The sequence below is a fragment of the Mugil cephalus genome, chromosome 1 (assembly GCF_022458985.1).
Source record: "Mugil cephalus isolate CIBA_MC_2020 chromosome 1, CIBA_Mcephalus_1.1, whole genome shotgun sequence".
NCBI lineage: Eukaryota > Metazoa > Chordata > Actinopteri > Mugiliformes > Mugilidae > Mugil > Mugil cephalus.
The window spans coordinates 37498626-37569752 of NC_061770.1; the positions used below are offsets into that span (position 1 = coordinate 37498626).

Consider the following 71127-nt stretch of genomic DNA (forward strand, 5'->3'; position numbering starts at 1 on the left):
CCTAACCAATTACTCTTTTAGTCAACCAAAAATGTTTTAACTGTTAAATCGAGGTAATAATATTTTAAGCCAAAACAATATTGTTCTCTGGTTCCGGCAGCTTCTATGCCGTAGTTTTGCTTTCTACATTGTCTGTGTGTGAAACAATAAAATCAGGGAAAGCTTAAGGAGATTTGTAGGAAAAAAAAAAAAAGTAACCCTTATTAAAGGAAGTTGACCCTAACCCTAAGTAAAGCGAGTTAACCCTATCCCTAAGCAATGGAAGTTAAGCATCTGTGTGTAAAAGTTGGAATTTGAATTTAGTTTTAGGACCTTGTGATGGCACTTAAATTCTCGGCCTCAGAAATGATGCAGTGGCTTTTGTATATGCAAGGCTGGATAGATACGTAAAATACATGAATGTGTTCCAAATCGTCGTTACTGCACTGCAGGTTTGAATACATAAATTTAAGTAGTTTGTTTATTTTCTTACGTTTACAGCAAACCCTGACACAGGACTGCGTTCCATCGTCATTGCACTGATGCTGTCAAACGTCATTCTTGGGATTGCGACATTCATTCTTGCATGGATACTTTGCAGGACTCAAAGGAAAGACTATTTGGGTAAGTAAAACAGTATGTAATGTAAAATACATGATATGTTACTGCATTCTTGGACACTAGTTATCTTTTCACATCTATTTAGAAGCAGCTGAAGCAGCCGATGGATCCGCTGAAGGCAGCCAGGTTTGTCTCAGTGCATTGTAGTGCTTTATACAAAGTTGCTATTTGCTTTGCATACCATGACATTTATTTTCATTTCCGTTTGTCACAGATGAGTGGTGAACTCACTTATGCGGCTGTGAATTTGTCCTCCAGAAACGTCGCTCAGAGACAGTCTGCAGTGAAACACAGAGGAGACTCTGTAATTTATTCTAACATCAGATACTGTCAACAAGACGGAGGTGCTCCATTTTGAGAATATGGACAAACCAGGGAGAACGAGGAAGACTGAGTGAGCAGGAATGTCTTTCAGCTATGAAATGTATTTGCCTTTCAGGTGGCTCATAGTCATATATAAAATAGAAACAAAAAATCTCAGATTTCAGACGTTGGTGCTTTGCATTTTCATATAATAAACGCTCTATTGAGATCCACTAAAGATGAACAGAATTTTGTAAACTGTTAACTAAGGATTTTATGTATAAAATATTCAACTGTGTTATGACTCTAATCTGTGATGTACCCAAGAAACCTGCAAACACTTTAGCATCAACAGAACAAATCCACTGGTGTCTTGTGTCAGACGTCAAAACTAGATGTGGTAGTTTAATAGAGGGAAAGAGTGAGCAAGTTTTCTTTCCTCAGTTTGGACCCCTTAACACCAGTCAATCCTGATCTGACTGCCACAACTAGAATTTCTGCGGACCTGTGTGCACATCTTTATGACCCCAGACACTTCTACTATAAAAAGGCAGCATGTCATACAGCGAAATCTGAGTCAAGATCGTTTCATGAAGATGAACATTAGTCAAATGGACTTCAGTCACCTCCTAGTCTAAATTCACCTTTTGGATGTGATAGACTGGAACTGTCAAAGCATTACTGTGCAGCAGAGACATCTGCAGAAATTTTCTGCTTCAAGTTCACAGCTGGAAACCTTGCCACAAGAACTGGGTCTGTTTTGAAAGATCAAATGGAGGCCTTGTTCAAATTAATTCCTTTCTCCTAAGCACCTTTTCTTCCTTTCTTTTTTTCTTACCATTATTTGGGTACACTGCATGATTCATCACGTGTACTACACAGTGCCACAAAAAATTTAGGTCTCCATGAGAGGCATGGAACAAAACTGCTGTTTTCACTCTGCCAACCTCATTGTGGTTCACACTGGTGTTAACCTTTATTATCAAAGTGCTGATGACATGTTGACTCAAAACCATGAAAGGGTCACAATGAATGGGTTTTTGCTTCTGCTTGAAAAGCAAATCATGTTTCTCAAAATGAGGATGATGAACCAATCAGACGATTGTAGCGGAATGTAGGACAAGTTGGTGTTATTGAATCTGTTCAATCTACTGCTGCCACAGTAGTTTAGAACAACAGCTCAGAAGAAGCAGGAGCCGAGAAGCAGACAAGATGATGGTGTTTATTGCAAACATCTTCCTCCTCTGTGTGTTGTGTAAGTAGCGTATATACACTTATAGCATCCTTTCATCAGAGTCTGGAGACACAAAGGTGATTATATTCTATTGTTATTTGTTTTTTTTTCAGGTGGGGCACAAATGAATGAAATCTCTCAGCCTGAGGCGCTGCAAACACTGAACCTTGGAGACACAGCTACGATTAAATGCTACATAAACAGTGTACTGACAAATAGAGTTTGGTACAAACTGACTATAAAGAGGAGACTACAGCTTGTTGCAACTTTTAATTCTGACTATAATTATACTACCTTTACTGATGAGCGTTATTCATTAAAGACGAATGCCCTCAACATGCATCTGATCATATCTAGAACATCGTGGGACAATGTTGGAACGTACTTCTGTGGAGTAGTGCTCTTGGATGACATTAAGTTTGGATCAGGAACCTTTCTGATGCTGAAAGGTATTTAGTCTCTGTAGTTGAGTAATCAATCTTCATAGTTTCATGTTGTTTCAGTGTAATAACGCTAATGAGTGCAATCGATTTGGTTTCTTTTTCAAGGTACAAAGATGATAAGTGACTCTGTCGTCCAGCTGCCTCAGTCTCAGTCAGTCCAGTCTGGAGACTCTCTGACCCTCAGTTGTTCGGTTCACACTGAATGCACGGCAGAACACATGAGTGTCATGTGGCTGAAAAACTCTGGTCATTCCGCTCCTGAAATGATTTACTCCGCTGGAAATAACAGCAGCGCCTGCCAGCCGACTGCGAGTGGAGAAACCACTTGTGTGTACAACCTTTTCATGAGGAACATCAGCTCTGATGATGCTGGAGTTTACTACTGTGTGGTGACTTCATGTGGACAAATGCTATTGGGAAATGGGACCAAGCTCGCCTTTGAGTGTAAGCAATTATTAGTAAGCGATTTGTATGAAAGCTTCCTTACTGTACGCAACATGATTCAAGAGTGAAAATTGAAAAACTGCAAATGCAGCTGTGGTTTACAAGGCCTTGAGTTTAAGGAAATGTAAAATAACATGATGCAGCACATTTACGCATACATGCTCAAGCTTTGGTTTAGCTACAGACTTGTGGAACATAATTTATTCAACTCTATTGCCTGATCCGATTGTTAGCATCACGTGATGCTGGAATTAAACGCCATTTGAACAAACATAAAGACTTACTAAACCATTCCTCTTTTAGTCAACCAAAAATGTTTTAATCGTTAAACTGAGTTAATAATACTTGATAATTGTCCGTGTGTGAATAAATAAAATCATGGAGACTGGAAAGAAATGTGAAGATATTGTAACCCTAAGAAAAGGGAGTTAAGACTAAGCCTAACCCTAAGTAAAGGACCTTAACCCTAACCCTAACCCTAAGTAAAGGAAGTTAAGCATCTGTGTGTCAAAGTTGGCATTTGAATTCAGTGTTAATACCTTGTGACGGCCTCAGACATTATGCGGCGGCATGAGTGCGCCTTTACTACACAACTGGCCAAGATTTGGTCAAATTAGTGAAACACGTAAAATATATGGATTTTTTTCCTAATGGTCATTACTGCATTGCAGGTTTGAATACATCAAGTTCAGTGTTTATTTTCTTACGTTTACAGCAAACCCTGACACAGGACTGGGTTCCATCGTCATTGCACTGATGCTGTCAAACGTCATTCTTGGGATTGCGACATTCATTCTTGCATGGACACTTTGTAGGACTCAAATGAAAGACTATTTGGGTAAGTAAAACGGTATGTAATGTAAAATGCATAATATGTTACTGCATTATTGGACACTAGTCACATCTCTTGCATCTCTTGCATCTCCAGCAGCCGATGGATCCGCTGAAGGCAGCCAGGTTTGTCTCAGTGCATTGTAGTGCTTTATATAAAGTTGCTATTTGCTTTGCATACCATGACATTTATTTTCATTTCCGTTTGTCTCAGACTAGTGGTGAACTCACTTATGCGGCTGTGAATTCGTCCTCCAGACACGTCGCTCAGAGACAGTCTGCAGTGAAACACAGAGGAGACTCTGTAATTTATTCTAACATCAGATACTGTCACCAAGACGGAGGTGCTCCATATTGGGAATATGGACAAACCAGGGAGAATGAGGAAGACTGAGTGAGCAGGAATCTCTTCCAGCTATGAAATGTATTTGCCTTTCAGGTGGCTCATAGTCATATATAAAATAGAAACAAAAGATCTCAGATTTCAGTCATGGTGCTTTGCATTTTCATATAATAAATGCTCTATTCAGCAATTTTGTAATTAAGCAAAATGTATTATTGGATAAGTTTGTATTACAATAAAAATAATGGAACTCATTGCGCAATCGTTATTTGTGTAAAATGCTTGCCACTTGTATGGCTGGTTTATGTACTGTTTCTTGAGTACTGCATTGATTATGAATACACCATTTGCTTTATTTTGCTTTTCACAGACTTCCAACTTTTAGGATTACAGATCATTCGCTATGGAAGCAGCGGTTGATATGCAGCTACAAACACAAGCCACAAGTCACTTGAGTGACGGGCGAGACACACAACAAATCAATGATGTTTTAATCACGCATAAAAAAAAAATAATAATAATACATTTTGCTGCTGACCAAGCACTTTTATGACATTAATAATGAAAATGCAGACGGTCGCGGCCATCGTGGAATAAACACAGACTGTAAAAATGTACCAGTCTTGGTATATGTGACGCCCCCTATAGGATTTCTGAAGAGGGGTTATTGCCATCTTGCCAGCTCATAATTCCACGTTACTCCAGACAAATAAAAATGTGAAATGGTGAAATGAGAGTGGACCTGAGGGATACAGGTCACACCGTGTACTGTATATAATTTAAACTAGAGGGTTATACACAAGTTCACTGCCTGTAGTTTTTGATAACAGGCTCTAAACATTATTTTTTATCTGGGTTTTTAGACGAGGGTCTTGATTTAAGAGCCAGTTTCAGGAATGTATCTTTCAACAGATGACATCGCAATGCTAAAAAGCACTAACTAAAAAACCTGAGGGGTGTTAAAAAGCCTGTGTACCCACACTAGAGAACATCATATTTTTTTATGAGGCCCTTAAAGTGTTTCGTTTTTTGGTTTTGCCAAATGTCTGAGATACTCCAGAGCCCGTTGCTACTACCATAGTACCATAGTAGAGGTGAACGACCTATTTTGGACCATTCACTTAAAAAAAAAAAAAAAAAAAAAAAAAAAAAAACAGAAAAAAAAAGAAAAAAAAGAAAAAAGCAGTGTTTCAAGTTTCTACCCATACTACATGTTGTTACTTATTCTAATTTATCGATGTCACTGTGAGTGGTTTCCTAAGTGGCCACATCTTTAGTTCAGTTCACTTAAATGTATGTAGCTTCTTTATATAGCTTCATTGACAATACAAATTGTCTCACATCACTTGACACAATCCGGTCTGAAACCCGACGTGAAACCCCCCGACCACGCATGAGCATGTGACTGTGGCAAAAGTCCCTTTCAATAAGAAGAAACCTTGAACACAACCTGTTCATATGGAGGGACCCATGTACCCAAGGCCGACCGTGTACAGACAGAAAAAGGAGAGGGAGTAGCAGCAGGAATAAGATAAACCTGCTTTAGTAGCAGGAACTTGACAGCCACGACTGTGGTATATCAAAAGTAAGTAAAGCTCTTAGAAATACGAAGAAATTGTAATGACCTAAAAATTAACCAAAAATGCATGTTACACAACGTTGACTGGAAGGATGTGCACTGAACCCGTAATGAAGGAACTTAGTTTACTTACTATAGCCAAACAACATTTACCCATTTGCACTAGAAGGTGGAAACTTCACAACAACATGAAACCTCCAACACAAAATAAACAACATCAAACAGGTTAGCTGAGAACTTCTGTCAAATGTGAAAAAAAGCAGCGTTTCAACAAGCAAAATGAATGTAATGTACACCACCAGATAAAGACAAAGGAACAAACACCCCCTCTGATCTTTGTTAGTTTCCGGAATATCTAGCAGAGGGTGCAACATTTAAAGTAGTCACCACTCAGCATTTGACTTTTGCTTCGAGTTCTGTGGTCAATAAGGTGAGAACTACAGTTGACAGGTTTCCGCTGGTGGAAACTTTAGTCCTGTAGCTCAAACACAGGAAATCTGACCTGTGGCTTCCAGGCCACAGCATAAGGTTTGTGTTTTTAGACGGAAGCCAAAAGCCTAGAGAAGCCATTTTACAAAGGCAGATGTGTGAAATGACATGTTCCACACGTGCCGTCTCTCAAATGGAGACAACTTGTGGACACAAATGTGAAAAACAATGTGAAAAACAAGCCCCCCAAAAAGAAATGTCTCAGAATAGTACTTTGCATTCATCTCTAATCTCACTTGTGCCCCAATAAGGGATATATTTTGAAAAGTGGTTTCTTTAGATACAGCCAAATATTAGTTTATTTCTTGTACTCCAAACTAAACATGCAACAGAAAAAATGTCGTATTTTAATATGACATCAGAGGATATTACAGATAAGGGATATTTCCTATTTTTTGCAGTGAAAAGAACAGGAGGCTGCAACTGCATTAGCCTCATGACATGATACGATTGACAGACACCTTGTAGAAATGGGCTATACGTGGTTTCTAGTTACCCAGGTCAGTGTTAGTCAATCTGCCGTTTCTTTCACAGTGGTAGAGAAATAGTGAGGGAATTTCAATTAAAATAAATTTGGGCACATGAGCTAGACAGGATGCTTCCCTGTAATGTATTTTGGAACATGTAGCCGGAGCAATAACGGCTTTGCAAGGATGAAAAAGAAAAGTTAGCTTTCTTTGTCAATATAGTTTACATGGAGGACCTTCAATTGACTGGAGTGACCATCAACACTATCCACAGGGACAGTGTTACAGTTTCCATTCAATTAACCAGTAGAACCTTTCACCATGACCAACATCTTCCAGACATTGAATCCTATATTGGTGGAATAGCCGAAATTCAATGTTCGCACTCTTCTTCTAAAAGTCATGTCAGGTTCAAGAGTTATGTTGATGATGATGAAGCAGTAACAGGTACAGTAGGTGGCACTGAACACGCGGCAAGTGTTTCTATTATAGGACGTTGAATTTGATTGGCTACTTAAGCACACAGTGATCTCTGAGAAGAGAACAGAACGCACAGAGGTTCAGTTCATTCATCTCAAGATTTGCAGCACGATGACACCTCCAATCTTTGCTCTGTATTTCACATGTATGTTCATGGCAAATATGGGTAAGTTGGGTTTTGTGACTGCTTGTTCACTTTAATTGTAACATAATGTTTGCTTGCTTACTGCGCAGTACAGCTCCTTAACGCATTTAGTTGACTTTGTATTTCCTTCATTTTCTCCTCAGCCCTCAAGACACCTTATCAGCAATCATTAGATTTTAAATCAGCCACGGTTGGCAAAAGTGTGACTTTTCAATGCAGCTGTCAAGACGATGCTGTGGCAGTGATGTTCTACTGGTATAAGCAAGCTCTGGGAAAGAGACCACGGCTGATGTCTACATTCTACAAGCATAATGCTAATGGCACCTTTGAAGAAGAATTCATCCATCCGCGTTTCACACTGACTACTGACAACCAAAAACATCTCCTTTTGAATATAGCAGATTTGAGAATATCAGACTCCGCTACCTACTACTGCGTAAAGAGCAACTTGTATGATTTTGAATTTTGTGAAGGCACTACCATCAATGTAAAGGGTTCAGGCTTAAATATTCAAACTGCGGTCCATCAGTCTTCATCCGAGATCGTCCAGCCAGAAAGATCTGTGACTCTGAACTGTACAGTACACACTGGGAGCTGTGACGGAGAACACAGCGTTTACTGGTTCAAGATCGAAGACGGATCTCATCCAGGGCTCATTTATACACATGGAGACAGGAATGATCAGTGCAAGAGGAAAAACAACACACAAGCTCAGACCTGTGTCTACAACTTGCCAATAAATAGTATGGACCTTTCTGATGATGGGACCTACTACTGCGCTGTTGCCTCATGTGGATACATACTATTTGGAAATGGGACCAAGCTGGAAATAGAGAGTAAGTCACTTTGTACAAGTGGTTGTCTTTATGACCTATCCTTCAAGGATAGATTCATTTCGCATAGCCATACTTTTCATGGAGCCATTGCTCCCTATTACTCTAGAATAGATTTTAACATTTAACACACATCAACTTTCAACTGACACGTTTTATCCGTCCTTCTCAGACTGTTACAGCCCTATATTGTATTGTACATTAAGGAAATCTTAAAATGTATTTTCACGTAGAAAAATGTGAGTTGACTATCTTTATATTCCCAATACATTCACTTTAAGAATGCACCTCTTTGTGGCCAGTATGAAAAAGCAGTTTGTGTAAAGCCATAAATAGAAATACAAAGTGTCCACTGTTTTGTGATCCAGAGCAAGACCTAATGTGAAATAATGGAGCGGCAGTATTTTCATGCCTGTGCCACGTATTTGAAAGGTAGTCAAGTTGCACGGCAGCTTGTGAAATAAAATGTTATTAGCGTTTGGTACATTGCACTGACCACAAAACCTACTCTATTCTTTTGATTTAGACTTGGTTTAGTTAGGCTTAGGTTCATGGTTGGGGTTAATATTGCCTTTTAAGTACTTAGGTTCATGTAAGGGAACTAAATTTGCTATTATAATTTATCTTCTGGTGTCGGGCACTTTGCAGGTAAGGTGGGATCCCTTAACTTGGTGTATATCTTGAGTGGAGTGTTGGCATTCACGACCATCCTGGTGGTTTCACTGGCGTTCGCACTTTACAAAACTTGCAGAGCTCGCTGCAATTGTGAAGGTAATTATCACTCTTTGAAAAATGACGTCAAGAATTGAGTGTTTGTTGCATGTAAATGAGAATTCATTTTCATTTTGTCTTTTCAGTAGCCTCTACGCCAAATACAGCGGTAAGCATCATGTCGATTCTTCTCCTATTGGTTACAACAGTCCACCAAGTGCCATAGTGGATCATTTTGTTGACTCCTGACTCCGTCTTATAGAGGGTTAGGGATTAACAATTTTATCTTTTATCAACAGTTACCCCAAGAGGGAGAGAATCTACATTATGCTGCCCTAAAGGACTACAATGTCAACAGATCAAGAAGAAAGAAGGACAACACCTTGAGTGAATGTGTATACTCTGGCGTAAGGCAGTAGAGTTGCAATATTATCACGTTATCTACGTGAAAGCTTGTCTTAAAACAAAGACATCACATTTCTCTTGTCAGAGGGTTTCTTAGATGTGACAATACCTACAAAAAGTGTTTCAGTAAAATGTTTGAGTTGTCCGGCTTCCATTACTTGAGGTAAAAGTTACATTCCTGTTTCAACAAACCAAGTCATCCACACAGGCGGACGGACAGCATCAGTTTTTTTTATGAATGGATTATTTATTGTGCTCTAATTATGATTTCAAAAGTGATTATGCTATGCTATTCTACTGTCCATTTCCGTTGTCAATGAACCATTTGCTTCCAAATATTAAAAATATTTTCACTCAGACCCTTGCACTGTTAGCTAAGCAGCCCTGCATCCCCGTTATCACATGTACATTATAAACATGAGTAAAGCCAAAGTAATCCGTAAAGATTGGCTGTTTATAGTAAGTAGGTTGTTTACTGTAAGTGCTGCCACAAAAGAGGAGATGCAAGAAACTTGATATAACCCGCTCGCAGTTAACAGTGAGTAGACCCTGTGGTTTCAAGCAGGAAGTTACAACATCAATGATTCTCTGCAGGCTGAGGTCTATTTGTTGCCTGTTTTACCCCTCAGGTGAATAAAAACAAAGCTCTGGTTTATGAGAAACACTCTGTTGCTATGTTTTCCCCGACCCCGTCATGACATTAAATGGAAAAAGGTGAAGGACTCGTGTCAAAAAGTAAGCAGCGAGAACATACTCTACATAAACATAATATAGGTATTTGTAGACAGCCATGTAGGCAACTCCCAAGGAGCGGTATCTGGTAAGTTTGTCAGTCAAGTGGAAGTACAAAACTAAATACCTAAAATATTCGTCCTATTTGTACCCCACATTTTTGGTCTCGATTGTGTTAAGTAATGTTTCAGTGCAATTATTCATTTCAGAAGTGAGTGCTTCCAGAAGATAAACTGTACTTGTTATGCTGGTTTAATAGTCCAGGACCCAGGGATTATGTTCTATATTTGTCCTCCATGCCACACTGATGAACTGCCGTTCATACTAATAACCCTTTCAAATGTTTCCATTCCAGAATAAAAATAATAAGGAATGACATAAATGAGCTAGAGCGGCTCTCAGATGTCGTCATGCTTGCAATGAGTTAACGTGGCCCAAAACCTCAAGGCTTAGCACTGCGGACAGTATAAAACACCACCTGGCCCTAGAAATGGCAAAGATGGAGGTCATCCCCCAAAACACAATGAATGCATCATAACTCGGTATTGAAAGGTCAAAGCAAAAACATATTTGTGGCCTTATTTCAACATACGATCAGCCGCAACATTAAACCAATGTAAAACCAGTTAAACAACACTGGCCATCTGGTTACAGTTCAATGTTCAATGTACCTGGCATTCGTGCGGATGTCACATGTGTACCACCCACCTATACCAGAGCAGACACCTCCACCCCACAGCCAAGGATGCAGCCTGAGACACACACACACACAGGCAAAAACATTTCAGGAAACATGAACAGCACAAGGTGTTGACCTGGCCTCCAAATTCACATCCAAAACTGATCAAGTATCTGTGGGATGATCCACAGAGGCCCCTCCCCTCAACTCATAGGACCCAAAGTCCCCCACTAATAAAATTCTGTTGCCAGACACCGCAGGGCACCTTCAGAAGGCCCATGTCCATTCTCTGATAAGTCGCAGCTTTTCTGGAGGCACAAGGGAGACCTATACAACATTACAGTATTTCCCATGCTGCATGCATTTGGTTCACATGACTGTTAATCTTACCAGATATTTCTGGAATCAGTCTTGAGAGTAAAAATCAGTAGAAGCCTTTTTTTAAGGGAGTGATCTGATCAACAGTGTGCAGGGTCTAAGCTTTAGCACTGTCGACAAATAACTGACATATCATGAGATATAACAAGGTTGGAAAGTGATAGTTTAGTTTACTTTTTGTCATTTAAAAAACACGTGGTTGATGAGTACGTTTCGAGGCCCAGGTCTTCCAGGCGTGCATGTAACTACAACTCGTCCTAGCTTCAACATAGACCTTTGAAGTGGTAAAGCATGTTTGAAATATGATGGACCAGTGTGTTGTTACATAAGTGTAAATCATGCGGTTACTTCTCCTTCCTGTTACACCTTTCAAAAAAGCAACAAGAGAAACTCGTGAATGTACTTGAGGCACAGTCCAGTGTGTTAGCTATTTAATTAATTGAAATAAAGCTGGTCCAATATATACACATATATTTTTTCATCTTGATCTTAATTACCAAGACTACTCAGAAATATTTAGTAACCTTAACATTTTGATTTCCATTTCTACATTTCACAAGGCAATATCACAGGAACAAAGAAACAGTTGCAGGGCAGTAACCCCCAAAGTAACACCCCTCCGCACCTCAGAGAGAGGTGCATTTTCTGAAGTGAAGTTAAATGATCTACTTGACAATTTTTGACACTGTACTGTGGTCTTTTTTTATGTTTCTGAGTTTAACTCACGTACACGTAGCCTGGCCTCATGAGGCCAGTAAAACATATCAGACTACTTGGAAAATTGGGCTGTCAAAATACTTCGTATGACTAAACCCGTTCGCCAGCCAATCAAGAGAGCCTTGATACATTTGAAACCAATGAGGTACCTGACAGACCAGGGAAGGTTTCACGTCTGCTGGTCCTCCAATGAATATCTTAAGACTGCCCTCACTGACACATTTGCAGATCTGCTGTGTGGAAGATGGAACTACAAGCAGAGAAGATGCTGATGTACCTTCTGTACATTTCCCTGCTCTGGTCTATGTGTAAGTAACACAAAAATCCACCTGTCAGATCTATTTTAATTTTTATGTGGTTTTACGTGACTATAAATTGTTATTATGTTTTACTTCTTCTCTGTTTCTTTCAGGTGAACTGTCAGGTGACACCTCCCAGCCTGCTTCTTTCCAAGCAGTGAAACTTGGAGACACAATTACTATCAGATGCCATTTTGATCATTATGTTTCAGCAAGAGTAATAGTGTGGTACCAACTGACCACTGGCAGGAGATTACAACTAGTGGCTTCAACTGATACGTTGTACAATCTGACAACATACGGAGAGAAATCTCACCATTGTTCCGTCAACTCTGACAGGATGGGAAGTCACCTTGTCATTTCCACGACTACGTCAGAGGACACTGGAACATACTACTGTGGACGGATGGATCTAAAGGGGGTTCAGTTTCAACAAGGGACCTTTCTGATGATAAAAGGTAGTACTCACTGTACCTTTTCATTCTTTTTTTCAGTGTAAAGATAATGATCAAAGTTCAATGGTTTCTACCTCAAGGTGAGAAGATGGTCAGCGACTCTGTCGTCCAGAAGCCTCAGTCTCAGTCAGTCCAGTCTGGAGACTCTCTGACCCTCAAATGTTCAGTTCACCCTGGTCAATGCACGGCAGACCACATGAGCATCATGTGGCTGAAAAACTCTGATCATTCTCTTCCTGAACTGATGTACTCCTCTGGAAATAAGAGCAGCGCCTGTCAGAACACTAAGAGTGGAGAAACGACCTGTGTGTACGACCTTCCCATGAGGAACATCAGCTCTGATGATGCTGGAGTTTACTACTGTGTGGTGACTTCATGTGGACAAGTACTGTTTGGAAATGGGACCTGGATTCACATTCACAGTAAGACAACAGTATAAGTGCAAGACCTACATATATATATGTTGATGTTCACAGTAATGCCGACATCCACCCACCAACCAAATACATACTTGTTAGATTAACTGGTTATTCTAAATTGGCTGTAGGTGTGTGTGTGTGTGTACATGTCTGTCTCTCTGAGTCATCCCTGTGATAGACTGACGTCCTGTCCAGGGTGTACCCCACCTCTCACCCAGTGACAGCTGGGATAGGCCCCAGCACCTACCTGTGACCCTCCAGGGGAAAAGCAGTTACAGAAAATTAATCAATGTTGACAGTATTACAAACTGAACTGCTGTGGATTTCTTGTTTTTTGTTCGAAGGAGAAGATCCCAAACCGCTTGATCTGAGCCCAACCGTTGTTGCACTGATGCTTTCAAACATCATCCTTGGGGTGGTGACACTTCTACTTGCGTGGACACTTTGCAAGAACTGCAAGAAAGAACCCATGAGTATGTAAACCCCCAATTTACTCTTTCTATATATTAGCAGTATGCAGAGAGAATTTCTTCAGATATGTGATTGTTTCCTTCTTTTTTTATTCAGCATCATCCAGATCCACCGATCAATCTCCAGAGGTTGACCAAGTAATGGATTCATGCCTTCTTTTTTTTTTTTTTGACACTTATGATGTCCTCTAGTGTTTAGCACCCAATCACTCCATTCAGGAACATGTACAAACGCTGGTACTTTCATGTCTTTCAGACTAGAGATGCTGTTGTCTACGCAGCAGTCTGTTCTGCTTCCAGAATCTCCTCCGGCAGATCAGCTTCGGTGAAACAAAACAGAGACACGATCATTTATTCGGATGTCAGATTCCGCCAGCAAGACTGAGAGACCTCAAAGGAAGGACTCGAGAAAGTGGAAACAACTGGACTATTGTAGAGTAGCAGGCATATGCCTGAACATTCACGAAAACTGTCGTTTCGTTTTGTCGGTGAGCTGTGCAGCAGATAAGTGATCACTAAGGAAACTGCATTAATGGAGTTAGTCAATTTAATGAGGCTGAACTGATTTTTTTTTTTTTTTGTATTTATACTTGTTTAAGATGTTTGTTTTGTTTTTTTGAAAAAAAAAATCTTATTTCTTCATGATTTAGTTCTCTTTTTCGTTTCATATCATTTTATAAACTGCACTGTATTACTTATGAAGAACTTTCAATAAAGACCAAACAAAAACTAGTGAGACACAAAATTCTTCACATACCTGCTACATGTGACTGTGCTGAATACTTTTCTCATACTGGTCTGGATAAATCTGTCAAGAAAATCAACAAAAATATCTGTATATCTATGGGCTTTCTTCTATGACTCACAAGCAGTGACATTTCAGTTTCATCACAGAAACAGGTTACACCTTTGAGTCTTCTTGTAGCCCTCCTGTGGTCAGTGGTAAAAGAAGAGAAACTATACATTGGTGTACTTTGTGTCTATTTAAACCCTGTGCTCTATTTGTTTTTGCACATAGGTGGTTTCAAGCAGGATGTGCTCATTCAGCTGCAGAGAAACTCCAACCCCCCCCCCAAGACATTAAATAAATCACAGTCTACTATTTTTGTAATGAAGCTTTATATTTAGACATGTATTGATGTTCCACATCAGAGTGCGTGTGTGTGTGTTTCAAACCTATCGCGGCTCTTCAGCAAAAATCACTGATCTTATGAAGCGCTGTGGTTTGTAAAACCGAAATTGAGCGAGTGGCAGCGCATTCACACACTTACATTATGCAACACAAAGATTTTTCTGGTCCTGACAGAGCACCAAGTGTAAGCATGTATGAAACAAACAAACAAAGGACACACTTTAACAGCTTTATCAAGTTTGGAGTTTAATTATTGAAAGTGTAAGATACAAAACCGTTTTAAATGAATGGAAGAGATTTGTACTAAGACAACTAAAGTACGCTTCACCTGCTCTTCCTGATGAAAACGAGCAGACAAATGGTAATAAAGAAGAAAAGAAACCCAGCTCTAATGACAGAGAGCCAGGCTAAGATTCTAATCTGTGCCACTTGGTCTACAACGTCATCTCTGATGAGCAGCTTGCTTCCATTACCAAACAGTATCTCCCCACAGGAGGACACAGCGCAGTAGTAGATTCCAGCATCAGAGGCGCGTAGGTTGGTCTTCTGCAGATGGTAGACACATCTCTGTGAAGGCGACTCTGGAGCAGAGACAGGTTCACAATGACCACTGTGTGTGTGAAGGATTCCTTGGTGTGATCCATGTCTGAACCAGTAGACGCGATGTTCTCCATCACAGGTCCCAGAATGAACTGTGCAGTTGAATGTCACAGAGCTCCCAGGCTGGACGGTCTCAGTTACTGGTTCCTGAACAGCTTCCTGGTTGTTTTGTCCTATAGAGAGTTAACATTCTGAATTTTTTTTCTTGCATTTTTTTTTTTTTAAAATACAATTGTTTAAATAAAATTTAGTTAACTTTACAAGCTCAAAGAGATTCAAACGTCAAGTGAAACGTGTCAAACGTCATTCAGTCAATGTGACGTAGAAGAAAGACTTAACAGATATTTATTTAAATTAAATATATAAGCATTATGGACAACATATGTGGATGTTAACTAGAGAGTTTGTCTAACTTAAAGTACCAAGTGTTACAAGCTGTTACAAGTGTGTGTTCCCCACAATGTACACCTTTAACTTTCAGCAAATAAATGCAAAAGGAAGTAGGGATCTGAAGTTGATTGCAATGAAAAAATAGATGAACAATACCTTCAACACTCAGAAAGACCCCTTCCCCAAATTCCACCATGTTGGAGTGTGAGCTTCCACAATAATATGTAGCTGAATCTGAGAAGTGGATGTCAGAAATGTATAAATGATTGGTCCCTTCTTTCCTTTCCACAGAGAAACGAGGGTTCATCTCCAACCACTGGAAGACTTTGGACGGCTCATCATATTTGTAAATGATAGACAGGAGCTCAGGTCTGCTTCCAAATCTTTGTCGGTACCAGGAGAAGTGCATTGCCACTTGGCTTTCATAGAAGCAATGTAAGGTCACGTTTGTCCCAACAGTGGCGGTTCTCACCCCTGTGTCCTGGTGGACTGGTCCACACTGGATCGCAGCTGACAAATGAACTGGTCGAAAAAAATAGAATGTTGTAGAAAGGAAACCCGGCATTTAATTCTTGGCCTAAATTATTATCAAACGCCTGAATATAATTTATGTGAAGAAACTTACACACTCCACAGAGGATCATATATAGATGCATCGTCTCAGAGGTCTTGAGGACTAAATGTTTTGAACAAATGAGCAAGCATCACCTTGAAAATGGGGTTACATTTGATTGGCCGTTAAGAAGGTCAAAGTCTGTGACACCGAACATCCGCCTTGGCCACAGTAGGAAATAAAACAATTTGCATCACACTGCAACAGCTTAGAGGAGATTTAACAGAAGACAAACTGATAATAAGAGTTCAGAAGAATCACGTAAACCTCAAAATGTGATATATTAGAGACGCAAAACTTGTCAAAACCATTTTCAAAGCTCTGTCTCTTACATCTATTTCCTCTTCTACCATGACATGACAAGTTGAAAGCATCAGTAACTTTGATCTATACATTCAGTGCAATGGAAACACTTCCTGAAATGAGAGACTATGGTAAACAGAGGCATGGAGTACCTCCATGTACATGGTGAGTTAGGGGGGATTTTACCAACCGTTTAGGTTATATGTCAACTTCACAGTACAATGACACAGATGATTATCTACTATGATCTCTGAGAGGAGCAATGTGCAAAAGAGCAATGGCGCCGGCAGATTGTGACTGAGTTGTCCAAGTGTCTGAGAGAAAATACCTTAAACAAAGCTGTTGGAGTTGGATTTAGAACTCGTAACACCTTAACACCTGCAACCCTGATAACCACTAGCTGAAACCTAACCTGTAAACATCAGCTGTTGGCCTATGAGACTAGACTTGGGTTCCCAAAGTAGAGTCGCCCTGACTTGCCCTTGACTTAACAGTCTGTCAAAACGTACCTTACGAACGAGGTTTGGGACACCCTGAAGCAGTCATGTACAGACCACAAGGGCATTGTTCTTTCTAAGGGCAGACCCTGGATTGAGCGTCACGATACAGTACAAAATTAATTTGTCACAGTGGTCCATGTCCAAAAAAAGGAAGATTAGTATTTATTTGGCTGCAGTCTGCAACCTCACCACTAGATGACACAAAATTCTTCATCTTATTTAAGAGGGGAATCAGCCTGTTAGTATGCCCTGAGTGCCACTCTTGGAAATATTAATTTGACGCTTAGATGAGTATAGAGGACACGGTTGTAGTATAAATAAAACAAGACGATAGGTAAGCGAACATCACTACCACAGTCGTTGAGGCAGAATACTTTTCCCCAGTTGTGATATACACAGTTGTCCCTCTTGGCTGCGTACTCAACCCACACATTCACACCATTCTCTTAGTAAGACACTGTAGTGCAACAGAAAACAGTGTGGAGAGACAAAGGGAGTGGCTACTTGCAGGAAGCATGAGGTCAATAAAGGAGGTAAGATGAGAAAATGACCCACAACGGAGAACTTAGCTATATAACCATAGCTAATGAAAATATCCTCTCAAAACAAGTCTCTCTTTTATCTTTTCGTAATATCAGCACGTTGGTCCAGCAGAACATTATTTCCCATACGGTCAATAGATTTAAAAAATAATTTTGATGTCTGACTGCGATTCTTTCATTTTGTCGCATACTGCTTCTAGTACGGACAAAAAGTTGTGTAAGGCTTGAGTTTTCTAGCAAACACTTTTCAATACCCGCCCCCTTTCTAATGAAACCCCTGACAGAATATAAAGTGAACTGGCTGTAGCAGGGTTACACGCAGGATGAGGACCTTCACCTTAATAACAGTTCTGTTTCTCTGCAGCTACGGTAAGTAACATATTGAACAATTTTCAGCAACAGCTACACTATATCAACATTCCACTAACCCATAAGTATACTTCCATCATAGTTCAATTCATTTTGATGTATTTTTGTGATCTGTAATCTGTCTGTAATCTTTTGTAAGAACATTCTTTCTTTGTTGTTTGTTTCAGGCTGGACCTCCGTCTCAGCTTCTGAGTTTCAGGTTGTGGAGGTTCGAAATAGTGAAGAAGTCACTCTGATGTGCTCCAACATTTCCACAGCTCCAACTCAGACCGATTGGTTCAGAGTGGTCAACAGAACTGAGCCCAGCTGTATCGCCTCTATGTATGATGCTAATAGCACAGCTTTATTCTGTGATGGAGTTCAACATGGAAACTTCGAAATGAGTTCCAACATCACCACCGTCTTTCTTAAAATCAAGGGAGTGGATTTCTGTGACGCTGGGCTGTACTTCTGTGGATTTTACATAAAAGCACATACAGTCATTTCCAGTGCAACAGAGTTAAGAATTCAAGGTAAGAAAGTGGTTTAATCTCATCTCGTTCGGTAGATGTCTATGTGGAGATCTCAAACTGATTGCCATAGTATATCCAGAAAACAAGATGAAACAAGGGCAATGGGACTTGGGGAGTTTCTTGAAACGTTTCACCACTCATCCAAGTAGCCTCTCCAGTTCTCTACGCTCTTTGCCCTTGTTTCAGCTTTTGGGGGTATAATGTAAGTATGAGATCCTCCACAGACATCACCTTAGCATGAAGACAATTTGAAGGCCATCAGGAAATCAACATGCACGTTCGCATGTTTTTCTTTTTACAGATAATGATGAATCCAGGGTTGAAGTGGATTGTAAGGCTGAAGGTAAGATTTTCCCCTGTTAGTGATTTTTTTCACTGTGCACATTACTGTACAAATGTGAATACTAATACCGTACATACTGTAAATTGTTATGTAGAGTGTGACAACACAACGGATCTAATGAGTTTGATACTGGGTGGAGTGGCTGTTTTCCTCGCTATAGTCGTGATAGCTCTGGCTGTAAAAATCTGGAAACTTCAGACAGGTACAGTTGGCTTATAATTGGATGGGCTAACAAAGAGCAAAGTATACAGCCATTAACTAATCCGACTTTTGTATTTGCCATTTAGATGGGAATAAGGAACTGCAGGGAAACAAGGTGAACTATTTTCTTTCTCACAAACTGTACTGTTACATTGACTGTTACCATGTTAAGACTTGCATGTACCATACGATTAGCCTGTGAAAAATCAAACTGCATTCAGATTCAGACAAATAGCGAGTTATGGTCCCTCACTGTGCTCAACTTCACGCAACTGCTTTTTTTAAAACTACAATAACCTTAACCCTATCTAACATTCAGTTTTTGCTATATTGTGTCAAACTGTGCTTCAGAAACTATACACAACTCTTTGCAATACCGACAGAAAAACTCAATGAAGAGAAAATTACGTTTTTCTGGTAGTGTTTTAATCAAAGCACGGTTTGACGCTTTATCTGCTCTGAATGTACCTTGACCGGAAAGGTTTGAAGTTTTCAGTACTCTTATGAACAGTGGAGTGGACAGTCTTTATGCCGATGCACACTATTTTGCCAGAAGCATTTGCTCACCTATCATAATTATTGAATTCAGGTGTTTCAATTATTTCCATGGCCATAGGTGTGTAAATCAAACACAGAAGCATGCAGATTGCTTCTACAAACATTTGTGAAAGAAAGCTCAGTGAATTCCAATGTAGTACTGTGATAGGATCCACCTTTGCAACAAGTCCAATCCATTGAAATTTCCTTGCCACTAAATATTCCATAGTAAACTGTCTGTGGTATTATAACAGCGTGGAAGCAATTGGGGACGACAGCAACTCATGTTCATGACAGAGCAGGGCCAGTGGGTGCTGAGGTGAATACTGCGCCGAGGTCTGCAACTTTCTGCAGAGTGAATTGCTACAAACCACCAAATTTCATGAGGCCTTAAGGTTAGCTCAAGAAAAGTGTGTAGAAAGCTTCATGGAACGGGTTTCCAAGAACTTGACTGGCCTGCACAAAGTCATGACATCAACCTGATAGAGCATCTTTGGGATGAATTAGAGCGAAGACTGTGAACCAGGCCTTCTCATCCAATTTCAGTGTCTGAACTCACAAGTGCACTTCTGGGACAATGATCAAAAACTCCCATAAACACACTCCTAACCATAGGGTAAAGCCTTCCAAGGAGAGTTGAAGCTGTTATAGCTCAAAGGGTGGACTGATATCATATTAAACCCTATGGATTAAGAATGGGATGTAACTTAATTTCATATGCATGTAAAGGCACGTGAGTGAATACTTTCGGCAATATAGTGTGTGTTATGAATGTTGAAACAGTCTAAAACATTGGCTAATACTGTCCAGAATATTCTCCAGAGCTCATTTTGTTATTGTTGTTGAAAGTTTGTTCCTTGTAAGATTGTGCCATCATCTTAGTTACAATTTCACCACACTTCAGATTCTCAGTTAATATCCATTTTGGTGCACCCCACATGGATTTCAGATTTTTGGACAAACTCATCTACAATGTGTGTGATAATGTAACATTCTTCTCTTCAGAGGTCAGATGAGTTGAACTACGCAGCTCTAAGTTTCCGGGGCAAAGCAAAAAGAGGCCGTAGTCTTCCATCAGAGAGAGAGATAGAGCCACACGTTGTATATGCTGCCACCAGATAGACCCAGGAAGCACCAGGAACTGCAGCTCAGCTTTGTTATTAACTTGCACATGTCGTTTGGTATAAAATAATGTAAAATAAAGTGTAAATGTTTCTGTATTAATGTTCTGGTCTTGGTCATTCTTTCAGAACACATATGATTGTGCTTTTCTTCAAGCATTTGCTCTTATTTTGGTTGCCTTTTGTCAGAGAGCAAAACGAGAGAGAGAGAGAGAGAGAGACCATGGTTGAAGTGTGATGGAGGAGGAGTCAAAAAAGACACTTTGAGGGGAGAGACAGTGGGAGGAGTGAGATACACATTATACAGGAAGAGACAGTACAGTGTGGTCTGAGAATAACTGAGGGGAAAATCATGAGCTCTGCTGAAAGTTATAAACGTGCATAAATAAACTGTCAAATGAATGTATCAACACTGTATATACTTTACATTTTCTGAATATGTCAAAAATAAAGACTCCACCACATATCACACATATCAGAGAGCAAGAGTTTTGCTCCTCAGCAGGTCAGCCTTATCTGACATCTTTCAGTCACTCCACACCCCCCATCATTTTACTCAAAGCACTTTACCTTCACACTCAACACTGATATTAAAGATTCAACAATAAACAGAAGAGAACAGAACTCTCCTGTTTTGAATAAACAGTGACAGTTCACTGAATTAATTTATTCATTTCATTATAGCACACAGATGTGTGATGGATTTAAAACAAGCACTCAGTGCATTGCATGTTTATACATAACAAAGTATGCATGGCTTTTGGGAAGCTAAGGCCACGTTCACACACAGTTTTCCTTGACATCCTTTTGAGAACTTCTGCATTTAAAGGTCGATCCATTGCAAAACTGCATCTAGTTGTACAAAGGCTGAAGTACATATCCCTGGGCTATTCATGGCACTGTCTTTGATATACAAACATGCAATCTGTAATCCTTTCTAGCTCATTGTGGTGGTGAAGCAACAATATCGACCTAGTCACCTAACAAGCACCGTCACAAGCCTGTAGTCCGCTATTAATGATGTTGTTTGAGACGTTGGGGACTAGAGGGGCGATGACATCATCATGGTCGTCTCAGACGTCCACACAAATGACAAAAAAGGAACTGCACAGGCTCCATATTGTTCTTTTTTACCCTGGGACCAAGATTTAAGAGAGTGCAGTTCTAGTCACCAAAAATCCAGATTTGTCATGGCGGCCAGCAGAATCGTGCATGACTTATGCAGTTTCACCCAAAAATCATATTTGTGTAAACATGGCCTAAGTTAATGACTTCCTATGGAGCAGTATGGTTATTGATATGAACAGCACATTTTCTGAACAGGTGAACCTAATAAACATTCCATAAGCAGAAGGCCTGCATTAGAGAGAGGTGGAAACGCATGTTATTTATGCTGCGAGCACATAAACTTGCTCTTCCGTATGGGTGACTGAAAATTAAAATGAAAATTAAGTTACTGTTTCCATGAAGAGTTTGTGTACGTTTATCTTATTTTTTCTGCCTCGGCTCTCGACCTGAAAAGAACAAGCACATTTGAGGTTTTATGAGGAGGAGCCTCAAAGGAGACTGGTGACCGTCAAAGTTATTTATATAAATAGTCAAATTGTCTGCCTGGGAGGGAGGTGTGAGTGAGATACACATCAGTTCACAGGAAGAGACAGTTCAGTGTGGCCTGAGCACAACTGAAACAGCACGGTCTGTACAACTTTAAAACTAAGCATAAACAGATCTGCATTTGACTAAACTACATCAGCCTTCATATTTACACATACATTTGGTAAAAAATAAAGAAAACAAACATTAATGTACCAATCAAGCAACGGTTTATGACAAACATCTGTGTGAGTCATAAAATCTTCGCAACAGGAAGACTTCAGCCCTGACCACAAACATCAAATGACTCGCTCTTCTTTAGACAAAGAACAAAGCTACTTTAGAAAAACGGTTTCTCCTTTGTGATGCTTTTATACGAACAAAAACAAAACACACACGTCTCCTGATCCACAGAACAACTGAACCACTGGATTCTGTGGCAACATGGTTGTTTCTACAAGAGCCATGTAAACCAGGATTTAGCTTAGCTTTAGCCTCAAGAGTCACTTCTAATGAACACTGTACTAGTGAATGTAACAGCTACAGCATGAAGTGAATGTCAAGAAAATTTTAAATCACTGTCTGAAATTGTAGGTTGTGATCATTTTGTGTTTAGTTTGAGTTTTCAGTCTCCGTAATGTCAGTACTTGATCAAACTATGATTCAGCCTACAGTTCTATACATATTTCACTATGTACCGTGTACTTTTCTCCATTTCATTTACAATTTTCAAATTATTTTTTGTTCTGACACAGTGAGCATGCCAAGGTTCATGGTTTCATGCATATGTGGGCCAACAATAAGACTTGACCCCTCCCCCTGTCATTTTCCACTGCGGTGAGAACACCATGCATCAGTCAAAGCGAAAACCACACAAAGACTAGCCTTTGCCTCAGTGCAACAAAGCCACATGCAACAACTGTGCTCCTTTCACACAGAGTGTACTTCTCTGTTTTTAAAACTATCTTCAGAATGTTTGTAAAAAATTTTAAACAAAATATCTCACTATGCATCATGGTAATGCAATTCATCTCCATTATATTCACCTATATCTGCACCATCAATGACACCACACAGGCAGGTAAAGCACACGTCAGGCCCAAACTGTTATATTGCTGCTGATGTCATTGCTGCAACAAAAATAGGTCATCACGTAAAATGTAAGACAAAATGTAAGACAAAGACAAATACCAGAACAGAGGCTTTGTCTCTGCCCCAGAACTGTGGTAGAAGCACAAAATACATATCAAATATGAACCCACTGAGGATTTGGTGGACTCTGGGGTCAAATCACTTCAAGAGAATTTGTTCAGCATCTGGCCAGTAGGGGAGGCATTGAGCACAGTGCTGGTGAGTAGCACTCCAGTTGGTGAGAGCTCCATCTCACTAACAGAGCAACCAATCTTTGTCTGTGTCTATATTTCTGTTCATTCAACAACTGTGGATCAAATGTTCTGACCACAGGTGGATTGCTGGAAACCAAAATAGATGAAGCGTCTAATTTAGCGCTATTCAGAACCTGATTTGTTGAACAGAATCTGGTTCAATGAAACTGAAAACATACCCAAGCTTACACCTAATGTCCTAGATCAGCAATACCGACGTTTTCAGTGTCCCAACATGTTGTACTATCAATTATCTGAAGGCTAATGTATCAAATATAAATATATAAATTCATGAATTGGAAATACTCTGATACTATATACTCTGATTAATAAGTATTCGTTCATTTTACTTTTGAGCAGTACTTACACACACTTACACACAGAGATCACAGCAACATGAAGAACTTGTAACAATTCAAAACCTGGATAAATTCTTATCATGGGTTAGAAAAGCCCAGCTTTGAAGGTGGAGTCCTGCTGCATACCTACTATCCCCAAACTCATGGCCATAGTGTCTGTTCTGAACCCACAGAGTTTGGTCTTTCAGGTCGTTTCTTTTTTTTTTTGTATAATGTGCCTGAAAGAATTGCTGCATGTCACCAGAAGCTCAAAGATGTTTACTTTTCTACGTTAGTGGTTGGACATTTATTTATTTATTTTTTTTGGTGTTTGGTGGAGTGATTGTCTGTTGGCGTATTCAAGAGAGCAGCTGTTAGGGCTGTGTGTGGCCCCTGTGATGTGCTGTGCTGTGCTGGAGCGAAAGAGAAACACAGAAGAAGCAGGACAAAGCCAGCGGTGCAATCTGTGCTCATGGGGAACGAGATGTCTTTGGCAGGCAAGATGGACGAACTGCGCTTGTTGGGACCCAGGGGGAGTCGCCGTGAGCAGTGTGTGATGTTTTGCAGAGACCTCGCTGCAAGCGGAACTTCCGGACCACAGTGCATCTGTGGCCAGCTTTAAGACTCTACTTTAAGACTCTTGCATCCCACCCCTGGTGGACAGAGCAGCAACATAAGATAAGATCCACTCCACTGTCGCCATGAAACAGTCCAAACAACGGATCACCTTGGACACAATTTTGCAAATTTGTAGAAATTTTTTACCAGATAATACTTTACTAGATAAAACATTTGGCCAAACACTGAACCAAAGACATGGCTCAGGGCCTCTCGGTACAGACATTGGTGCAGTTGTCTTCTTTTGTTTAGCAGATGCTGTGCGCCATTCGTTGACTGTAAACAGTAAATAGCACGTCGAGATCAGTAAGTGGAATACTAGAGTTTATCATATATACACTGCAATATGACAGGTGCTCTATGTTCAACGCAAACCTCATGTCCTGCATATGATCAAAACCAGGATAAACCTCATTTCTGACATAGGCAGAAGGTAGAGATGTCTGGTTCGAGTGTAGTCGCACTCCCATCACCTCTATTATCTACTGCTGCCGGCTAGGTCAATAAGTAGCTGACTACTGGTCTGCTGGTTGGTTGTCCAGTTGGACCGGGCTTCTAAAGGAGTTTTGTCTTAGATCATGGCACAAGGGATTGTAATATCTCGTCCTGTGTATTAATGAACTTGAACCTGGTACACCACGGATTATTCCCGAATTGATTTCAGTGAGGGACAAGGCCAGGGTCTATCACAAGGCTAACACGAAGAGACCAACTAACCAATCACCAACTGACCTAAGAAGCATGTCTTAGGACTGTGGGAAGAAGGTGGAGTACCAACAGAAACCCCACGCAGGTACAGAGAGAACATACAAAGGAAATCATAAAGGTATTCACCTTTGGGCGAATCTGGCTCTTAGATAAATTTTAAACACAGTCTTTGGTTGCATCATTGTTCCTCACTGGCCACTTTATTAAGTACACCTGCTCAATTGTTTGATAAAACAAATAGCTAATCAGCCAATCACATGGCTGCAATTCATTGCATTTAGGCATGTAGAGGTGATCAAGACAACTTGCTGAAGTTCAAACCAAGCATCATAATGGGGAATAAAGGGTATTTAAGTGACTTTGAGCGTGATATGGTTATTGCCGGACGGGTTGGTCTGAGTATTTGAGAAACTTCTGGGGCCTCATGTACAAAGAAGTGAGTGAGTCTGAGGTCGAAGTGTTATTAAATGAAGTGGAGACACACACTGATATTCTAATTGGTAGCCTGTCGTCAGGCATAAACACAAAAGAAAGAAAAGTGTGTGGGAGTGTGTGTGTGAGGCTGTTAATGCCGTCGGGTCGGAGCAGCACAAATAAATCAATCGGTGCCAGCGTTGGTGAGAGGCCACATTCTCAGGGGGTAGCCATGGTCCCCTGGGGTCAAATGAAGGCAGAAAACATGTGAAATAGATTTATTTATACTGTGTATAATACAAAGAGATGTTTAGATGTAAAGCATCCAAAAGTAAAATCAAGAGTGAATTGATCTTTATTTATTTAAAAGGCACTGATGAGCCTGATGGTAACATGGACTGCAAATGTGAACGTAAGAATTTCCTTCATCTTTGAATTAATTTCATATTTTTCTTCATTTTATTTTAAACGCGATTTAAAATTTCTAATGTGACTTTCTTTCATGTAACTTGTCTTTTTTCTAAAGAGTCTGAAATGGTAAAGCTGGGGAGTGTGGCCCTGGGTGGACTGACTGTTGTCCTTGTAATGGTCATCATTGGTCTGGTTGTTCAAAACTTGATGCTTAAAAAAGGTACTTAGTCTTTTTATTATGCTATATATTCTAAAAATAGTTTATGATCCATAACCAGATGTTTTGTTTCTGTCACTCAGCTCAAGAAGAACAGAATCCAGAGCAAAGTCAGGTGAATGCAATGCTAACATTTAATTTTCATCATTCATTAAACACCCAATTCAGCCTCTATCTTATTATTATTATTATCATCATTATATTATATTACATACTATACTACTACCATATACTGTTTATTTACAACACTACCATCATGTCATCAGGACTACTGCCCTCATCCTACCACTGCACCTTGTCCACCTATGTATCTTGTGTTTTCTAAGTGTCCTTGTCCTATTGTGTGTTTTCACCTTTGCCTTTATTTTTATACCTCAGTATTTTATTCTATTGTATTTTATTGTACCCAAATACCGGACTGCTGTGACAACCTAATTTCCCTTCGGGATCCATCCATCCATCCATCCATCCATCCATCTATCTATCTATAGGTTTTGCTCATCTCCAACATTGGTATATATAGTACTGTATATTTAGAAATGTACTTACATTGTGTTTATATTGACAGACTACAGATGAGAAATTGCAGTTTGTCCATTAAAGAACACGTCTCTCGCAACTGTAAAATGTCTCGCTCAACATTACCTGGGACTATACTGTGACTGTAAATTTTCTTTTCACAGAAACGTGGCTCTGATGACCTGAACTATGCTTCAGTGACTTTCTGAGAGAAAAAAGAAGAAAACCAGAGACAAATGTTGTTTATGCTGCTACCAGATAGACTCAGGAGAAACTGGGAATGATACTGTATCATGATAATATGCTCTGTGGCTCTGGATGGTTTGTTGATAGGTGGAAAACAAAATCTCATTCCGCAATAAAGACCCAATATTCATTCACTGTCGTATTCTTTCTACGGTTAACTTTCAGCACTTCTCTCTATCCAAGTCTATTCAGGCAAACAAACATATGATTAGTGTTTATAAGAGAAGGAGCAACAAACTTTGACAACTGTCTGGATTGGCTCAGTCTGAACTGTTAACAGGGAGAGACAACATGTGGTCTGAAATCAGCCGAGGTAAAAATGATGACATTTGTTAAGTAGTATCTTTCTAGAAAGAAGATCTGAAAGGACACAGTGAATACTTGTAACACAGTTCTATACAAGCTTCCGAAGAAACACTGAGGACAAGTTGCAAAACCATTAAAAGCAGTGTTTTTATACTAGACTTTATGTGCATTCACAAAGCTTGTCAGTCATCTCTGTTAGGCTATATAAAAAAACAAAGACAAAACGTAAACAAGTTCAACTGGGCTTGTTGGGTTTCTTGAACATGTTACACCACTTATCCAGGTAGGTGAGGTCCACCTACAGGTGTTCCCAATAAAAACCTTATATCCCCACCAGTCATTTAGAGCTGATGAAGCTACTTGGATGAGAGGAGAAACATCTTTAAGTAATCCAGTAAGTCCAGTTAACCTTGTTCCAGCTCTGATTTATTGGATATCCTAGACCTTAGCACCTGGAATTGGCAGTCTTATTATTATTATTATTTATTTATTTTTTTTTTTTTTTTTTTTGCTGTTAACGCAGAAGATGATGGCAGATTGACTCCCAGACACAGACCATCAATCAACAGTCAGACCAGACTCGCCTGCCAAAATACTGACACTGCTGTCTCTGATATGTGACAACACAAATTGTCTCTTGAGATGTGCATTTGTGCTGCTGTGTTTCCAACACTTGTCATAATTATATTTGGTTGCAGCACTAGATATAACTGGGACATAGCATGTGTATGGGTAATAATATATCAATCAGCAACATAATAATAACAAACATCATTCAAACATACAAATAGAAGAAACATACAATCAGCAACATTAAAGCATTAACGAACAGGCAATGTACACCATTTAATAAAACAGCATGAACAAAACTTTGGAAATGAAGACAGAAGAAGTAGAGTGGTGTTGGAGTTAAGGGTGGAGGAGTGAGTAAGTGATTCTAAACAGGTGGGTTTTGAATCTGGTTTTAAAAACAGGGAAAGAGTCAATATTACGGGTGCAGATGGTAAAAAGTTCTAAAGCTTGGGAGCAGAGTTTCTCAAAGCTCTGCTCTCCAGGTTGCAGAGGTGAACAGTGAGGCAGAGGATGGAGGAGGATCTGAGGGAGTGTGCTGGAGTGGTGATGTGGAGAAGGTCAGAGAGATATGGAGGGGTGAGGTTGTGGATAGCTGTGAAAGTGTACAGAAGGATTTTGATTTGAAATCTTTGTGTGAGTTACTCTAGGATGGGGGTGATACGGTGAAATAAAGGGGTTTTGGTGATGATTCATGCAGCAGAATTTTGGACACAGTTACATTAATCCAGATGGGAGGTGAGGAGACTGTGGACAAAAAAGGAGGCAGTGTTGGGGTCAGGGAGGGGATGGTGTCAGTTGATATATTGAAGGGGGAAGCAGGCAGATCGAGTCATGTTATTGATGTGGCATTTGAATGAAAGAGTGCTGTCAAGGGTGACACTGAGCAGCTGTCCATAAGAAGGGAGTAATAATCAACTTTGGAAAGTGTAGATGGGTTGCCAATTAGAAGGGTTTCAGTTTTATTGCTGTTTAATTTCAGGAAACTGGAAATGAATTAGGATTTGGTTTCTGGTAAGCAGTCGTTATGGGAAGTGTGTGTGGAGTTGTGGGGTTTGTTAGAGAGGTAAAACTGGGTGTCAACCACGTAGGGGTGGTAGTGAATACTAAATTTACAAAAAATAGTGCCAAGGGGGAGGAGATAAATGATAAACAGAAGGGGCCCAAGAGCTAGTAATATAACTCAAATAAGTTAGGAGTAGGATGAATCAGTCATACTGTCAACTTGAGTGTGTGGGTGAGTGAAGTGTGTGAAGTTTGTATTTTTGGACATAGCTTAGGTTTTCCAACAGATTTGCAACCAGTAATCAACATTGGAACTGACCAGTAGGAAATTTTTCCATTTTTGTTTGTTTTGGTTTAGTAATAGTCTGTACAGTTTGGACAGTAGTTTTATTTTCTATTTTTTATCTCATCTTCAACTATTGCTTATCCTCACTAGTGACACAGGGGTACACCCTGGACAGGTCACCAGTCTATCGCAGAGCCAACACATAGACAAACGACCATTAACACTCACACTCTAAACTAGAATCATCAATTATCACCCAGAAAGGCCTGAACTGAACTCAAACCAAAACCCACCCTGAGCCACTGTGCTGCCCCTTTTTTGAAGTACATGAAATAGCGCCCACATTACGTGCAAGATTAAAAAGCTGTACTGTTCTCCATCTTATTGCTGTCTGCTGCATGAATGACTCCAGTTGTCTATTATATGACGCAATAGGTCAGTAGGCCGTATTAACCCACTGAAAACACACATATTGCCACCTAGTCTGGAGGAGTACATGTTTCCATCAGTTATCTGATTTTCTTCATTGCATGTAAACTGGGACTAGGATGGCATTCAGAAAGTCAAATTTGAGCATAGCCTGATTAAGCTATGCATGTAAACGCACTGAATACTATCAGCATCCAAACACACTAAAACCATGTCAAACATTTCCCTCATGTTCCTTTCTCGGCAATTCACCCTAACCCTAACCATTTCACATTATCCTTGCATGGGGATACATGTATGTTTACTTGAAATACACTTGTTACAGGTTGCTTTCTCAATCTCAATGTGTGGCATCTACAGCAATACAATAATTGTTTATGTAAACTACAACTAGCAACATGAAGACTACAGATTTTTAAAGCTGAACATATGATCCTGCTGCCATGAAAATTAAGAGAACATGTGTTGTCTTTATTTATTATGTGTTCACTGGGTTGTAATTACTGTCGTTTGAATATCAATGATTCTGTAATGATACAGTCTGAGTCGATCACAGACTTACACCTCCAGTTCCTCTTTGACTTGTGCACATTTTTGCATTTAACTACCTTTTAAAGCAGGAAGATGAGGGGGACCTCCATTCCTGCGTGATGACTCGCTTTGCCATAAGCAGACCAAACACAAGGGCCTTTTGTTAAGCTTTGGGAAGAGTATATTCAGAGCAGCCAAGTGTCCAAGCAATTGAAGTATCACAGAAAGGCCATCAAGGAACAGTTGCCTATTATATACTGTATGTTACTATAAAAGTGAAAAATATTATCCCAAGAAATCCTGATTTTGGGATATGCCCAAAAAAGTGGCCAATCGACCAACTGGGAGACTGACGTCTGTCACAGGTGAAATAATCTATTCAATTTGGTCTTGGAGAAGTGAAGACGATGAATAACTTTAAACTGGATGAGCTGAAGTCTGGCTGAAAATGGCTCACTGACAATGAACTGGCAATAAACAAGCACAGAAAAACAAACCATTCGGTTGGTCATTCGCTTCCTCACAGCATTGAAAGACTGTCGCTGGGCCAAAACCTCGGCAGTGTAGTCAGGAAATACGTAACCTCTATCACCATGGTAACTCCATGGTGGAGCCACTCTCCTGCTGAGCTGAAAGATGTTAGCGAGGTCACCATCATTATGGACCCTGGCGATGATGATCCGGTTTGTGCCTCAGATGGTGGTGAGCTAGGTCAATCTTGACGGGCTTTGAGAAATTGTCTCGACCAAGCAGCTCAGGAATCAAACATGAGTGACCCATTCACTTTGGCTTTGGAGTAGACTGTTGGCTCTCCACAGCTCCTTGTATGTAACTTCCAGCGTGGTGATGCAGGTGTCGGCGTGGGAAAGCGCCTCGTCCACATCATTTAAACGCTGATCATGTTCTTTTTGATGAGATGAGAGGCGCGAGTCGAGGTGTTCCACCACTGACTGCTTTAATTCATCCACAAGTGTAGAAACTAGCTATCTTAAGGCTCTGTTTGGTGATAAAATAGCCTTGTTGCCAGCGGCCTCAGTGCTCGCCGTGGAAGGTGTCTTTGAAGCTCCATCTCTCCGTGGCATGGTGTGAAACTGTCACCAACAACTCACAGTGCAACTTGCACATGAAAAAAACAACAACAACAATTGGCTGATTGGTTGCTGATTGAAGCAGAGCAGCCTGCCTCCGCCTGATCTATTCATACATTACTAATCTCTTTTAAAGTCTATATGTGGCAAGTTTAATTATTTTTTGCTCTGAGAAATCTCATGTGTGGCGTGAGATCGTGTGAACTTATTGAAATGCGTGTGTCTCACAGACCTGGCTATGAACAACTGGGTAAGCAACACGAACACCGCGCCTCTTTACTTTAAAAGCTCACCCTTCCTGGGTTCACTACATTTACGGACATTGCAGAGCTCCAGTCATACTCACAACCATGAACTTCCCCCTGATAACAGCTTTTAGTCTCTGCAGCGTCTGTAAGTATTGACTTTAATTGTTCCTAACTTCACTCCTCAAAGTATTGTTGTATGGTTAGTCTGTCATCATTCAATACATTCACTTGGTACTTCACTTTTTTCATTTTTTTCTTTTTCTTTTTACCTCATGTCACTTTAAAACTAGTAACTCTGTTGTTTCTCTGTTGGTTTCAGGCTGGTTCTCTGTCTCAGGTTCTGAGGTTCAGACTATGAACGTCCAGTTGGGTGAAAATGTCACACTCACATGCTCCAATGTTAACCAGTATGATACTGTGATAATGTGGTTCAGAGTGGTCGATCAAACATCAGATGGTTTTATTTGTTCTATGGACCCATCTGGCAAAGTTCAAACAACGAATGATCAATTCTCAAATGAAAAATATGAAACAAGTTCTAACAGCTCCTCTGTCTTTCTCAAAATCAAGTCTCTGGATTTATCAGACTCTGGGTTGTATGTCTGTGGAATTATCAGACCTGGAAATCTACTTTTAAGTAGGACACATTTAAAGATTCATGGTAAGTGTCTTTACTGTTATTGGTACATTTTGTCAAGTCATTTTCTGCTTACGATACAAAGAGATGATTTGATGTAAATCATCCAAAAATAAAATCAAGAATGAAATTCTTCATTTATTTAAAAGTCACTAATGAACCTGATGGTAACATGGACAACAAACGTAAACGTAAGAATTTCCCTAATAATTTGTGTCGTGAAAACAGAGTCTGATGAAATGGTAAAGCTGGTGAGTGTGGCCCTGGGTGGACTGACTGTTGTCCTTGTAATGGTCATCATTGGTCTGGTTGTTCAAATCATGAAGCTTAAAAAAGGTACAGAGGCTTTTATTTTATGTTATTTTATAAAAAGTAGTTCATGATGAGTAACCAGATGTTTTGTTTCGGTCACTCAGCTCAAGAAGAACAGAATCCAGAGCAAAGTCAGGTGAATCCAACTTTAACATGTATTTTTACTTATTGTTCAGTAAAGCTTAACCCAAATCAGCCTCTATAGGTTTTGCTCGTTTCCGATACATTAGTATGTACAGTATGTGATGTATATTCAGAAATATACTTATATGGGCTGCATACAAACTCGATAATGCAGCTTATCCATTAAAGAGCACAAACATGTCTCTAACAACTGTAAAATGTCTTCCTCAACATTACCTGGGACTATACTGTGACTGTAAATGTTCTTTTCACAGAAACGTGGCTATGACGACCTGAACTACGCTGCAGTGACTTTTCAAAAGAGAGAAAAAAGAAGAGAACCAGAGCCAAATGTTATTTATGCTGCTACCAGATAGACTCAGGAGAAACTGAAAATGATGCTGTATCATATTAACATACTCTGTGGCTTTGGATGACTTGTTGATGTGAAGAAGAATAAACAAATTCTGCAATAAAGACCCAGTATTCATTCACTGTCATATTCTTTCTACAATCAACTTTCAGCACTTCTCTCTGTCAAAGTCTATTTAGTCAAGCAAACATACTGTATGATTAGTGTTTACAGTTAACAGGAAGAGACAGCATGTTGTCTGAACACATGAGGTGAAAATGATGAGACCTGCTAACTGGTATCTAGAAATAGGATCTGAAAGGACGCAATGAACACTGTAAGACTCTTAACTGTAACACATATATGAGTCGTTTTGTACCTTGGTCAACTTATTCCATGTTCACCTTTTGGGAATGTTTTCTTATGTTTCTCTCACATTCATCCTACTCAAAGCAGTGAGACAGAAAAAAGGCAATCATATGTGGGATTCATGAAACTCAAGATGACGAGTCAAACTTGTTCTTACCCATCTGTCAAGACCAAGTAGTAGGATAGTGAGGAAAAAAAGCACCTAGGAACATTTATAAATTCATTCTAGTGTGTACAATAGAATCACAAGACCTGAAAAATGCAAGGACTGCTACGTCATCAGTGCAGTTAACATCATGTGCAAATAAAACACTTCAATCTGATAATTAACACCAATAACTGAAGTTACTAAAACTTAAGATTGAGAACTAGACCACACCCCATGTTATTGTTTCCTGCACTTACGTATAAAACTGTGTCCTTACTCTCTGTCTCTGTATCTCCATTCATCTCAGTTCTCAACCCCTACCCTCTATGTCCCTCTCTTTTCTCGTCTTCCTCTTTTACCTTTCATTACAGGAACCAGGAGACAAGGACTCAAAGTTTCCAGAGTTCTGCCTCCAGTCTGAGTCTCAGTCCCTGGGTTCCTCTATCATCACTCTATCATCACATAAATACACTTACTACAGGTTCCTTTCTACATCTCAGTGTGCAGCATCTACAGCAACACAACAGCTATTTATGTAAACTACAACTACAGCACATGAAGACAACTGAGGGTGTATTTAAAGCTGAGAATGTGATTCATCTACCATGGAAATAAAACGAACATATGTTGTCTTTATTTAGTATGTGATCACTGGTTGTAAATACTATCGTTAGAATATCATTGATTCTGTAATGATACAGTCTGAATCAACACTCACTGCCCTAAAAGCAAGTACAGTATGTAGCTAGTTACCAACAACAGGGTAAGCAACACAAACAACCCACCTCTTTACTTTAGAGATAATTTATCTGCATCATTAGTCAGGTGTCAATCAAAAGACGTCTTACCTTCAGCCCTACACACCACAAAATCCCTCAGGTTTTACTTGCATTATTACATACAAAATCACATTCAGAGTGTAATAATGAATAGTTTTAATAAGTATTAAATGTTGTAGATGTTTGCCACAGTAAGAAGCAGGATGGGAGAGTGTGAGGTTTACATTCCCTGTTTGACAGGAAGAGACAACACCGTGTGGTCTCAACACAACCGAAGCAAAGACTGTGAGGCTTGTTAGATCAAAGGTTTCTAAAACAGGCAACTGAAGCTGTTTCAACCAGAAAACAAGAGAATAACTCCCCATTGTTCATCTTAAAGATGCTCAATATCATTCATCAGTTTAATATTCTTAACCCTGTAAACCCTGCAAACATTGAGAATATATGAAATACTGTCATGGCCCAGGCCTAGGGGCACCTGGGTCACACACGATAAAGTGCCCCCACTCTTCACACTCCCAAAGAGGATGGCTAAACATGCAATCTGATGGTTATTAAGTAGCAGTTTGTTATTTTGTTTAATCTTCAGAGTGGATGGAGGAGTCTCCAGGGCCTGCTGCCAGCTCCTTAGGGTTAATGGCTGGCACCTGGCTGGGTGTGGCCACCAGGTCAGAGCCAAAAGGTTCACTTGTTGGAAGCGACTCACTCTAGCTGGGTTGGACCTCCAGCACAACCTGTGGAGGTTTTGGGGCCTTTGTTTTTTTGTTTAGTTGTTGGGGTTGGTTTGGGTTTAGGTTTTTGTACATTCACTCATACACACACCCGCATCCATGCCGCGCTACATCCTGACTACTGATCACATCTGAGCTTTTGTTTAACTTCAATGCCATGCGTGGTCTCCAGCTTTTGTTGAGGTTCCTGGAACACCGAACATGACAACAGCTAAATGAAGATCTACCTTATGGTGTAGGGCTGCTTTTCAGGGGCTGGACTTGATCCAAAGTTCCAGGGACAGGAACTCTGAATGCTTTAGCATACGAAGAGATTTTGGACAATTCCATGCTCTCATCATTGTAGGAACAGTTTAGGTATGGCCCCTTTCTGTTTCAACATGACTGTGCACCAGTTAGGCGTGGGCAGTATGGTGTAAATACCATGTATCACGACACAACAAAATACCAGCATTTTTTGCATTTTCATCCAACTTACTATACAGAAACGACTGCGATGTCATTTCATTATAGTACAGTGCTCGCACGCCACTAGATGCAGTATGCGGGTCAACAGGCTGTTGCAACAGTTGGCCCAGTCATAAGGCCCAGTGCGTGAAGATGGGGGCTGCAAGTGATGGCGGTGCGGAGTTAGTAAAAAAGGCCCATGCCTCAGCTGTTGTCTGGGAGCGTTTTGGTTTCCTGCCAAATGATGAAGGTGAGCACGCAACAAAGTCTGCAGCAGGAGCAGTAGAAGCCGATAAAACAAGAAGCTAACTTTGGCCAGTCTGCTTGCAAGAACATCTGCAGGAAAAGTGTAGGTGTTTTGCTGTTTTGGTGAAAAAAGGCTACCTGTTATTGCTTGAATTAGGCAATTTATTTTCTTTTGATTTACCAAAGATGTGATTTGAACTCTCATGCAATGTTAACCGTTTTCTGGTGGCTTTGTTGTCGTAAATAAATTTCTTAAACATTTCAACTGTTTGTGTTATGATGTCAAATACAGAATATCTAAAACACAGAGTAACAAAGAAACATAAATTACTATAGAATGTGAAGATGATATGACATATAGCCTACAATAGAATATATGAAAAAGACACACAAAGAAACGTAAGCCTAGCAACAGTACACAAAGCAAGGTCCATAAAGACATGGATGAGTGAGTTTGGTTTGGAAGAACTTAACTGGCCTGCACAAAGGGTGGGCTGATGTCATATGAACTCATCCACAAGCGTAGAAACCATCTATCTTAAGACTCTGTTTGGTGATAACCGTAGCACGGTGTGAAACTGTCACCAATGCATCACAGTGTGACTTGCACATTAAATAAACAACAAAAACAAAATGAACCAATGCATTACCATATAAATGGACACCGGGGAAACACGTCTACTCCATTACTACGCCCCCTCCTATTTTCTGACTGGCTGATTGGTCGCTGATTGAAGCAGAGCAGCCTGCCTCCGCCTGATCTATTCATAGATTACTAATCTCTTTTAAAGTCTATATGTGGCAAGTTTAATTATTTTTTGCCTTGAGAAATGTCATGTGTGGCGTGAGAGCGTGTGAACTTATTGAAATGCGTGTGTCTCACAGACCTGGCTATGAACAACAGGGTAAGCAACACAAACACCCCGCCTCTTTACTTTAAAAGCTCACCCTTCCTGGGTTCACTAAATTTACAGACATTGCAGAGCTCCAGTCATACTCACAACCATGAACTTCACCCTGATAACAGCTTTTAGTCTCTGCAGCCTCTGTAAGTACTGACTTTAATTGTTCCTAACTTCACCCCTCAAAGTATTGTTGTATGGTTAGTCTGTCATCTTTTAATACATTCACTTGCTGCTTGACTTTATTCATTTTATTTACTTCATGTCACTTTAAAACTCTGTTGTTTCTCTGTTGGTTTCAGGCTGGTTCTCTGTCTCAGGTTCTGAGTTTCAGAATATGACTGTCCAGTTGGGTCAAGACGTCACACTCACATGCTCTAATGTTGACCAGTATGATACTGTGATATACTGGTACAGGGTGGTTGACAGAACCTCAGTTGCTCTCATTGATTCCGTGTTCCCATCGACTAAAGTTGCCACAAAAAGTGATCGACTCCAAAATGGAAAATATGAAATAATCTCTGACAACTCCTCTGTCCTTCTCAAAATCAAGTCACTGGATTTATCAGACTCTGGGCTGTATGTGTGTGGAAAAATCAGAAAGCAGGATCTACTTTTAAGTGGGACATATTTAAAGACTGATGGTAAGTGGATTGTAAAGTCTTTACTTTCATTGATGCATTTTGTTTGTCAAGTCGTTTTCTTCTTATAATACAAAGAGATGCTTTGATGTAAATCACCCAAAAGTAAAATCAAGGCTGAAATGATCTTTATTTATTTAAAAGGCACTGATGAGTCTGATGGTAACATGGACAACAAATGTAAACGTAAGAATTTCCTTTATATTTTTCTCCATTTCAATTTTAGTGTAATCTCAAATCTCTAAAGTAAAACAGAGACTAACTTTCTTTCTTGCAGCTTGTCTTTGTTCTAAAGAGTCTGATGAAATGGTAAAGCTGGTGAGTGTGGCCCTGGATGGACTGACTGTTGTCCTTGTTATGGTCATCATTGGTCTGGTTGTTCAAAACACGAAGCTTAAAAAAGGTACTTTTTTTTTTAATTCTTCATGCAAAATTCCTTAAACACAGACAACAATCATTAACCAGATGTTTTGTTTCTGTGACTCAGCCCAAGAAGAACAGAATCCAGGGCAAAGTCAGGTGAATCATTTTCTTGTTTCATAAACATTGCCTAAAGTTAGTCTCAATATGATTTGCTAATGTAGTTTATGTCCATTGGAGAACACAAACATGTGTCTATTACAACTGTAAAAAGTCTTGCTCCGTCCTAACTTGGCCTTTAATAGAACTGTAAATGTTGTTTTCACAGAGTTGTGGTTTTGACGACCTGAACTGGGCTGCAGCGTCAACTAGAAAGAGAGTTAAAAGAAGAGAGCTGGAGACAAATGTTGTTTATGCTGCAAACAGATAGACTCAGGAGAAACTGGACATGATGTTGTGTTGTATTAATATGTTTTGTGGCTCTGGATGGTTTGTTGATGTGAGGAAGAAAAGTCTAATTCTGCAATAAAGATACAATTTCCATTCATTGTCATATTCTTTCTAAGATTAACAAACAAACAAACAAACATATGATTAGTATTTAGAGGAGGAGCTGGTAAAATCACTGACATGTCTGCATTGACTCATAGCTCAGTCTAACCTGTAATAGGGAGAGAAAACAGATTAATCTGTAACACATTTGTAAACAAGTTTCTGGAGAAACATTTAGGACAGTGTGGAAAATATGAAAGTAACAGGTTTGACAGGAAGAAACAACACTGTGTGGTCTCAACACAACCGAAGCAAAGACTGTGAGGCTTGTTAGATCAAAGTTTTCTAAAACAGGCAACTGAAGCCATTTCAACTAGAAAACATGAGAATAACTCCCCATTGTTCATCTCAAAGACGCTCAAGATCACTCATCAGTTTTATGTTCTTAAGCTGGTTAAACTCCAAGCATGCCTTAAATACATAAAGGCTTGGATGATCTGTAATTTTCTACTTTTAAACTCAGACAAAACAGAAGTGATTGTATTTGGCTTCAAGCATGTCAGATATTCATTATCTAATCACCTGGTTTCATTGGATGGCATTACCTTGGCCTCCAGTACTACTGTGAAAAACCTTGGTGTTATATTTGAACAGGATATATCCTTTAATTCTCATATAAAGCAGGTGACCAGTACTGCTTTCTTTTACCTTTGTAATATCATCAAAATTATGAAAATCCTTTTTCATAGTGATGCGGAAAAAACTAGTTCATGCATTTGTGTCTTCCAGGCTGGATTATTGTAACTTGTTACTATGTGGTTGTCCAAATAGGTCTTTAAAAAGTCTCCAATTGATTCAAAATGCTGTAGCAAGAGCACTGACAGAAATTAGCAAGAGAGATCACATTAATCCAGTATTAGCTTCTCTTCATTGGCTCCCTTTAAAATCTAGAACTGAATTTAAAATACTCCTCCTTACATACAAGGCCTTGAAAGGCCTAGCTCCATCATATCTGAAAGACCTCATAGTACCATACTGTCCCAACAGATCACTACCATCTCAAAGTGCAGGTCTGCTTGTGGTTCCTAGAGTTTCTAAAAGTAGAATGGGAGGTAGAGATTTCAGCTATCAGACTCCTCTCCTATGGAACCAGCTCCCAGTTTGGGTTCGGGAGGCAGACACAGTCTCTACGTTTAAGGTCAGGCTTAAGACTTTCCTTTTTCGCAAAGCTCATAGTTAGGGCTGGCTTAACCATCCCTTAGTTATGCTGCTATAGGCCTAGGCTGCAGGGGGACAATGCACTGAGGACATGTCCTCTCCTCTTTCTTCTCTGGCTCCTGTCCTCTAATATCTTATCATTTTATTTTCTATCTCTTATAATTTACTAACCACTGTGTCTTACTCTCTCTCCCCTCCGCTCCCCTCCCCCTCCATCTTCTTGTGAGGGTCTCTGGTCTGGAGTGCTGAATATCTGACCTGTGGAGTTCTAAGCTACATCTACTGCGGTGGCCTCATCAACCAGCCCAGTCTTCATGGTCTGGAGTGCTATGTATCAGACCTGTGGAGCTCCATAAACTACATCTGCCCCAGTCATCATGGCCTCCTCCAGTTGTCCATTCCTACCTGGATGAACAATTCACCAACCTGCCCATAATTTCTGTTATACTCACAAACTTTTACATAAGAGCATCAGCTATGTGCTATATTACTAGATCCTACATGTTTCCCTCAGCTTGATGTATGTATCTTGAGAGAAGTTTGTTTATCTTGTTTCTCCTGTTCTTCTTTTCTCTCTATCTTCTCTGTCTATACCCAGCTGGCCTTCGGCAGATGGGTCCCTCCATATGAGCTGGGTTCTGCTCAAGGTTTGTTTCTGTTAAAAGCGTGTTTTTCCTTGCCACCGTCGCCCTCAGGCTTGCTCTGGAGGTTGCAGGCTGGTTTTTGTGAAGCAACAATTGTATTGTTCATATATATATATATATATAAATATATAAAATTGAATTGAATTGAATGAAACAAAACACACACACACACACACACTCACACACACACACACACACACAAGGAAACATAAATACCAGCCATACCGGGGTATTTAGTCAGGAATATACCAGGGTATGGAAAAATGGATACCGCCCAAGCCTAGCACCAGTACACAAAGAAAGGTCCATAAAGACATGGATGAGTGAGCTTGGTTTGGAAGAACTTGACTGGCCTGCACAAAGTCCAGACGTCAACCTGATAGAACACATTTGGGATGAATTAGAGTGAAGACTGTGAGCCAGGCCTTCTTGTCCAACATCAGTGTCTGACCTCACAAATGTGCTTCTGGGCAATGGTCAAAAATTCTCATAAACACACTCCTAACCCTTGCAATATAGTGTGTGTTATTAATGTTGTAACAGTCTGAAACATTGGCTAATACTGTCCAGAATATTCTCCAGAACTCATTTTGTTATTGTTGTTGAAAGTTTGTTCCTTGTAAGATTGTGCCAGAATCTTAGTTACAATTTCACCACATCACAGATTCCGCTTGTTTTCCACAACGTGTTCTGCTGAGAAATAAGACAAACTACCAGGTCACAACAACAAAACACATATGTGTTAACCTATTAGTTTATTTGTTTCCTTTTTGTTGCACCCTGCTACAGATAGTTTTCAGATTTTTAACAGACTCATCTACAATGTGTGTGATAATGTAACATCCTTCGTTTCAGAGGTTAGATGAGTTGAACTACACAGCTCTAAGTTTCCGGGGCAAAGCAAAAAGAGGCCGTAGTCTTCCATCAGAGAGAGAGATGGAGCCACACGTTGTATATGCTGCCACCAGATAGACCCAGGAAGCACCAGGAACTGCAGCTCAGCTTTGTCATATTAACATGCGCATGTCGTTTGGTATAAATAATATTAAATAAAGTGTAAATGTTTCAGTATTAATGTTCTGGTCTTGTTCATTCTTTCAGAACACATATGATTGTGCTTTTCTTCAAATATTTGTTTTCATTTTGTTTGGTTTTTGTGAGATAAACAAAAGAGAGAGAGAGCATAGTTGAAGTGTGATGGAGGAGGAGTCATAAAAAGGAATAGTTACTCTCGACGCTTTGAGAGGAGAGTCAGTGGGAGGAGTGAGATACACATTATACAGGAAGAGACAGTACAATGTGGTCTGAGAATAACTGAGGGGAAAATCATGAGCTCTGCTGAAAGTTATAAACGTGCATAAATAAACTGTCAAATGAATGTATCAACACTGTATATACTGTACACTTTCTGTGTATGTCAAAAATAAAGACTCCACCACATATCACACATATCAGAGAGCAAGAGTTTTGCTCCTCAGCAGGTCAGCCTTATCTGACATCTTTCAATCACTCCATAACCCCCATCACTTTACTCAAAGCACTTTACCTTCACACTCAACATTGATATTAAAGATTCAACAATAAATAGAGGACAACAGAACTCTACTGTTTTGAACATACATGGCCGAACTGAGTAAAGTTTATTATAGCACAAAGACGTGTGATGGATTAATAACAGGCACTCTCATGATGAAGAGCAAAAACAACAGGACAAAGGACGATGCTAAACAAGACATGTTTATCTTATTGTGTCTGCCTCGGCTCTCGACCTGAAAAGAACAAGCACATTTGATGTTTTATGAGGAGGAGCCTCAAAGGAGACTGGTGACTGTCAAAGTTATTTATATAAATAGTCAAATTGTCTGCCTGGGAGGGAGGTGTGAATGAGATACACATCAGTCCACAGGAAGAGACAGTACAGTGTGGCCTGAGCACAACTGAAACAGCACTAAGCATGAACAGTTCCGCATTTGACTGAACTATACAAGCCTTCATATTTATACATACATTTGGTAAAAAATAAAAAAAAAGAAAATAAAGATTAATGAATCAATCAAGCAACGGTTAATGACAAACATCTGTGTGAGTCTTAAAATCTTCACAACAGGAAGACTTCAGCCCTGACCACAAACATCAAATGACTCGCTCTTCTTTAGACACAGAACAAAGCTACTTTAGAAAAACGGTTTCTCTTTGCTGATGCTTTTATACGAACCAAAACAAAACACACACACGTCTCCTGATCCACAGAACAACTGAACCACTGGATTCTGTGACAACATGGTTGTTTCTACAAGAGCCATGTAAACCAGGCTTTAGCTTAGCTTTAGCCTCAAGAGTCACTTCTAATGAACACTGTACTAGAGAATGTAACAGCTACAGCATGAAGTGATTTGCATGCAGGAGCACAATAAGTTTTGACTCCTCCCCCTGTTATTTTCCATTGTGGTGAGAACATGCATCAAGACTATCCTTTGCCTCAGTACAACAAAGCCACATGCAACAACTGTGCTGCTTTCACACAAATGTGTACTTCTCTTTTTTGTTTTTTTAAATTATCTTCGGTCTAATTATAAAAATGCAGTCCTCTCCTCTTAAGCCACCAGCTACTTTACCAAACTCATGTCACCCTCATGAGAGTCCATCAGCACCATGCTTACAGACATAAATCTACGGTTCATCAACACATCTTCGGGCACAATTTAAACAAAATATTTCACTGTGCATCATGGTAATGCAATTCATCTCCATTACAAGCACCTATATCTGCACCATCACTGACACCACACAGACAGGTAAAGCACATGTCAGGCCCAAACTGTCATATTGCTGCTGATGTCACTGTTGCAACAAAAATAGGTCATCATGTCTGAAACCACTGTTACTGTGTGATCAGAGAGGGACAAGGTACACCTTTCTCTTTACCAAATCCTGCTTCCTGGAGCTCAGTGATTTGCATGACGTTAAGCTTTATGATAAAAACAGCTTTACTGCACCACAGCCTCAGCGCTATTGTCATTCCATATCTCTAAAGAGGTAATCCACAGCAAACTTATGTTTAATGTTATAACCGGCCACAAAGCTGAATTCTGTTGCTGTTTAAGACACATCCTTGTACATCCTCCTTGAGCTTAATTCAGACAAAGATAACTACCAGAACAGAGTCTTTGTCTCTGTCCCTGAACTATGGCAGAAGCTCAAAATCCATATTAAACGTGAATCCACTGAGGACTTGGTGAACACTGGTGTCTAAAGTCACTTCAATCACTTCAACTGAATTTGTTCAGCATCTGTCCAGAAGTGGCAGCATTGAGCACAGTGATGGTGAGTACCACTCCAGCTCACTAACAGAGCAACCAATCTCTGTCTCTGTCTGAAAACTGAAAACATATCCAACCTTACACCTAATGTTTTTCCTTACAGTCCTGGATCAGCGATACAGGCGTTTCCAGTGTTGTTCCTCCCAACATGTCCATCTCCTATGAAGATGTTGTAATAGTGCACCAAATCAGCTGAAACTGATTAAAAAAAAAAAAAAAACAGATTTAACAGAAAAGCTGGTGAGTGTGGCCCTGCTATTTAACAGATTAGATCCATATCACCACAGTCTGTCGGACTTGATGCTATACTCTGATTGAGAAGTATTCCCTCATTGTCTTTGAGTAGTCCTTACACACTTACACACTCATAGTGTTTGATGTTTTGTGGAGACCGAAATGCGTGGACTTCCCGGACCACAATGCGTCTGTGTCTGGCTTTAAGACCCTACAGGTGGATGGAGACATGCTCCTTGGCATTGGACTTTACATCCCTCCCCCAGTAGAAAGGGCAGCAGCATGAGATAAGATCCATGGCACTGTTGCCATGCAACAGTCCAAATGACCGATCACCCTGGACACTGTTTGTGTACATTTTTTGATCATGATGATTCTGTGCTTTTTTTGCTTACACCATTTTCTATTTTATTTTGTTTTATCTTTCTTTTTAATTTTTCCCTTGTGGATCATTAAAGTTTATTTAAGTCCAAGTATATCTTATTCGAGTCTGTAGTCATCATACTTCAGTTTCCTAACATGTGCTGCGGAGAAAGTCCGTTCACGGTGGAAAACGTGTGGCCAAACATGTGGTCAAAACAAAGGCATGGCTCAGGGCCTCTCGGTACAGTGGTTGGTGCAGTTGTCTTGGTTTCCCTTGTTTAACAGATGCTGTGCGCCACTCATTCATTATCAACTTCAAATAGCACACAGCAGTGAGTAAGTGGGTAACTAGAGTTTATCATAGATACACTGCAATATGAATGACAGGTTCTCTATCTTCAATGCATGTTTTTTTTCCCCTCGTTCTTTTGTTGTTAACAATGTTGTTAACAAACAAAAGCAACTACTCTGTCTCAAGTATGGAGCTAGACTTCCCGCTGTGCAGATTCCTGAGGAGATATGGAGGAACACACACCTTGGTAAGCGAGGCGGCACAAAAGTGAGAGAGAGGACTTCATGGTGGTTGTTTAAATTCCTCCATCAGCGGCTGCAGCCACTGCAAGTGACTGAAGTCATCTACTCTGTGGTCGGAGGATTACAGACGCAACATCCCAGCGCTCTCATCCTGATCAGCGGGGACTTCAACCATGCCTCTCCCCCTGCTGTCCTCACCAACTTTACCCAGTATGTAGAGTGTGCAACGAGAGGAACAACAGGCGACCTGCACCAGGACTGTAAAGGTATGGTCTAGAATCAGAGGAGGCACAGCAGGAGTGTTTTGATGTCACAGACTGGAATCATTTTCAGGAGGACTTCGGAGATGACATTGAGGGTCCCTCTCGCTGCATAACAGACTGCATAAAATTCTGTGAGGACAACATTGTTCCAAAAAAAAAAAAGGTCCGTTGTTTTTCCAACAACAAGCCATGGATAAACAAAGACATTAGGGGCCTTCTTAACAGGAAGAAGATTGTGAGGAGCTCAGGGCTGTTCAAAAGGAGCTGAAGAGGGAACTGAGAGAGGCCGTGTAACAGCTATAAGGAGAAGACTGAGGCCAAGATGGAACAGAACAACACAAAAGAGGTTTGGAAAGAGATGAAAAAGTTAACAGGCTGTGGGAAAACCTCATCTGGAATTGATGGTGGCAGTGAATTTGCTAAACCTATTCTTCAATAAGCTTTGACACCTCCCTTGCGAGGTCTGACTGTAGATCTGTCAGTGCGTTTACATGAAGAGCTTAATCGAGCTATGCTCAAATTTCAACTTTCTGACTACAGTCCTTGTCCCAGTTTACATGCAGAGCAAGAAAATAGATTAACTGTTCTCCTCCTCCACACTAGGTGGCGATACATGTCTTTTCAGCGGGATAATACCATGTTAATACGGCCCAATTTCCGGTTGACCTATTACGTTATATAATAAACAAGAGTCCTTCATGCGGCGGACCAGCATTTCAAACAACAACCATAAGGATGATACTACATTTTTTAATCTCTATGTAATGTTCTCGCTACTTCTGGTGCAGGTAAGATCCGTGCTATCCCTCAGATGGTTCTTCTAGCAGCTCCGTTTATCTTCTTCTTCTTCTACAACTGGCTTTCTTGGATGTTTTTGTTCCGGGGTCACACGTTAGCACAGTGGTTGTGGAGCATGCGCACACGCCTCATCCAATTGGAAAATGCGATTCACTGTATACATGCCGGAGAAAATTGAATTCCTATCTGCAGCAACACGTACACTGAACGAACACTTAATTAGATACACCTAAATAGATAGATGGATTACTTTATTCATCCCTGAACAGAAATTAGGTTGTCATAGCAGTCTGATATTTTTGGTATGGTTGTTGGTGCCAGACGGGCTGGTCTGAGTATTTCACAAGCTGATGATCTACTGGGATTTTCACACACAACCATCCATTGGGTTTACAGAAAATGGTCCAAAGAAATAGAAAATATCCAGTGAACTGCAGTTGTGTGGACGAAAATGCCTTGTTGATGTGAGAGGTCAGAGGAGAATGGGCAGACTGGTGGAGATGATAGAAAGACAACAGTAACTCAAAGAACCACTGGTTACAACCAAGGAATGCAGAATACCATCTCTGAACGCACAACACGTCCAGCCTTGAAGAAGATGGGCTACAGCAGCAGAAGACCACACCAGGGGCCACTCCTGTCAGCTAAGAACAGGAAACTGAAACTACAGTTCACACAGGCTCACTAACACTGGACAATAGCAGATTGGAAAAATGTTGCCTGGTCTAACGAGTCTCAAATCCAGCTGCGACATTCAGATGTCAGGGTCAGAATTTGGTGTAAACAACATGAAAGCATGGATCCATCCTGCCTTGTATCAATGGTTCAGGCTGCTGGTGGTGGTGTAATGGTGTGGGGGGTATATTCTTGGCACACTTTGGACCCCTTAGTACAAACTGAGCAGCTACTTCCAGCAGGATAATGCACCATGTCACAAAGCTCATATCATGTCAAACTGGCAAAATGACAATGAGTTCACTCTACTCCAATGGCCTCCACAGTCACCAGATCTCAATCCAATAGACCATCACTTTTGGGATGTGGTGGAACGGGAGATTCGTTTCATAGATGTGCAGCCGACAAATCTACAGCAACTGCGTGATGCTATCGTGTCAATATGGACCAAATCTCTGAGGAATATTTCCAACATCTTGTCGAAAGTATGCCACTGAAATGAGGCAGTTCTGAAGGTAAAAGGGGATCCGACCTTTTACTAACAAGTTGCATCTAATGAAGTGGTCGGTGAGTGTATATCTGCTTCTGGTTTAATATGGTTGCACTAATCTACAGCACTTGCTGGTTCATCTCAGTCTTAATACGTGGCACCTACAACAACACAAGAACTGTTTATGGAAAGTACAAGTACATAACATGACGATTACTGAAGTTATTTTTAAAGAGGATGCAATTCTTATACCATGGAAATTAAAAACACGTGATGCTTTCATTTAGTATGTGTTGACTGCGTTGTAAATACTATGGTTGGAATGTTACTTTTTCTGTAATGATACAGTCTGAATCAACACTCACTGCCCTGAAAGCAGTAAGATATCAAGCTACAAACAACAGGGTAAGCGACACAAACACCCCGCCTCTTTACTTTAAAAGCTCACCCTTCCTGGGTTCACTACATTTACGGACATTGCAGAGCTCCAGTCATACTCACAACCATGAACTTCACCCTGATAACAGCTTTTAGTCTCTGCAGCCTCTGTAAGTACGGACTTTAATTGTTCCTAACTTCACTCCTCAAAGTATTGTTGTATGGTTATACTGTCATCATTTAATACATTCACTTGCTACTTGAGTTTATTCATTTTATTTAATTCACGTCACTTTAAAACTCTGTTGTTTCTCTGTTGGTTTCAGGCTGGTTCTCTGTCTCAGGTTCTGAGTTTCAGAATATGACTGTCCAGTTGGGTCAAGACGTCACACTCACATGCTCTAATGTTGACCAGTATGATACTGTGATATACTGGTACAGGGTGGTTGACAGAACCTCAGTTGCTCTTATTGATTCCGTGTTTCCATCGACTAAAGTTGCCACAAAAAGTGATCGACTCCAAAATGGAAAATATGAAATAATCTCTGACAACTCCTCTGTCCTTCTCAAAATCAAGTCACTGGATTTATCAGACTCTGGGCTGTATGTGTGTGGAAAAATCAGAAAGCAGGATCTACTTTTAAGTGGGACATATTTAAAGATTGATGGTAAGTGGATTGTAAAGTCTTTACTTTTATTGATGCATTTTGTTTGTCAATTCGTTTTCTTCTTATAATACAAAGAGATGCTTTGATGTAAATCACCCAAAAGTAAAATCAAGGCTGAAATGATCTTTATTTATTTAAAAGGCACTGATGAGTCTGATGGTAACATGGACAACAAATGTAAACGTAAGAATTTCCTTTATATTTTTCTCCATTTCAATTTTAGTGTAATCTCAAATCTCTAAAGTAAAACAGAGACTAACTTTCTTTCTTGCAGCTTGTCTTTGTTCTAAAGAGTCTGATGAAATGGTAAAGCTGGTGAGTGTGGCCCTGGATGGACTGACTGTTGTCCTTGTTATGGTCATCATTGGTCTGGTTGTTCAAAACTTGAAGCTTAAAAAAGGTATCCAGTCTTTTCTTTAGTGCTATATTCTGAAAAATGATGATAATAATAATAATAAAAATACAATAAAAAATAGTTAATGATCAATAACCAGGTATTTTGTTTCTGTGACTCAGCCCAAGAAGAACAGAATCCAGGGCAAAGTCAGGTGAATTCAAGTTTAACATTTATTTATTGTTCAGTAAAGCTTAACCCAAATCAGACTCTATAGGTTTTTCTCATCTCCAATATATGGTGTGTACAATATGTACTGAATATTTTACAAATGTTCTGACATTGTGCTTATATGCCAAATATAAACGTCCATCAAAGAACACGAACATGTCTCTAACAACTGTAAAATGTCTTGCTCAACATTACCTGGGACTATACTTTCTCTTCACAGGAACGTAGCACTGACCTGAACTATGCTGCAGTGACTTTTCAAAAGAGAGCAAAAAGAAGACAGCCAGAGCCAAATGTTGTTTATGCTGCTACCAGATAGACTCAGAAGAAAATGGGAATGATGCTGTATCATGTTAATATGCTTTTAATGTGTTTTTGATGCGAGTGGAAAAAAATCTGTAATATAGATAATAAAGACCCAATATTCATTTATTGTCATGTTCTTTCTATGGACAACTTTTAGCGCTTTCTTTCTCTCTGTCTGTTTAGGCAAATAAAAATGATCCGTGTTTAATTGGGAGGGAGTTGGTAAAAACTCAGTCTAGACTTTTAACAGGAAGAGACAACATGTAATCTGAACTCAGACGAGGTAAAAAATGATGAGACAAGCAGAAGTCTTCACGACTGGAAATGAGCATTATAATTGTGTCACTACATTCCATACAAATCAAACACACTATTGCTGCACTCGATATAACTGGGAGAGAGTGTATGGATAATAATATGATCAGTCAATCAGCAACATAATAATAACAATAATAATACATTTTCTTTAGGACGCACCTTTCAAGTCACCCAAGGACACTTTACAGATAAGAAAAGGCAAGTAGTACAATGGATAAAAACATCAATGGACACATAATAAAACAGCATTCAAATATCTGAATACAAGAAACATACAATAAGCAACATGAGCCCACCCAATCAACCACATTATAAAATATGTGGATAACACAACAGTGGTTGGGCTCATCTGTAATGGCAATGAGACAGCGTACAGGGCTGAGATGCAGAAACTGTCATGCTGGTGCTCAGAAAATAACCTGACCCTGAATGTCCTTAAAACGAAAGAACTTATCATGGATTTCAGGAGGATCAGACAGGACCACACCCCCCTCCTCATCAACGGAGAGCAAGGGGAGACTGTCACCACCTTCAGGTTTCTTGGCACCCACATCTCCGCAGACCACTCCTGGACTCACATTGGGGTCCTGGTAAAGAAGGCTCAGCAGTGGCTACACTTCCTGCGTGTCCTCAGGGAGAAGAATCTGAACACGAAGCTGCTGCTGGCCTTCCTCAGTGGAGAGCGTACTGACGTACTGTCTGGGCGTCTGGTACGCAGACTCCACAGCCAAGGACAGGAAGGCAGTACACAGGGTCATAAACACTGCCCAAAAGATTATCGTTGTTTACAACCATTTTTTATTTTATATTGTAACTTATTTTATATTTATTCTGTTTATTGCACTACCTCCTTAGTTAAAACATTTATGTATTTTCCACATTTTAAATTTTTTCTTTTGTTGTGCACAGCAGCTCTCCTTCCATAAGAAGGGAGAAATGGTCAACTTTGGAAAGTGTGAATGGGGTTCCAAGAAGAGTTTCAGTTGTATCGCCGTTTAATTTCAGGAAACTGGAAATGAATCGTGAATTGGTTTGGTTTGTGGACGTGGATGACATTGTGGAATGTTGGGTTTACTACAGAGGTAAAGCATTGTGTCATCCACGTAGGGGTGGTCGTAAATGTTAAACTTACAAAAACTAGTGCCAAGGAGGAGGAGATAAATGATAAACAGAAGAGGCCCAAGGACATAGCCCTGGTCCACACCTGTACTGACTGGGGAAAGGTCAGATTTGAACTGGATGCAAGGCCAGTGTGAGTGGTGTCAATAGAGGTCAACTGAGGAGGATGGAGTGGGGAATGGTATCAAAGGCTGCACTATGGTCGAGGAGGATGAGGATTTTTAATCGGATAATGCATGTGCGCATGCTCCACGAACAAAAACGTTCAAGAAAGCCAGTCGCAGAAGAAGAAGAAGAAGAGAAACAGAGCTGTCTGAGGGATAGCGCGAATCTTACCTGCACCAGAAGTAGCGTGAACATTACGTACAAGATTAAAAAATGTACTATTATCCGTCTGGTTGTTGTTTGAAATGCCGTTCCGCCGCATTAACGACTCTAGTTTATTATGTCGCGTAATAGGTCAACCCGGAAATCCGGCCGTATTAACGTGGTATTAACCCACTGAAAAGACATGTATCGCTACCTAGTGTAGAGGAGAAGAACAGTTATTAGTTTTTTTTGCGCTGCATGTAAACTGGGACAAGGACTGCAGTGAGAAAGTCGAATTTTGAGCACAGCTCGAGCTCGAGCTCTGCATGTAAACGCAGTGTATGGGCAAGTGAAGTGTGTGTCGTTTATGAGCTAAACCTCATGCAGAATGGAGTAGTGAGTTGTGTAGTGATGTGCTCAGTTCGTGTCTTTCAGTTCCTGAGTATGGTCTTTTTGGCAGTGGTTAGGGCTATTAGTATTGGTCTGATATTATTGGATTGATTACTGTGAGGTTTCCAAGTAAACTGAGGGTGGGGGATAATGGAAGGCTGCATCCCAAGAGCATTATTAATCCATTTATAAATATATTGCAAGCGGTTGGTGAGAAACATCTGCTCTTGTACTTTTTTGTAATGTTGTTTTTCTATTTTTCCAATATAACTTGTTTGTTTTAATGTCCAGTGTTTGAAACTAGTTAGTACTAGGTTGGCTTGGGATCATTGTAAAAAGATAATTGATTTTGGGTAATACTGACATGTAGCAATTCTTCCAGTGAGAGGAAGTGGCAAGTTTATCCATTGATTGAGATCATCTTTAATGATTTGTGGACTCAAGGTACAACAAAATGTTATCTGCATATAAGCTGATCTTGTGATGGTAATTGGAAACACGAATGCCTTGGATACTGTGATTCTGACGTTGCAACTGCTAAAGGTTCAATGAATACGGCGAAGAGTGATGGAGAAAGTGGGCATCCCTGCTTTGTTCCTCTTCGTAAAGTAAATGCCTTTGATATTATTCTGTTGGTAATTACGATGGGCATGGGTGAAAACTATAGTGTTTTAATCGAGTGTATATAAATTCTCCAAAACCAAATTTTTGTAGTGTTGAAAAAAGAAACCTATGATTGACTCTACTGAAGGCTTTTTAAAACACCAAGGGAGGTGATAAGGGTTTTGAGGTTGTCTGATTCACAAATGTTTAGCAAGTTTAACAGTCTTCACATATTGTTATCTGAGGAAGGTTGACCTGTAATGAAACCGGTTTGATCAGGGTGTATAATAGACTTAGACTTAGATTTAGACAGACTTTAATGATCCACAAGGGAAATTAATTGATCATAGTAGCTTAATTGACACAAAAAGATGAGCTGTTATACAGCTGAATGGAATAAGGAATATTATTTTTTATATTTTTCCAAAGGTAGTGGTCAGGGCTTTACTTATTATTTTAATATCAGGGTTGATAAGTGATAGTGGCCGGTAAGTGGAGCGTTGAGTCATGTCTTTGTCCGGCTTCAGTTGTAATGAGAGGAGAGCAGTATTTGTTTTTTGAGGAATTTTGGAGGTACATTTTCATGAATAGTGGTGAGATGATGTTCCAGAAGTGTTTGAAGAATTGAGTGGCAAAACAACTTCAAGAAATTCAACAAGTCCAGTTGCCTTTATTCAATCGCCTTTGAGAACCTTCACAGACATTTTCTTGAATTCAGCAGGGAGGAGGTCCGGATGTGGTGCTTTATTGTTTGGCATTTAGATGCGTGCCTTTAAGTATTCATCTTGTGTTAATTGTTTGTCCAGAATATTTGCTTGGTTAGTTGTTATTTTTGGAAGGTTGATATTGTCTAAAACAGAATCAATTTCTGATACATTTGGCTCATGATCACAAGTGTATAGTTTACTGTAGAATGATTGAAAAGTGTTGTTGATGTCTTGTCCTGAGACCATCGGCCTCCCAGCTGAATCTGTCTATTATGAATTTTTCTTTGTTACATTTAAGTTGATTTGCTAGCTATTCCCCCTTTTTATTGTTATATTCATATTTGTAATAATCTTTCTATTACAAATATTTTTTTTTGTTTGTTTTGTTTTTGTTAAGTATTTTGTCTAATTGGAATTTAACCTGTCTTAGTTTACTGTGTTTAGCTTCTGATGGATTATTTGCAATAAAGTTGCTCAGCTGTTTTCTCTCTAGTTCATTTTCAGACTCCGTGTCTTTTTTAGAAAAACATAACAGCTGCAGTATTTTCTCGTTACATGCTAACATCTGTCATGTTTGTTATATATCCAAAAGGCATTTGAAAGAGGCAACTGGACTTGAAGAGTTTTTGAGAAGACGTTTTGCCGCTCATCTGAGTAGCTTCTTCAGTTCTAAGAGACTGATGGGTAGTTGAGGTTTATGTATTATACAATCACTGGCCATTTTATTATTTACAGCTGTTCAATTGCTTGTTGGAACAAATGGATGGCTCCAATTCAATGCATTTAGTCATGTAGAGGTGATCAAGACAACTTGCTGAAGTTCAAACCGAGCATCAGAATGAGGAAGAAAGGTGATTTAAGTGACTTTGAATGTGGTATTGTTGTTGGTGCCAGACAGACTGGTCTGAGTATTTCACAAACTGCTCATCTACTGGGATTTTCCCACACAACCATCTCTAGGGTTTACAGAGAAGGGTCTCAAAAACAGAAAATATCCAGTGAGCGGCAATTGTGTGGATGAAAATGTCTTGTTGATGTGAGAGGTCAGAGGAGAATGGCCACACTGGTTGGAGATGACAGAAAGGCAACAGTAACTCAAAGAACCACTGGTTACAACCAAGGAATGCAGAATACCATCTCTGAACGCACAACACGTCCAACCTTGAGGAAGCTACAGCAGAAGAAGACCACACCAGGTGCCACTTCTGTCAGCTAAGAACAGGAAACTGAAACTACAGTTCACACAGGCTCACTAAAACTGGACAATAGAAGACTGGAAAAACTTTGCTTGGTCTAACGAGTCTCGATTTCAGCTGTGACATTCGGATATCCGGGTCACAATTTGATGTAAACAACATGAAAGCATGGATCCATCCTGCCTTGTATCAGTGGTTCAGGCTGGTGGTGGTGTAATGGTGTGGGGGATATATTCTTGACACATTTTGGGCCCTTAGTATAAACTGAGCACGGTTTAAATGCCACAGTCTACCTGAGTATTATTGTTGACCATGTCCAGCCCTTTATGACCACAGTGTACCCATCTTCTAACTGCTACTTCCAGCAGGATAATGCACCATGTCACAAAGCTCATATCATGTCAAACTGGTTTCTGGAACATGACAATGAGTTCACTGTAGTCCAATGGCCTCCACAGTAACCAGATCTCAATCCAATAGATCAGGGGTCGGCAAGCTTCAACACTCAAAGAGCCATTTGGACCCGTTTCCCACAGAAAAGTAAACACTGGGAGCCACAAAACCCCTTTGACATCTAAAATAAAGATAACACTGCATATATCGTTTTTACCTCTATGCTAGACCTATGTATGATAAACTATAGTGTTTTGCATTCATGAAATGAAATAACTGCAACAGAGAAAACCAAATTTTGTTTATGCACATGAATAAAATGTGAGTTCTGAAAAAGAAAGCAGGTTGAACATAACACTGCATATGTTGTTTTTTTTTTATCTCTATGCTATGTATAAAAAATATATATAAAATGTGTTGCATTTATGAAATGAAAGAACTGCTACAGAGAAAACAAAATTGTATTTATGCATACATAACTGGGATTTATCCATGGTTGGCTTACCCGCAGTGGAAAAGTTCAATAAATAGCGGGTTGGACCTGCCAGCGGGAGTTGCACATTGGCAGTCGTGACGTATATTGTGAGCGACAAAAGTTACAAGATCACCATAAATTCAAATTTAGAATTATATATATTTTTTTAAATGAACTAAAGTAAAATACATTTGAATTAAATACTCGATAGCAAGGAGTATATGTTCTGCAATGCACTGTGCGAGTTAAGTGCTTCTTGATGTTAACAGTGGTGTGGCATTCAATGTCATTCAGTTGTTGCGTAGTTTCTTGCTTACTCAATACTGAGTGTACAGTTACTGCTTTTCTGAGACAGCGTGAAAAGGTGAATGACTTTGATCAGCATCCTTGCTCCACATTGCTCGGTACGGAGAGCCGCAGCAGAGGGTTGAAAGAGCCGCATGCGGCTCCAGAGCCGTGGGTTGCCTACTCGTGCAATAGACCATCACCTTTGGGATGTAGTGGAAGGGGAGATTTGTTTAAAAGATGTGCAGCCGACAAATCTACAGCAACTGCATGATACTATCATGTCATTAGGACCAAATCTCTGAGGAACGTTTCCAACATATTGTTGGAAGTATGCCACGAAGAATTAAGGCAGTTCTGAAGGCAAAAGGGGGTCCGACCTTTTACTAACGAGGTGTACCTAATAAAGTGGCCAGTGAGTGTATATCCGCTTATGATTTAATTTTGCTGCACTAATCTACAGCAATGGCTGGTTTGTCTCAGTCTTAATGTGTGGCACCTACAACAACACAATAACTATTATTGGAAACTACAAGTACACAACATGACGACTACTCAGGTTATTTTTAAAGAGGATGCGATTCTTAGACCATAGAAATTAAAAACACGTGATGCTTTCATTTAGTATGTGTTGATTGTGTTGTAAATACTATGGTTGGAATGTTACTTATTATGTGATGATACAGTCTGAAACAACACTCACTGCCCTGAAAGCGGTAAGATATCAAGCTACAAACAACAGGGTAAGTGACACAAAACACCCCGCCTCTTTCCTTTAAAAGCTCACCCTTCATGGGTTCATTGCATTTGCGGACATTGCAGAGCTCCAGTCATACTCACAACCATGAACTTCACCCTAATAACAGCTTTTAATCTCTGCAGCCTCTGTAAGTACTGACTTTAATTGTTCCTAACTTCACTCCTCAAAGTATTGTTGTATGGTTAGTCTGTCATCATTTAATACATTCACTTGCTACTTGACTTTCTTCATTTTATTTACCTCATGTCACTTTAAAACAAGTAACTCTGTTGTTTCTCTGTTGGTTTCAGGCTGGTTCTCTGTCTCAGGTTCTGGGGTTCAGACTCTGGACGTCCAGTCGGGTCAAGACGTCACACTTACATGCTCTAATGTTGACCAGTATGATACTGTGATAATGTGGTTCAGAGTGGTCGATCAAACATCAGATGGTTTTATTTGTTCTATGGACCCATCTGGCAAAGTTCAAACAACGAATGATCAATTCTCAAATGAAAAATATGAAACAAGTTCTAACAGCTCCTCTTTCTTTCTCAAAATCAAGTCTCTGGATTTATCAGACTCTGGGTTGTATGTCTATGGAATTATCAGACCTGGAAATCTACTTTTAAGTAGGACACATTTAAAGACTCATGGTAAGTGTCTTTACTTTTATTGGTACATTTTGTTTGGTCAAGTCATTTTCTAATTATGATACAAAGAGATGATTTGATATAAATCATCCAAAAATAAAATCAAGTATGAAATAATCTTTATTAATTTAAAAGTCACTAATGAACCTGATGGTAACATGGACAACGAATATAAACATAACAGTTTCCCTAATATTTTGTGTTGTAAAAACTGAGACTTACTTTCTTTCTTGTAACTTGTCTTTGTTCTAAAGAGTCTGATGAAATGGTAAAGCTGGTGAGTGTGGCCCTGGGTGGACTGACTGTTGTCCTTGTAATGGTCATCATTGGTCTGGTTGTTCAAATCATGAAGCTCAAAAAAGGTACCTAGGCTTTTATTTTATACTATATTCTCAAAAGTAGTTAATGATCATTAACCAAATGTTTTGTTTCTGTCACTCAGCTCAAGAAGAACAGAATCCAGAACGTCAGGTAAATCATTTTCTTGTTTCATAAACATTTCCTAAAGTTACCCTCCATATGATTTGCTAATGTAGTTTATGTCCAGGGGAGAACACAAACATGTGTCTATTACAACTGTAAAAAGTCTTGCTCCATTCTAACTTGGCCTTTAATAGACCTCTAAATGTTGTTTTCACAGAGTTGTGGTTTTGACGACCTGAACTACGTTGCAGCGTCAACTAGAAAGAGAGTTAAAAGAAGAGAGTTGGAGACAAATGTTGTTTATGCTGCAAAGAGATAGAATCAGGAGAAACTGGACATGATGTTGTGTTGTATTAATATGTTTTGTGGCTCTGGATGGTTTGTTGATGTGAGGAAGAAAAGTCTAATGCTGCAATAAAGATAAAATATTCATTCATCGTCATATTCTTTCTATAATTAACTTTAAAAAGAAAAAAACAAACATATGATCAGTGTTTAATAGAGAAGGAGCTGGTAAAATCACTGACATATGTCTGGATTGGCTCAATCTGACCTGTTAACAGGAAGAGACAACATGTGGTCTGAACCCAACTCTTATCTGTAACACATTTGTAAACAAGTTTGTGGAAGAACATTTAGGACAGTGTGGAAAATATAAAAGTAACAGATAATTTCTCTGCATCATTAGTCAGGTGCCAATCAAAGGAAGTCTTAACTTCAGCTCTAAACATCACAAAATCCCTCAGGGTGTGTTGCATAATTACATACAAAATCACATTCAGAGTCTAATAATGAAAAGTTTTAATAAGTATTAATTGTTGAAGTTTTTAACCACAGTAAAAGCAGGATGCGAGAGTGTGAGGTTTACATTCCCTGTTTGACAGGAAGAGACAACAGCGTGTGGTCTCAACAAAACCGAAGCAAAGACTGTGAGGCTTGTTAGATCAAAGGTTTCTATAACAGGCAACTGAAGCCATTTCATCCAGAAAACAAGAGAATAACTCCCCATTGTTCATCTCAAAGACGCTCAATATCATTCATCAGTTTAATGTTCTTAAGATGTAGGATGAGAATATATGAAATACTGTCATGGCCCAGACCTAGGGGCACCTGGGTCACACACGATAAAGTGCCCCCACTCTTCCCACTCCCAAAGAGGACAGCTAAACATACAATCTGATGGTTATTAAGTAGCAGTTTATCATTTTACTTAATATTCAGAGCAGATGGAGGAGTCTCCAGGGTCTGCTGCCAGCTCCTTAGTGGTAATGGCTGGCACCTGGCTGGGTGTGGCCACCAGGTCAGAGCCGAAAGGTTCAGCTGTTGGAAGCGACTCGCTCTCTGCACTCTGGCCGGGTTGGACCTCCAGCACAACCTGTACAGGTTTTGGGGCCTTTGTTTCTTTGTTTAGTTGTTTGGGTTGGTTTGGGTTTGGGTTTAGGTTTTTGTACACACACTCATACACACACAAACACACTGTCACTTATAACACACACCCGCATCCATGCCGCGTTCCATCCTGACTACTGATGATACCTGAGTTTTTGTTAACTTTAATGCTATGCGTGGTCTCCACGGTTTGTTGAGGTTCCTGGAACACAGAAATGAGGATATACCTTATGGTGTAGGGCTGCTTTTCAGGGGCTGGACTTGACCCCATAGTTCCAGTGACAGGAACTCTGAATGCTTCAGCATACGAAAAGATTTTAGACAATTCCATGCTCTCATCATTGTAGGAACAGTGTGGGTATGGCCCCTTTCTCCTTCAACATAACTTAGTACCACTTGGCTTGAGCGGTATGGTGAAAATACCATGTACCGCGAGATGACAAAATACCGGCGATACACTTTTAACACCATTAAAAATAGATATACTTCTATTTTTATCCAACCTGCTATACAGAAACAATTGCGATGTCATTTTATCATAGTACAGCACGCACACGCTACTAAATGGCAGTATGCGGGTCAACAGGCTGCTGCGACAATTGAACCAGTCATAAGGCCCAGTGCGTGAGGATGGGGGCTGCAAGTGATGGCGGTGCAGAATTAGTCAAAAAGGTCCATGCCTCAGCCGCTGTCTGGGAGTGTTTTGATTTCCTACTGAATGATAAAGGTGAGCACGCAACAAAGTCTGTAGCAGGAGCAGCAGCTGGCAAACAAGAAGCCAACTTTGGCCAGTCTCATTGCAAGAACATCTGCAAGAAAAGTGTAGGGTATTTGCCTGTTTGGGTGAAAAAAAGTTACCTGTTATTGCTTGAATTAGGCAATTCATTTTCTTTTGATTTACCAAAGATGTGATATGAACTCGCATGCAGTGTTAACCGTTTTCTGCTGGCTTTGTTGGTGTTTGTACTTTTCTCATTTTTGTTAATGTGTGTTTTATTTCTAACATTAACATACGTGATTGCTTGGCACTGAGTGCAAAAACATGTCATTCTGGCAGTTTAAATACATTTCTTAAACATTTCAACTGTTTGTTTCATAATGTCAAATACAGAATATCTAAAACATAGAATAACAAAGAAACATAAATTACGATGGAATGAGAAGATGATATGTCATATAGCCTACTATAGAATATATAACTTTATCTCTAAGGTTTTAGAAAGGGTTGTTGCCAATCAGTTGGTTGATCATTTAAACAGGAATGGTTTGTTTAAAGAGTATCAGTCAAGTTTAGAGCTCATCATAGTACAGAAACAGCTCTGGTTAAAGCTACCAACGATCTCCTCAGGGCTTCAGATGATGGACTTGTCTCTTGCACTGCTAGACCTCAATGCTGCATTTGACACTACTGATCACAGTATTCTACTACAGAGACTTGAAAGTGTGATCAAGATTACAGGAACTGCACTAGAAGGGTTTGAATCATATCTGTCAGACAGATTCCAGTTTGTCCATGTAAACAACAGTTCTTCTATATATACAAAAGTAAGCTATGGATTTCCTCAGGGTTCTGTGCTAGGCCAATATTATTCACATTATACATGCTTACCTTAGGTGATATCATTAGAAAGCATGGCATAAACTTCCGTTGCTACACAGATGATACCCAGCTATATTTTTCCATGAAACCAGATGAATCTAATCAGCTGGTTAAACTCCAATCATGCCTTAAAGACATAAAGGCTTGGATGATCTGTAATTTTCTACTTTTAAACTCAGCCAAAACAGAAGTCATTGTATTTGGCTCTAAACATGTCAGAGGTTCATTATCTAATCACCTGGTTTCGTTGGATGATATTACCTTGGCCTCCAGTGCTACTGTGAAAAACCTTGGTGTTATATATCCTTTAATTCTCACATAAAGCAGGTGACCAGGACTGCTTTCTTTCACCTTCGTGATATCATCAAAATTAAGAAAATCCTTTCTCAGAGTGATATGGAAAAAAATAGTTTATGCATTTGTGTCTTCCAGGCTGGATTATTGTAACTGAGTACTGTCTGGGTGTCTTTAAAAAGCCTCCAATTGATTCAAAATGCTGCAGCAAGAGCACTGACAGAAATTAGCAAGAGAGGTCATATTACTCCAGTATTAGCTTCTCTTCATTGTCCCATTGGCTCATTGGCCTTTTCAGGCCAAGCTCCATCATATCTGAAAGATTTCGTAGAACCATACGGTCCCAACAGATCACTATGATCTCAAAGTGCAGATCTGCTTGTGGTTCCTAGAGTTTCTAAAAGTAGAATGGGAGGTAGAGCCTTCAGCTATCAGGCTCCTCTCCTATGGAACCAGCTCCCAGTTTGGGTTCGGGAGGGAGACACCGTCTCGACTGTTAAGGTCAGGCTTAAGACTTTCCTTTTTGACAAAGCTTATACTCAGGGCTGAACTTCACCATCCCTTAGTTATGCTACTATAGGCCTAGGCTGCAGGGCGACGACGCACTGAGGAAATGTCCTCTCCTCTGTCTTCTTTGGATCCTGTCCTCTAATATCTTATCATTTTATTTTCTATCGTTTATAATTTATTTTCTATTACTAACCACTGTGTCTCACTCTCTCCCCTTCCCTTCCCCTCCCTTCCCCCTCCATCTTCTTGTGAGGGTTTCTGGTCCGGAGTGCTGAATATCTGACCTGTGGAGTTCTGGGCTACATCTGCTGCCATGGCCTCATCAACCAGCCCAGTCTTCATGGTCTGGAGTGCTGTGTATCAGACCTGTGGAGCTCCATAAACTACATCTGCCCCAGTCGTCATGGCGTCCTCCAGTTGTCCATTCCTACCTAGATGAACAATTCACCAACCTGCCCATGATTCCTGTTATACTCACAAACTGTTACATAAGATCATCAGCTATGTGCTGTATTACTATATCCTACATGTTTCCCTCAGCTTGATGTATGTATCTATGACAGAAGTTTGTTTATCTTGTTTCTCCTTTTCTCTCTATATTCTCTGTTTCTACCCGGCTGGCCTTCGGCAGATGGGTGCCTGCATATGAGCTGGGTTCTGCTCAAGGTTTCTTCCTGTTAAAAGCGAGTTTTTCCTTGCCACCGTCGCCCTCAGGCTTGCTCTGGAGGTTGCAGGCAGGTTTTTGTGAAGCGACAATTGTATTGTTAATACATATATACATATACATATATATATACATATACATATATATACATATACATATACATATACATATACATACATATACATATACATACATATACATATACATATACACACATATATATATACATATACACACATATATATACATATACATATACATATACATATACACACACATATATATATATATACACACATATATACACACACATATATATACACACACACACATATATATATATGAGTTGAAGACGTAAATCCCAGCCATACCGGGGTATTTAGTCAGGAATATACCAGGGTATGGAAAAATGGATACCGCCCAAGCCTAGCACCAGTACACAAAGAAAGGTCCATAAAGACATGGATTAGTGAGTTTGGTTTGGAAGAACTTGAGTGGCCTGCACAGAGTACTGACATCAACCTGCGAGAACACATTTGGGATGAATTATAGTGAAGACTGTGAGCCAGGCCTTCTTGTCTATCATCAGTGTCTGACCTCATACATGCGCTTCTGGGAGAATGGTCAAAAACTCCCATAAACACACTCCTAACCCATACAATATAGTGTGTGGTATTAATATTGCAAAAGTCCAAAAACATTGGCTAATACAGTCCAGAATATTCTCCAGAACTCATTTTGTCATTGTTGTTGAAAGTTTGTTCCTTGTAAGATTGTGCCAGCACGTGTTCTGCTGAGAAATCAGACAAACTACCAGGTCACAGTAACAGAACACATGTGTGTTAACCCATTAGTTTATACGATTCCTTTTTGCTGCACCCTGCTGCAGATGGTTTTCAGATTTTGAAAAAACTCATCTACAATGTGTGTGATGATGTAACATTCTTCTTTTCAGAGGTTAGATGAGCTGAACTACGCAGCTCTAAGTTTCCGGGGCAAAGCAAAAAGAGGCCGTAGTCGTCCATCAGAGGGAGAGATGGAGCCACACGTTGTATATGCTGCCACCAGATAGACCCAGGAAAAACCAGGAACTGCAGCTCAGCTTTGTCATGTTAACATGCACATGTTGTTTGGTATAAATAATATCAAATAAAGTGTAAATGTTTCAGCATTAATGTTCTGGTCTTGGTCATTCTTTCAGAACACATATGATTGTGCTTTTCTTCAAATATTTGTTTTCATTTTGTTTGGTTTTTGTCTGTGAGAAAAACAAAAAAGAGAGAGAGCATAGTTGAAGTGTGATGGAGGAGGAGTCATAAAAAGGAATAGTTACTCTCGACGCTTTGAGGGGAGAGTCAGTGAGAGGAGTGAGATACACATTATACAGGAAGAGACAGTACAGTGTGGACTGAGAATAACTGAGGGGAAAATCATGAGCTCTGCTGAAAGTTATAAACGTGCATAAATAAACTGTCAAATGAATGTATCAACACTGTATATACTGTACATTTTCTGTGTATGTCAAAAATAAAGACTCCACCACATATCACACATATCAGAGAGCAAGAGTTTTGCTCCTCAGCAGGTCAGCCTTATCTGACATCTTTCAGTCACTCCACACCCCCCATCACTTTACTCAAAGCACTTTACCTTCACACTGAACATTGATATTAAAGACTCAACAATAAACAGAAGAGAAAAGAACTCTACAGTTGTGAACATACATGGCCAAATTCCTGGTGGTGACAGGAGTTCACTGAGTAAATTTTATTATAGCAATAAAGACGTGTGATGGATTAATAACAGGCACTCTCATGATGAAGAGCAAAAACAACAGGACAAAGAACGATGCTAAACAAGACATGTTTATCTTATTGTGTCTGCCTCGGCTCTCAACCTGAAAAGAACAAGCATATTTGATGTTTTATGAGGAGGAGCCTCAAAGGAGACTGGTGACTGTCAAAGTTAATCATAGTAATAGTCAAATGGTCTGCCTGGGAGGGAGGTGTGAATGAGATACACATCAGTACACAGGAAGAGACAGTACAGTGTGGCCTGAGCACAACTGAAACAGCACTAAGCATGAACAGTTCCGCATTTGACTGAACTATACAAGACTTCATATTTATGCATACATTTGGTAAAAAATAAAGAAAATAAACATTAATGAATCAATCAAGCAACGGTTAATGACAAACATTATCTGTGTGAGTTATAAAATCTTCACAACAGGAAGACTACAGCCCTGACCACAAACATCAAACGTCTCGTTCTTCTTTAGACACAGAACAAAGCTACTTTAGAAAAATGGTTTCTCTTTTCTGATAATTTTATACGAACAAAAATAAAACACACACGTCTCCTGATCCCCAGAACAACTGAACCACTGGATTCTGTTGTTCGGTTGTTTCTTCTTTAGCTTAGCTTTAGCCTCAAGAGTCACTTCCAATGAACACTGCACTAGTGAATGTAACAGCTACAGCATGAAGTGATTTGCATGCACGTGCACAATAAGTCTTGACCCCTCCCCCTGCTATTTTCCACTGCAGTGAGAACACCATGCATCAAGACTAGCCTTTGCCTCAGTGCAACAAAGCCACATGCAACAACTGTGCTCCCTTCACACAAATGTGTACTACTCTCTTTTTTTTTAATTATCTTCGATCTAATTATAAAAAAAAGCAGTCATCTCCTCTTAAGCCACCAGCTACTTTACTTGTCATTTCATATCTCGAAAGAGGTAATCCACAGCAAACTTATGTTCAATGTTATAACCGGCCACAAAGCTGAATTCTGTTGCTGTTTAAGACACATCCTTGTACATCCTCCTTGAGCTTAATTCAGAAAAAGATAACTACCAGAACAGAGTCTTTGTCTCTGTCCCTGAACTGTGGCAGAAGCTCAAAATCCATATTAAATGTGAATCCACTGAGGATTTGTTGGACACTGGTGTCAAAAGTTACTTCAATCACTTCAACTGAATTTGTTCAGCATCTGTCCAGAAGTGGCAGCATTGAGCACAGTGATGGTGAGTAGCACTCCAGCTGGTGAGAGAGGAAGAAATCCAGAGCTCCATCTCACTAACAGAACAACCAATCTCTGTGTTTGAAAACCAAAAACATATCCAACCTTACACCTAATGTTTTTCCTTACAGTACTGGATCAGCGATAAGGGCGTTTCCAGTGTTGTTCCTCCCAACATGTCCATCTCGTATGAAGATGTTGTCATAGTGCACCAAATCAGCTGAAACTTATTAAAAAAAAAAAAAAAAAAAAACAGATTTAACAGAAAAGCTGGTGAGTGTGGCCCTGCTATTTAACAGATTAGATCAATATCACCACAGTTTGTCAGACTTGATGCTATACTCTGATTGAGAAGTATTCCTTCATTGTCTTTGAGTAGTCCTTACACACTTACACACTCATAGTGTTTGGTGTTTTGTGGAGACCGAGCTGCATGTGGACTTCCCGGACCACAATGCGTCTGTGCCCGGCTTTAAGACCCTACAGGTGGATGGAGACATGCTCCTTGGCATTGGAGTTTGCATCCCTCCCCCAATAGAAAGGGCAGCAGCATGTCATAAGTTCCATGGCATTGTTGTCAACAGTTACACAACAGTTTGTGTAATTGTTTTTCCTCAATGATGATTCTGTGCTTATTTTGCTTACACCATTTTCTATTTTATTTTGTTTCCTCTTTCTTTTTACTTTTTCCCTTGTGGATCATTAAAGTTTATTTAAGTCCAAGTATATCTTATTCGAGTCTGTAGTCATCATACTTCAGTTTCCTAACATGTGCTGTGGAGAAAGTCAGCTCACGGTGGGAAACATGTGGCCAAACATGTGGTTAAAACAAAGACATGGCTCAGGGCCTCTTGGTACAGTGGTTGGTGCAGTTGTCATGGTTTCCCTTGTTTAACAGATGCTGTGCGCCATTCAGTCATTGTAAACTTCAAATAGCACACAGAAGTCAGTAAGTTGGTAACTAGAGTTTATCATATATACACAGCAATATGAATGACAGGTTCTCTATGTTCAATGCCCCCCCCCCTTTCTTTTGTTGTTAACAATGTTGTTAATACGCTGTGCAGATTCCTTAGGAGATATGGAGGAACACACATGGTGGAAAGCGAGGCAGCACAAAAGTGAGAGAGAGGACTTCATAGTGGTTGTTTACATTCCTCCATCAGCGGCTGCAGCCACTGCAAGTGACTGAAGTCATCTACTCTGTGGTCGGAGAATTACAGACGCAACATCCCAGCGCTCTCATCCTAAACAGGAGGGACTTCAACCATGTCTCTCCCTCTCCTGTCCTCACCAACTTTACCCAGTATGTAGACCTGCACCAGGACTCTAAAGGTATGGTCTAGAATCAGAGGAGGCACAGCAGGAGTGTTTTGATGTCACAGACTGAAGTCATTCTGAGGAGGACTTCGGAGATGACATTGAGGGTCCCTCTCGCTGCATAACAGACTACATAAAATTCTGCGAGGACAACACTGTTCCAACAAAAAAAAGGTCTGTTTTTCCAACAACAAGCCATGGATAAACAAAGACATTAAGGGCCTTCGTGAGGAGCTCAGGGCTGTTCAAAAGGAGCTGAAGAGGGAACTGAGAGAGGCCAACACAAAAGAGATGTGGAAAGAGATGAAAAAGATAACAGGCTGTGTGAAAACCTCGTCTGGAATTGATGGTGGCAGTGAATTTGCTAAACCTATTCTTCAATAGGTTTGACACCTCCCTTGCGAGCTGACTGTGGACCTGTCAGTGCGTTTACATGAGGAGCTTAATCGAATTATGCTCAAAATTTGACTTTCTGACTACAGTCCTTGTCCCAGTTTACATGCAGCACAAGAAAATCGATTAACTGTTCTCCTCCTTCACACTAGGAGGCGATATGTGTCTTTTCAGCGGGTTAATACCACGTTAATATGGCCCGATTTCCACTTGACCTATCACGTGATATAATAAACAAGAGTCCTTCATGCGGCCGACCAGCATTTCAAACAACAACCATAGGGATGATACTACATTTTTTAATCTCTATGTAATGTTCGCGCTACTTCTGGTTCAGGTAAGATCCGTGCTATCACTCAGACAGTTCTTCTAGCGGCTCCATTTATCTTCTCCTTCTTCTACGAACGGCTTTCTTGGGTGTTTTTGTTCCGGGGTCACAAGCCAGCACAGCAGTTGTGGAGCATGCGCACACGCCTCATCCAATTGAAAAATGCGATTCACTGTATACATGCCGGAGAAAATCTCATCATCTGGGTGTTTCAATCGGATAATAAGAACTCCGATTTTAGTAACATGTTTACATGCACTTAAGTTCTCCCGTTATGGTCCGATTAAGGCAACAATTCGTTTTTTTCACGTGCATGTAAATGCACTGTGTGTCTCCACCCCCCACCACGGTGCCCATTCACACCTCTGCTGCAGCTGGCTGGAATCTTTCAGCACCTCTTTAACCTCTCCCTGAGGTTGATGAAGGTACCTGACATCTGGAAGACCTCCTACATTGTTCCAGTACCGAAGAGGAGACGTTTGATTGCTCCCAATGACTACAGGCCAGTAGCATTAACATCCCATGTCATGAAGTCCTTTGAGAGGCTGGTTCTCCTGCCCCTGAGGGATATGCTGTCTGCTTTTCTGGACCCCCTGCAGTTTGCTAACCAGCACATGGGTGTGGAGGACGCCATCATCTTCCTCACACACAAGGCCCTGTCTCATCTGGAGAGTGCAGGAAGCACTGTGAGAGTTAATTTCTTTGACTTTTCCAGCCAGTGCATTCAACAGCATCCAACATATCCTCCTGAGAGACAAGCTTCTGGACATGTAACTTCACCCTGACTTTGCTGCCTGGATTTTGGACTACCTCACAAGATGTCGATGACTCTTCCATAGTAGGATGTACCACCAATGATGATGAGGAGTGCAGAGGACTGATTGAGAGCTTTGTTGAGTGGAGTAAGCGGAACCTCTTGCTTTTGTATAGTGCTTTTCTACCCACTCAAAGGTACTCAAAGCGCTTTTACAGTCAGAGACACATCCACCCATTCGCTCACACAATTCACACATCAGTGCCAGTTGCACTGGAAGCAACTGGGGATCGGACACTCAAGGACACTTCAGCATATGGCACACTCGGGGATCGAACTGCTAACCCTTCGGTTCATGTATGTCCCACATATAATCAAAAATAAGATTAAAGAAAAAAAGAAAAAAGTAAAAAATAATAAGATAAAATCTGCAGCCTCCTGCCAGAGGTAAACGGCTCAGAACGTTTGCATGCAGGGCGATCAGTGGTGGCTGCAATCTCTCCAGCCCATCTCAGTGTCCGGGAGGAGTAGAGGTCCTGAAAAGAAGGGCAAGCTGCAGTCAATCCCCCTCCCAGGAGAACGAATAATACGCTAATAAGCTACACACTGCCTTTTCCCTTGACAATGGCAGCAGCATTGATGGAGGAGGTGGGGATGGACTCTGTGATGTAGGTGCAAAGTGCACCATCATTGCCTTTGGCAGGTTGAACTTCTTCAGCTGCAGCAGGACATACACTAAATTAACGTTTAATTAGATACACCTAGATAGATAGATGGATTACTTTATTCATCCCCGAAGGGAAATTAGGTTGTGATAGCAGTCCGATATTTCAATACAATAAAAATACAAAAGAATAAAATAAAATACTGACACTGTTCAATTGCAAATTAACACAAGCTAATCAGCCAATCATATGGGTGCAATACAGTGCATTTAGAGAGGTGTAGACATGATCAAGACAACTTGCTGAAGTTCAAATCGAACATCAGAGCGGGGAAGAAAGAGAATTTAAGTTACTTTGAACATGGTGTGGTTGTTGGTGCCAGACGGGCTGGTCTTTCAGAAACTGCTGATCTACTGGGATTTTCACACAGAACCATCTCTAGGGTTTACAGAGAATTTTCCAAAAAACAGAAAATATCCAGTGAGCAGGAGTTGTGTGGATTAAAATGCCTTGTTGATGTGAGAGGTCAGAGGAGAATGGGCAGACTGGTTGGAGATGATAGAAAGGCAACAGTAACTCAAATAACCAATCTCTGAATGCACGACAAGTCCAACCTTGAGGGAGATGGACTACAGCAACAGAACACCACACCGGGTGCCACTCCTCTGAGCTAAGAACAGAAAACTGAGACAACAGTTCACACAGGCTCACTAACACTGGACAATAGAAGATTGGAAAAACGTTGCCTGGTCTAGCGAGTCTCGATTCCAGCTGTGACATTTAGATGTAGGGGTCAGAATTTGGTGTAAACAACATGAAAGCGTGGATCCATCCTGCCTTGTTTCAATGGTTTAGCCTGGTGGTGGGGGTGTGGGTGGGGGATATTTTCTTGGCACACTTTGAGCCCTTAGTACAAAGTACCGGCTACTTCCAGCAGGATAACGCACCATGTCACAAAGCTCATATCATCTCAAACTGGTTTCTGGAACATGACAATGAGTTCACTGTATTCCAATGGCCTCCACAGTTACCAGATCTCAATCCAATAGACCATCACCTTTGGGATGTGGTGGAACGGGAGATTCGTTTCATGGATGTGCAGCCAACAAATCTACAGCAACTGTGTGATGCTATCATGTTAGTATGAACCAAATCTCTGAGGAATGTTTCCAACATCTTGTTGAAAGTATGCCACTGAGAAATGAGGCAGTTCTGAAGGCAAAACGGGGTCTGACCTTTAACTAGCAGAATGTACCTAATAAAGTGGCCGATGAATGTATATCCTCTTCTGGTTTAATATGGTTGCACTAATCTACAGCACTTGCTGGTTTGTCTCATTCTTAGTGTGTGGCACCTACAACAACACAAGAACTATTTATGGAAACTACAAGTACAAAACATGACGACTACTGAGGTTATTTTTAAAGAGGATGCAATTCTTATACCATGGAAATTAAAAACACGTGATGCTTTCATTTAGTATGTGTTGATTATGTTGTAAATACTATGGTTGGAATGTTACTTTTTCTGTAATGATACAGTCTGAATCAACACTCACTCCCCTGAAAGCAGTAAGATATAAAGCTACAAACAGGGTAAGCAACACAAACACCCCGCCTCTCTTTTACTTTAAAAGCTCACCCTTCCTGGGTTCACTACATTTACGGACATTGCAGAGCTCCAGTCTTAATCACAACCATGAACTTCACCCTGATAACAGCTTTTAGTCTCTGCAGCCTCTGTAAGTACTGACTTTAATTGTTCCTAACTTCACTCCTTAAAGTACTGTTGTATGGGTAGTCCGTCATCATTTAATACATTCACTTGTTACTTGACTTTCTTCATTTTATTTACCTCATGTCACTTTAAAACAAGTAACTCTGTTGTTTCTCTGTTGGTTTCAGGCTGCTTCTCTGTCTCAGGTTCTCAGTTTAAGACTATGGACGTCCAGTCGGGTCAAGACGTCACGCTCAGATGCTTCAATATTGGCAACTATGATACTTTGATAATCTGGTTCAAAGTGGTTGACCGAACTTCATTCGGTTATATCTGTACTGTGTTCCCAAATGGCAAAGTTGCTACAACAAGTGATCAATTCCCATATGGAAAATATGACACAAGCTCCAGCAACTCCTCTGTCTTTCTCATCAAGTCAATGGATTCATCGGACTCTGGGTTGTATTTCTGTGGAATTATCAGAGCTCAAAATCTCAGTTTAAGTGGGACACATGTAATGATTGATGGTAGGTTGTAAAGTCTCTAATTTTATTGGTACACTTTGTGTGGTTCTAACATTTTATACTTATGACACAAAGAGATGCTATGATGTACATAATCCAAATGTAAAACCAAGAGTGAATTTATCTTTATTTAAAAGGCATTGATGAGTCTGATGGTAACATGGACAGCAAACATAAAAGTAAGAATTTCCTTGATTTTTGTGTCGTCTCAAATCTCTAAAGTGAAAATAGGGATTAACTTTCTTTCTTACTGTTACTGATACATTTTGTTTGTCAAGTTATTTTCTGTGTATAATACAAAGAGATGCTTTGATGCAAATCATACTAAAGTAAAATCAAGTGAAATCATCTTTATTTATTTAAAAGGCGCTGATCAGCCTGATGGCAACATGGACAGCAAATGTAAACGTAAGAATTTCCTTCATATTTTTCTCCATTTTAGTATAATCTCAAATCTCTGAAGTAAAATAGAGACTAAATTTCTATCGTGTAACTTGTCTTTGTTCTCAAGAGTCTAATGAAATGGTAAAGTTGGTGAGTGTGGCTCTGGGTGGACTGACTGTTGTCCTTGTCATGGTCGTCATTGGTCTGGTTGTTCAAAACATGAACATTATAAAAGGTATTTTTTTCATTTTTTCATGCAAAATTCCTTAAACACAGACAACAGTCATTAACCAGATGTTTTGTTTCTGTCACTCAGGTCAAGAAGAACAGAATCCAGAGCAAAGTCAGGTGAATCATTTTCTTGTTTCATAAACGTTGCCTAAAGTTAGCCTCCATATGATTTGCTAATGTAGTTTATGTCCAGTGGAGAACACAAACATGTGTCTATTACAACTGTAAAAAGTCTTGCTCCATCCTAACTCGGCCTTTCATAGAACTGTAAATGTATTTTTCACAGAGTTGTGGTTTTGACGACCTGAACTACGCTGCAGCGTCAACTAGAAAGAAAGTCAAAAGAAGAGAGCTGGAGACAAATGTTGTTTATGCTGCAAACAGATAGACTCAGGAGAAGCTGGACATGATGTTGTATTAATATGTTTTGTGGCTCTGGATGGTTTGTTGATGTGAGGAAGAAAAATCTAATGCTGCAATAAAGATACAATATTCATTCATTGTCATATTCTTTCTTTGATCAACTTTCAGCACTTCTTTTCCATCTGTCAAAGTCTATTTAGACAAACATATGATCAGTGTAAAATAGAGAGAGAGCTGGTAGAAACAATGACATATACAGTGGGGGAAATAAGTATTTGATCCCCTGCTGAATTTGTAAGTTTGCCCACTTCCATAGAAATGATCAGACTCTGGTTTTTATGGTTGTTTACTGGTTATGGGTATAGACAGAATATCAATCGAAAATGCATAAAAAACACACAATCTAAAAGTTATAAATTGTTATGTATTTTATTAAGGGAAATAAGTATTTGATCCCCAAGCACAGCACAAGTCAGTACTTTGTAGAGAAACCTTTGTTGGCAAGCACAGCGATGAGACGTTTCTTGTAGTTGGTCACCAGGTTTGCACACAGCGCAGGAGGGATTTTGGCCCATTCATCTTTACAGACAGTCTCTAAATCCTTCAAGTTTCTTGGCTGCCTCTTGGAAAATCGGAGCTTCAGCTCCCTCCACAGGTTTTCGATCGGGTTAAGGTCTGGAGACTGACTAGGCCACTCCATGACCTTAATATGCTTCTTCTTGAGCCACTCCTTTGTTGTCCTGGCAGTATGTTTTGGGTCATTGTCATGTTGGAAAACCCACCCACGAGGCATCTTCAGTGTTCTTGCTGAGGAAAGAAGGTTTTTGTCCAAGAT

The 71127-nt window shown here is 40.0% G+C and overlaps 6 protein-coding genes and 1 long non-coding RNA gene across 8 annotated transcripts; 6 read left to right on the forward strand and 1 right to left on the reverse strand.

Annotated features, from left to right (window-relative positions):
* Positions 1 to 1829: 1829 nt before the first annotated feature.
* LOC125016065 (signal-regulatory protein beta-2-like) lies at positions 1830 to 4358 on the forward strand. The gene is made up of 6 exons (XM_047598272.1): positions 1830 to 2158; positions 2251 to 2586; positions 2686 to 3024; positions 3740 to 3862; positions 3953 to 3981; positions 4070 to 4358. Exons 1-6 carry the CDS (start codon positions 2116 to 2118, stop codon positions 4247 to 4249), a joined length of 1050 nt encoding a protein of 349 aa, XP_047454228.1. The 5' UTR covers positions 1830 to 2115; the 3' UTR covers positions 4250 to 4358.
* A 2799-nt stretch (positions 4359 to 7157) lies between these two features.
* On the forward strand, positions 7158 to 10279 carry LOC125018612 (tyrosine-protein kinase receptor ver-3-like). Of its 2 annotated transcripts, none has more exons than XM_047602644.1 (5): positions 7158 to 7379; positions 7502 to 8194; positions 8840 to 8962; positions 9049 to 9071; positions 9202 to 10279. In XM_047602644.1, exons 1-5 carry the CDS (start codon positions 7325 to 7327, stop codon positions 9319 to 9321), a joined length of 1014 nt encoding a protein of 337 aa, XP_047458600.1. In that variant the 5' UTR covers positions 7158 to 7324; the 3' UTR covers positions 9322 to 10279. The 2 variants fall into 2 exon arrangements, with proteins under 2 accessions (XP_047458600.1, XP_047458606.1); XM_047602650.1 differs by having other exon boundaries at positions 9052 to 9071.
* A 1408-nt stretch (positions 10280 to 11687) lies between these two features.
* On the forward strand, positions 11688 to 14188 carry LOC125020208 (signal-regulatory protein beta-2-like). Its single transcript, XM_047605519.1, has 6 exons — positions 11688 to 12121; positions 12226 to 12570; positions 12648 to 12989; positions 13331 to 13459; positions 13554 to 13594; positions 13713 to 14188. The coding sequence occupies exons 1-6, from the start codon at positions 12058 to 12060 to the stop codon at positions 13839 to 13841; spliced, it is 1050 nt and encodes a 349-aa protein (XP_047461475.1). The 5' UTR covers positions 11688 to 12057; the 3' UTR covers positions 13842 to 14188.
* A 626-nt stretch (positions 14189 to 14814) lies between these two features.
* On the reverse strand, positions 14815 to 16222 carry LOC125022037. The gene is made up of 2 exons (XM_047608301.1): positions 15735 to 16222; positions 14815 to 15361 (listed from the first exon to the last, which is right to left on the reverse strand). The coding sequence occupies exons 1-2, from the start codon at positions 16141 to 16143 to the stop codon at positions 14913 to 14915; spliced, it is 858 nt and encodes a 285-aa protein (XP_047464257.1). The 5' UTR covers positions 16144 to 16222; the 3' UTR covers positions 14815 to 14912.
* Positions 16223 to 17849: 1627 nt separating this feature from the next.
* LOC125012431 lies at positions 17850 to 20718 on the forward strand. Its single transcript, XM_047592389.1, has 6 exons — positions 17850 to 17905; positions 18073 to 18417; positions 18719 to 18760; positions 18855 to 18962; positions 19048 to 19076; positions 20504 to 20718. Exons 1-6 carry the CDS (start codon positions 17860 to 17862, stop codon positions 20618 to 20620), a joined length of 687 nt encoding a protein of 228 aa, XP_047448345.1. The 5' UTR covers positions 17850 to 17859; the 3' UTR covers positions 20621 to 20718.
* A 5499-nt stretch (positions 20719 to 26217) lies between these two features.
* On the forward strand, positions 26218 to 27210 carry LOC125012575. The gene is made up of 3 exons (XR_007113302.1): positions 26218 to 26306; positions 26387 to 26418; positions 26987 to 27210. It is a non-coding gene; the product is annotated as an uncharacterized LOC125012575 (long non-coding RNA).
* Positions 27211 to 47086: 19876 nt separating this feature from the next.
* On the forward strand, positions 47087 to 49843 carry LOC125008452. The gene is made up of 6 exons (XM_047585754.1): positions 47087 to 47157; positions 47314 to 47655; positions 47797 to 47838; positions 47930 to 48055; positions 49256 to 49554; positions 49754 to 49843. Exons 1-6 carry the CDS (start codon positions 47115 to 47117, stop codon positions 49841 to 49843), a joined length of 942 nt encoding a protein of 313 aa, XP_047441710.1. The 5' UTR covers positions 47087 to 47114.
* The last annotated feature ends 21284 nt before the right edge of the window (positions 49844 to 71127 follow it).

Bases quoted from the DNA above. Each gene is read 5' to 3' on its own strand.
- LOC125016065 (XM_047598272.1), top strand. From the start codon at position 2,116: ATGATGGTGTTTATTGCAAACATCTTCCTCCTCTGTGTGTTGT. The intron at 2,159-2,250 runs GTAAGTAGCGTA...TTTTTTTTTCAG, and splicing joins CTTCCTCCTCTGTGTGTTGT to GTGGGGCACAAATGAATGAA. The intron at 3,025-3,739 runs GTAAGCAATTAT...TTACGTTTACAG, and splicing joins GACCAAGCTCGCCTTTGAGT to CAAACCCTGACACAGGACTG.
- LOC125018612 (XM_047602644.1), top strand. From the start codon at position 7,325: ATGACACCTCCAATCTTTGCTCTGTATTTCACATGTATGTTCATGGCA. The intron at 7,380-7,501 runs GTAAGTTGGGTT...TTTTCTCCTCAG, and splicing joins TATGTTCATGGCAAATATGG to CCCTCAAGACACCTTATCAG. The intron at 9,072-9,201 runs GTAAGCATCATG...TTTTATCAACAG, and splicing joins CCTCTACGCCAAATACAGCG to TTACCCCAAGAGGGAGAGAA.
- LOC125020208 (XM_047605519.1), top strand. From the start codon at position 12,058: ATGGAACTACAAGCAGAGAAGATGCTGATGTACCTTCTGTACATTTCC. The intron at 12,571-12,647 runs GTAGTACTCACT...TTCTACCTCAAG, and splicing joins GACCTTTCTGATGATAAAAG to GTGAGAAGATGGTCAGCGAC. The intron at 13,595-13,712 runs GTAATGGATTCA...CATGTCTTTCAG, and splicing joins AATCTCCAGAGGTTGACCAA to ACTAGAGATGCTGTTGTCTA.
- LOC125022037 (XM_047608301.1), bottom strand. From the start codon at position 16,143: ATGCCGGGTTTCCTTTCTACAACATTCTATTTTTTTCGACCAGTTCAT. The intron at 15,362-15,734 runs GTATTGTTCATC...AACTCTCTATAG, and splicing joins GGTCTTTCTGAGTGTTGAAG to GACAAAACAACCAGGAAGCT.
- LOC125012431 (XM_047592389.1), top strand. From the start codon at position 17,860: ATGAGGACCTTCACCTTAATAACAGTTCTGTTTCTCTGCAGCTACG. The intron at 18,418-18,718 runs GTAAGAAAGTGG...TTCTTTTTACAG, and splicing joins AACAGAGTTAAGAATTCAAG to ATAATGATGAATCCAGGGTT. The intron at 18,963-19,047 runs GTACAGTTGGCT...TTTGCCATTTAG, and splicing joins AATCTGGAAACTTCAGACAG to ATGGGAATAAGGAACTGCAG.
- LOC125008452 (XM_047585754.1), top strand. From the start codon at position 47,115: ATGAACTTCACCCTGATAACAGCTTTTAGTCTCTGCAGCCTCT. The intron at 48,056-49,255 runs GTATCCAGTCTT...GCTGGTGCTCAG, and splicing joins AAACTTGAAGCTTAAAAAAG to AAAATAACCTGACCCTGAAT. The intron at 49,555-49,753 runs GTACGCAGACTC...TGTTGTGCACAG, and splicing joins ACGTACTGTCTGGGCGTCTG to CAGCTCTCCTTCCATAAGAA.